Here is a 72089-nt window from a genome sequence, read left to right on the forward strand (position 1 = left end):
AAGGAAAAGGCATAAAATCATTCCCACCCATTCCATCCCTGAATACACTCCACACCCCTCCACCCTCCCTGTCATCTTAGCATCTCCTGGATGACGGGTCATCCCTGCACCTTGTCCACTGCCCTGGGTCAGAAGCAGTGTCGCCCCTCATATTAAATCCTTCTACCTCTGCCTGTCACACCTTTTTTACTAATCTTTCTTCGCTCACTCTTTCCATGTGTCCAAACCATCCCTTAACTTTTTCATTAACCCTATCTCCCAACTCTCTTTCCACACCCGTTTTCCTCCTCACCTCTTCGTTTCTGACTCTATTCAGGCTAGTAACCCCTATCATACTTGTCAGAGTAACAATGACACGTAATGATAATAGTAATAATAATAATATAATAATAATAATGATACAATACTAACAATAATAATAATAATAATAATAATAATAATAATAATAATAATAATAATAATAATAATAATAATAATAATAATAATAATAATAATAATAATAATAATAATAATAATAATGATGATAATTATAATATTATTGATATATATAATAACAATAATAATAACAATAATAATAATGATAGCTAATAGAAATGATAATAATAGTAATAATACATACATACATATACCAAGGCTTTTCCCCCCTTACAAGGGGGGTAGCCAAAAACGAAAAGGCATAAAATCATTCTCACCCATTCCATCCCTGAATACACTCCACACCCCTCCACCCTCCCTCTTATCTTAGCACCTCCTGAATGACGGATCATCCCTGCACCTTGTCCACTGCCCTGGGTCAGAAGCAGTGTCGCAAGACACAGCACATCCACAGCAAGGCCGCTTCATTAAATCGGCGACCCCCCCCCTCTCCGTCCCCCCATTGCATAAAATGAGAGAACGGGGAGAAATCCCTTCGGGCTGCGTCAAATTTTGCTCACACATACTATCTCACCCGCCCATTCCACCTCATGCAATCACAACATCATCCATATACAACCATTCTCCATTCACCCCTGTCTTCTGTCCTCTCCCGTCCTTCCTCAACAGACATTCCCCTCTTCCCCAAGGCCCCTTCACCCGATCCATCCACCTCATCCTAGGACGTCCCCTCATGTTCCCTCCCTCCACATCTGCCTTCCACACCTCTTTTACTAGTCTTTCTTCACTCATTCTTTCCATGTGTCCAAACCATCCTAATATTCTTTCATCAACCCTATCTCCCAGCTCCTTTTCCACCCCTGTTCTCCTCCTCACTTCCTCATTTCTCACTCTATCTAGCCTAGTAGCCCCCAACATACTTCTCAGACACCTCATCTCAAACACATTATAACTCCTTCTCTCTTCTTCTCTTATGTTCCATGTTTCTGCCCCATACAGTGCTGTTGGCACAATCACTCCTTCATACAGTCTCCTCTTACCATCCATTCCCAAATGTCTATTCCTCATTACACTCTTTAATCCACCAAGGCATTTACTCGCTTCTCTCAATCTACATTCTACCTCCACTTTCACTTCACCTTTCCCTGCCACATTTGCACCCAAGTATCTAAAACTATCCACTTCCTCCAGTCGCTCTCCCTTAATGCTCACTTCCAGTCTACTGCCACTTTCACCCCTTGTACATCTCATCACTTTACTTTTACCCACATTTATCTTTAGCTTTCTTCTATCACATACTCTCCCAAACTCTCCCAACAACTTCCTCAATCCCTCCTCCGATCCTGCCACAAGCGCAGTGTCGTCCGCAAACAACAGCTGGCTCACCTCCCACTTTTCTCCATTTTCTTTAACCATCTCCAATCCCTGACACACTACCCTTGCATTTACCTCTCGCACCACCCCATCCATGTATAAGTTGAACAGCCAGGGCGACATAACGCATCCTTGACGAAGTCCCACCTTTACCTCGAACCACTCACTCTCTCCATTTCCAATCCTGACACAAGCTCTCCTACTGTCATAAAAACTCTTGACAGCTCCCAGAAGCTTTCCTCCTATCCCGTATATCTGCACTTACTACATACATAGAGACAGGGTACGAATTTAAACTGAAAACAGGAGCAGTTTTTATTGACCTGACAGCCGCATATGACACCGTCTGGCACGATGGACTAATGACAAAGCTTGCCCAACACATACCCTGCAAGAAAACCCTAAAGCTTTTAAACAAAATGGCTGGAAAAAGAACCTTTTTTGTTTGCTTGGGTAACGACACCAGCAAGAGCAGGAAAATAAAAAATGGAGTTCCACAAGGATCAGTCTTGGCTCCAACACTTTTCAACATCTATATGAGTGATATGGCCACCACAACCTCCAGAAAGTTTGGATATGCAGACGATTTTGCAATGGCCTACCAATCAAACAAGATTGAACAGCTAGAAAATACAATATCAGAGGACCTGCAAACAATACAAAAATACTTTGAGAAATGGTATCTGCAAATGAACACAAACAAAACTGTGTCAACACTGTTTCACCTAAACAATAAACAAACTGACAAAACTCTGGATATTAAAATAAACAACCAAACCCTCCCAGCCGACAAAACCCCCAAGTACCTTGGTATAACCCTAGACAGGACTCTAACATATAAAAAGCATATAGAAAACACAGCGCACAAATTGAACAAAAGAAACTGCTTGATCAGAAAACTAGCTGGAACCACCTGGGGAGCAAAACAAACAGTGCTTAAAACCGCAGCACTTGCCCTGTGCTACAGTGTAGCAGAATATGGGGCCCCAGTGTGGGCTCAGAGTGCACACACAAATAAAATTGACAATAAACTCCACGCAACCATGCGGATAATATCAGGGGCCATTAAACCAACACCACTCATTTGGCTGCCAACGATGAGTGGCATAGCACCACCAAATATACGACGTGAGGATGCCATACAAAAACAACACCAACGCATAGACAACCTTCCAGCAGATATACCCCTCAAACAAATAATGGAGGAGGCCCCACTAACAACGAGGCTAAAATCAAGAAAACCTTTCTTTAAAACAAAAAACGAAAATTTCAACCTAAAAGAAGCCTGGCAAGAAGAATGGACAAGGAAACTACCCACTGGGGGAAACTTAGTAACAGACCCTACCGAAATACTACCTGGATTTTCCAACCTAACCAGAAGAGAATGGACACAAGCCAACAGGCTCATATCACAACAAGGCAAAACAGCCGTTAACCTGCATCGCTGGGGCTACAAAGACTCCCCAATGTGCCCATCTTGTCATAATTCGCCCCAAGATACAGACCATCTCGTACTGCACTGCCCAATCACAGCAGTGCCAGGGGGTTACCAGACTATCTATGAAGCAAATCAAACATTCATAGACTGGCTAGAAAATACAAAGTTGGAGGTGTAAGAAAGCCATACGATACTACTACTACCTCCCACAGTGCCTTCCTGTCTACCCTATCATAGGCCTTTTCCAGATCCATAAAAGCCCAAAAAACATCCTTCCCCTTTCCTATAGCTTTCTCACATGTCTGTCTTACCACAAAGCTCTGATTCACAACCTCTACCTGTCCTAAAACCACACTGTTCCTCACCAATTACTCCTTCTGTTCCTCTCCTAATCCTCTCAATCAAGATCCTCCCATAAGCCTTCCCAACTACACTCAACAAGCTAATCCCTCTGAAACTACTACATTCACACTTGTTCCCTTTTCCCTTGTAAAGAGGAACTATACAGGCACTACTCCAGTCCTCCGGCACTCTACCCTCTCTCCAACAAACATTAAATAACCTCACCAACCAGTCCACCACCACTGTACCTCCCTTTTTCAGACATTCCGCATGGCATCCATCCAGACCAGGTGCCTTACCTGTTTTCATCATCTTAACAACTGCCTTCACTTCATCCTTCTTTATTTCTCCTCCATTCTCCTCATTCATCACTCTCATTTTCTTCGCACTTCCCACTGCAGCAATCTTTCCTTCCCTATCCTCCTTCACATTTAGCAACTCCCTAAAATATTCTGCCCATCTTCCCCTTACTGCCTTCTCTTCCATTATCAGCTCTCCATTTGCACCTTTTACCTTTTCTTCTCTACTTGATTCGCCTCCTCTTCCTCTCTTAATTTCTTTCCAAAACATCTTTTTATTACTTTCAAAATTTTCTGTCAAACTCATAACCCATTTCACATCTGCTCTCCTCTTTGCAACCTTTACCTTTTGCTTTACTTCTCTTTTCTTTTCTTTGTACCTCTCATATGACTCCCTCGTCCTATTTTGTAACCAATCTGTGAAAGCTCGCTTCTTCTCTTCTACAACCTTCTTTGTTTCCTCATCCCACCATTCACTACCCTTTCTTCTATTTTCCCCTGTCCTTCTTGTTCCACACACCATCCTTGCACACTTTATGACTCCCTCCTTGAACCATCCCCATTCCTCCTCCACACCTAGCTCTACTCTATCCTTTACTCCCTCCCACTCCTCCTTCAGCTTCTTTCCGTACTCCTTCTCCTTTTCCTTCTCATTCAAAGAGTTCACTCTAAGAACCTCCCTACCTTTTGTCCCTTTCCTCTTCCTCCATCTATCCTCCACTTTCAACTTACCTTCCACCAGAAAATGATCTGATATTCCCCCACCCTCTCCCCTTAGCACATGTACATCCTTAACTCTTCCTATCATAATCCTATTTACCACTACAAAATCCATTAGCGCTCTATCTACCACCCTTCCCTCCACCACCCTCTCCCATGTGTACTTATGCTTGACTTTCTTCCGAAACACTGTATTTGCTATCATCAACTCTCTTTCTAGACACATTTCCACCATCAACTCTCCACTACGATTCTTTCCTGGAACTCCACATTTCCCGACCACTCCATCGATTGGACCATTTCCCACCCTAGCATTAAGGTCTCCCAGTACTATCACATTGACATTTCTTCCCAAATCCTGTATGCACTCATTTAGATCTATCCAAAAGGCCTCCCTTTCTTCTACACTCTTCTCACTGCCAGGCCCATATGCACTTACAAAGACCCATATCTCCTTCCCCAGTTTCATCTTCATCCACATTATCCTTGAAGAAACCTCCTTCCACTCCACTACAGGTTTACCTATCTCTTCACTTACTAGAATAGCCACCCCTTCCCACCCTCGCCCTCTCTTCACTCCTGATAACCTCCCACTTTCACTCAAAGCCAACACATCCATCTTTCTTCTGACAAACATACTACCTATAAATAATAATAAAAAACAAAACATTAATAATGATAACAATGATAATAACAACAAAAATAATAATAGTAATAATAATATTATAATAATAATAATAATAATAATAATAATAACAATAATAATAATGACAAAAATAATAATAAAAATAATAATAGCATTAATAATTATAATGATAACATATAACATGGAACATACGAGAGAAAGAGAGGAATAGTTAAAATGTGTTTCAGATGAAATGCCTGAGAAATATGGTAGGGGTGAGAAAAGAGGAGGTGAGGAGGAGAGGTGTGGTTCAAAGGAGTTGGGAGATAGGGGCGATGAAAGAGTATTGGAATGGTCTGGACACATGGAAAGAATGAGTGAAGAAAGATAAGTAGAAGAGGTGTGGAAAGCAAAGGTGGAAGGAGTGAACATGAGGGAGGCGACCAATGATGAGATGCATGGATGGGATAAAGGGGGAATAGGGAAAGAGGGGAATGTCTGTTGAGGAAGAAAGGAAGATGAAAAAAGATAGGGGTGAGTGGAATTTAGTTGTGTATGGATGATGCTGTAATGCATGGAAGGGAGTGGGTGGGGGATGGGGGGGTGAGGGAGTATGTGTAAATATTTTGGCGCAGTCCGAAGGTATTTCTCCCCGTCTTCTCTTTTTCTGCATTAGGGGACGGAGAGGAGGTTTAGCCGATCAAATGAAACGGCTTTGCTGTGGATGTACTGTGCCTTGCTACATTCATTCTGACTCAGGGCAGTGGGCGAGATGCAGTGATGACCCGTCACCTAGGAGTCAAGAAAAAAGAGAGGGAGGGGTGGTGGATGGGAGAGGAGTATGTGGGAATGATATGGGTGGGAGTGAATTTATGCCTTTGATTTTGGCTACCTCCCTTGTAAAGGGAAAAGGCAGTTAGTATATGTATGTATGATGATAATGATAATAACAGTAATAAGAACAGCAACGACTATAATAATAAAAATAATAATAATAATAAAAATTATAATAATAATAATAATAATAATAATAATAATAACAATGATAATAATTAATAGTAATAATAACAATGGTAATAATAACAAGAGTAAAAAAAAGTATTAATGATAATAATAATAATAATAATGATAATAATTACAAAATAATAATAATAGTAATAATGATAATAATAATAATAATGTTATTAATATTATAAATAATAATAATAATAATAATAATAAATCATAATATTAATATAATAATAGTAGTAGTAATAATTATTATAATGAATATGATAATCTTAATAATAATAATAATCTATATACTTATGGGATAATCTTGTTTGTCATCATGCTTGCTCGCTTGAAACCGTCACCCAACCAATCAGAAGAAGAGATCTTACGTCACGACTGAAGACCAACCAATCAGAAGAGACATGACGTCACAACTGAGGACCAGCAAATCAGAAGAAGAGATCAAAAGAAATATGACGTCACGACTGAGGACTAGCCAATCAGAACAGACATGACATCACGACATCAGCTCTGTGGGTCCTAAGGAACCACAGCTCTGAGCGCGTGACGTCACGACTGCTAATTTTCCAATTTGCCATTTTTTCAATTTCCAATTTTCCAATTACATATTTTCTGACCATTAATATTTAGAAATTTTATATTCATTATCTAAAAGTATAGCCAACTGCTGAATTAGCATCTATGAGGCATAATGAGTACATTAGAATCTTACGTAGTGTTCCAAGCAACGACATGACGTCACAATTTTCCGATTACATATTTTGTGACCATTAATATATAAAAATTTCATATTCAGTATTTAAAAGTATAGTCAACTCCTGAATTAGCATCTATGAGGATTTTGAGTTTAGTAAAATATTACGAACCGTATGAATCATATGATGCGTAGTTTTCAAGGCAACGACGACATGACTTGACACTCTTCAGCATTTCACTTCTTATAACTAATCAAGTCACTGCCTTCGTCTAGAGCTCTAAGTTATACTCAATTTGATATAGAAACTTATTTTCCGTGATTTATACTATACGGTGAGAGTGACATAGTATATCTATCATAAAGTTTATATTTAAAAACGTTGCGACTCGCTCAAGTCCCATGGGACTCCCTGAATGATAATGATAATGAGTGGGAGTGGGAGTGGGATGACGGGACGTGACATAACATAAGCATAATTAAGGAGGCTCTCCTTATTTAATTTCTTGAAAAGGCCTTTATCCAGTTTACTTTCCTTCGAGAGAGCACGAGGACCGCACACAATTCGTAATTTTTAAGCTAATAGTAACCTGCTTTAAAAACAGGAACCATTTAAGATTCTATTTGACCCAAAGGGTCACGGGTAGTCTAGTAATAACAATAGAAATAATAATAACAATAATAATAAATAATCATTTCAATAATAATAATAATAATAACTGTAGGTGCAACGGAGGTAAGAGGGCCTGATGTCAACAAGAATGAAAGTGACAAGTGTATGACAATTCATGCGATTCCTCAACGCAATAAATTTTCTTCTTCATATATGATAAAGGCAAATTATATTATTCAGCTGAGGGCTTTTTTTTTTATTTATTTCTATTATTTTTTCTATAATTTCTATATATTTTCTATTAATTTTCTACTTCTTGTTCATGTTGATATACATATGATTTCCTTTACTTTTCTTTCATATATTTAATTTTTTTCTACTTTATTTCTTATTTTTCTTATATCATTATCTTTTCTTTATTCCAATTTCAATTTTTCTATATATATATACATTTTATCATCATTATTGATGTTATAATTCTTTGTATTGGTTCTACGTATTTAGTCACCTCAGTAAATGTTCTCATAAACAAAATTTGGATATATTTTTCTTGCTATATATCCATATTGGTTATAACTATTCCTCCTGTAGTTTTTTTAATTCTGATTTTGACCATTTCGGGCAATTTGATTTTGGTGTCGATAATTCTAGTGCAGGTAGATGTGGCTTTCTACCTCAATGCCTTGGACGTAGCAGAATGCATTGTCGTAGTAATTTGTTTTTCGTCCAATATCATTTCTGGTCGCAGGTCTATTGTAATCAGTTGGTCTCATGTCTGGTACCTGCCTTTGCCTAGTATTGTAGGTTCTGTGGTACTCATTGCACCTGTTGTCTTGGCACGGCCTTTGTTGGTAATTATACTGGTCTCTGTGTTTACGTTGATTGCCCTTTTTCTGGTCGGCTTTTTGGATTGGCTGTCCGTGAAGGTTTCTGCTTTCTTGAGTGTTCCTTCCCTAGGATTCAGCCATCTTCCTTTTCGCCTTTCTTTGGAGGGCAGAGTTGCTCAGAGACTCACTCCCGAACTCTTCTTGCTTAACTTGTGATAAGTACGCTTTGTATTTTCGAGTTCTTCTTTCTCTGTGGGTGAGAGTTTTGGTTTCTGTCTCTTGTTGAAAAGTTTCCTCTTCTGGTTGACTTTCGATCGAAACCTTGTCATTTTGAGATGAAGAAAGCGTAGACACATTATTATCTTCTACTGATGGGTCTTTCTCTCGATCCTCATAAGCTTTAGAATGTTGTTTAACATGTTCTTCGGAAACACTGGAGTTATTTTCAACGTCCATTGTCTCTTCCTGTTTGAAGAGTGAAGAAACAGTAGACACATTTTTATCTTCTATTGATGGGTCTTTCTCATGACCCTCAGAAGCTTCAGAATGTTGTTTAACATAATCTTCGGAAACACTGGAGTTATATTCAACGTCCACAATCTCTTCTTCTTTGTTATCATCGATCTTAACCAATAAAGGTAAACTCAAGACAGACTCTTCTTTGCACTCATCAGAAGGAATAACATCTACCGGTATTAAAAGCTCCTGGGTATTGTCTCGAAAGCCTTCTACGAGTATCTCCTCTTTATCAGTATTTGACACCTTTTCGTCTTCTTGAAGAATCTTCTCTTCCTCGAGATGTATCTGCTTGTCTTTGGGTTTCTCGTTGGGCATATAATCTCCCTTATTCTCATGTGGGCTGTCGATAGAACAAATCCTTTCAAAATGGAAGAGTTCCAACTGCTTTTTGCCAGCTTCTGTTGAGGCTTTAATTCCACAGCAGTTTAGGTTTCGGAAAGCCTCACGAGACCATTTGGAAACTTTCTAGATGGCTTTGCCAAATCCCCGGATGATGATGTTGGAGAAGCCGGTCATTTCTAATGCGCTTGAAGATCCTGTGGACGATCTTCTTTTGTCTTCCGAATTGGCTGTCCTCGTCAATCTGATGAACAGGTGAAATGAGTTTACGACATATGATTTCATGGAAGCTTTGTATACTTTTAAGTTAATGTACAACTCACTGTGGTGATTTTATTTCATTCAAGATCATCAATTTCTGGAAAATGGAGAGCATATTGGTTTTGACGGATCACATTATCCCAATCACAAAGAATTAGGTTAATTGTAATAAAGGACATGCCTACTTATGTTAGTGTACACATACTATAACATACATACAAATGATGTTTATATCACTTATACACACATGTAGATCTTGTAACAAACCAGGCACAAATTCTACAGCTATTGCGGATTCGCCTGATTCGAGTCAAAATATTTACTTCTGACTTCATAAGGTCCACTGTATTGAGGAAAAGTCCTCTTCGAAATTTATAAGCGTTTTTTTTTTCTTTTTTTTTTAATAGGAGAGGACGATGTTACGCAGCCAAGGGGGAAGAGGACGCCCTCGTGGAGCGAGCCTCCAGGGACCGAGACCCACTGACATACCCATTTTGAAGAAGTGAAAGGAATTTCCAATACCGGAAGATACTTGTATTTTTTGTCCTAGATATCGTTTGTGATTTTATTAATTGCCATGGCATTCTTAGATATAAAGGCTGTATTATTCTATCATCATTAATATTATATTATTATCAATGTTAACATCCTATAGCTGTTGTAAGTTATCATATAATAATAATGATAAAATAATAATAACAATAATAACAATAATAATAATAATAGTAATAATGATAATAATAATAATGTTAATATCAAAATAATAATGATAATGATAATAATAATAATGATAATAATAATAAATACAACAACCCCAACATCAACAACAAAAATAAGAAGAAGAAGAAGAAGAAGAAGAAGAAGAAGAATTATAATAATAATAACGTTAATGATGAAAATAATAATAATAATAATATCAATATAACAATATTAACAATAGTAATAATAATAAATACAGCAAGCACAACAACAATAGAAATAATAATAATAAATAATAATCAATATAACAATGATAATAGCAATATATATAACAATAATAATAATGATAATAATAATAAGAGTAATAATAATGATAATAGTAATAATAATAATAATTACATAGATGATAATTACGATGACGTTTTGGAAGTGATAGGAATCACAAAATATATATATTGGTAATGTACTCGGTAAATAAGGTATTTTTTTGTATTAATTCCATTTATCATATTATACATACAGACACACACACACATATACATAATCATCCTCTCCCTCCTCCTCCCAACCACTCCCTCCATCCTCCCCTCCAACCGACCTCGCAACCCCCACTCCAACCCCCCAACCTCCATACTGACGCTGTTAAGACAGGTCACACCCCACTACCCCCTCCCCCTACACTACCCATGTAGGTTAGGCTCTGATATATAACTAAAAGGCCCACGCTATCTTTTGTCATTTTTTTTTTTTTTTTTGTAAATATTGTTCAGCAACACTATGTATCTGTATTGGTTTACGATTTGATGTACTGATGTCTATTTTTTTATTAGTGAATTTCTGTTATTATCTATACCAATGTTCTTTGTTTCTGTTTGTCGGTAACATGTCTACAAGAGAATCCGCTCCCTCAATATTCATACATACATATATATATACATACATATATATATATATATATATATATATATATATATAGATATATACTTTAATATATATGTATATATATATTATCAAGAGATATACATATATATATATATATACATATATATACATATATATACATATATATATATCAATATATATATATATATATATATATATATACATATTGGTTAAAATCAACCGCGCTAATAGATTTAACTATCTTAAGTTGTATTTTCTTTAGTTTAAGGAAGGAATTCCTATCAACTTCATTCAATTTATGAACGAAATCATCCATGATGAACGGAAAAGGAAAAGCGCTGGAGAATGCCGATAAGTTCTATTAAAAGTGTAACAGTATGTAAAGACTGTTGACAACGACACCAAAAACTCAAGAGTTTTTTCACCTCACTAAGAGGCTTCTTCGGGGTGAGAGGACTTCATTGCTGTAGAGGCACTGTACTATTCTAGGCGGGCTAGTGGTGAGTGGAGGAGATGGCTAAGCGGAGGCCTAATATACGGGGCCTACGGCTCAGCCGACTCGGTCCGGGTGGAATGCTGGGCTCTGATTGGCCCGGGGGATACCTCCTCTGAACTCGGGCTGCGTAAGGAAGCTCCAGTTGTTCTACGGTTCAGTTGACCCAGCCCGGGTAGAATGCTGGGTTCTGGTTGGCTGCTGGGTTCCTCCCGTGATCTTGGGTAATGGGAGGAGGCTCTGGTTCGCCTTCTGATGTCTGGCGATACTGGCTGGAGTTCATGGCGGCTTGGCGGAAGGTCTTGCTTAAGTTGAAGGGAGCGCTGTTCCTGGCGCTGAAGGAAGAATGAAATCAGAAGAAAGTTGTACATTAATGTTAGGGTGACGAAAAAATATAGCTACGGCTTCTGCGATTTGCATACGTCTATGGTTGAACTCTCTGTGGAGAATGGTAGTAGAGTAAATTAATGTCTGAAGATGTGGCTTTTTGTCATGGTGATCAATGTAATGTTGAAAGATGGATCCTTGGTTACGGTGGTATTGAAAAAACTCTGAGTTTTTGGTGTCGTTGTCAACAGTCTTTACATACTGTTACACTTTTAATAGAACTTATCGGCATTCTCCAGCGCTTTTCCTTTTCCGTTCATCATGGATGATTTCGTTCATAAATTGAATGAAGTTGATAGGAAGTCCTTCCTTACACTAAAGAAAATACAACTTAAGATAGTTCAATCTGTTAGCGCGGTTGATTTAACCAAAATTGTCTCCGTGAGAACATGTGCCCTAGAAATATATATATATATATATATATATATATATATATATATATATATATATATATATATATATATATATATATATATATATATATTATATATATATATATATGAGTATACTTAGGCAGATTCTCCTTCTGGCAAGAATTATTGTCTAAAATAGCATACTGACCTCTCCTAGTGTCGTGCTTATTTTATGTTATTTTTTTCTTTGTGACCTTTCCCTAGCACATTCTATGTAACACTTCCCAATATATTTACTAATTAATGTTTGTATGTATTAATTCTGCCTTGAGAATGCAGTTGTGTAACTTCGAAATGTTGGTACCGAAATATCTACTGGTTTGCCTACCCTGCGTCAGTGTTGTAATGTCATTTGCTGATCTACATAGATTACCTCTTGAAATACGTTGCCTTTTTCGCAGTACTGAACAAGGTAACAAGAAAATTATTGTCATCATGCTTTTACATACGATATATATATATATATATATATATATATATATATATATATACATATATATATATATATATATAAATATATATAAATATATATATATATATATATATATATATTTGCTGATAATACAAAACTGTGCGGAATGGCGAATGATCACTTTAACCAATTAGATATTCAAGAACATTTAGAGAAATTACAGCAATGGTCTGAAAAATGGCTAATGAAATTTAACACAAGTGAATGCAAAGTAATGCACATAGGTAAAAATAACAGGAAGTACGATTACAAGTTATTTGGAAATTCGTTAACAAAAGTGGATAGTGAAAAAGATCTCGGCGTAATTATCAGTAACGACCTCAAATCATCCAAGCAGTGTATTTCAGCCTCTGAGAAAGCAAATAAGATTCTAGGACTCATTGCGCGATCTTTTGATTTCAAAAGTCCATCACTCATTAACAAGCTATATAAATCGTTAGTTCGTCCACATTTGGAATATGCTGTTTCCGTATGGTCACCGAATCTCATTAAAGATATTGACAGACTGGAAAAAGTACAACGGCGAGCCACGAAACTGATTCCAAATATCAAAAATAAATCATACGAAAATCGACTAAAACATATAAATCTGTTTTCCCTAAAAAAAAAAAGCCTAGACTCAGAGGTGACTTAATACAGGTCTTTAAAATTCTAAAGGGAATTGACATCAAAAGTGACAAAATTTTCACATTGAATGAGAATCAGACAAGAAACAATGGTCTCAAACTGTCCGGAAATAGATTCAGTTTGGAAGTAGGTAATGACAACTTTGCCAACCGTGTCGTTAATGAATGGAATAAACTTCCTGCACAGGTAGTGCAATGTAGTTCAGTTCGAAGCTTTAAGAATCATTTAGATAAACACCTAAGCAAGATGCTGTAATGATTATAATTTATTCTATATTATTTGTTTTTGTTTTGTTATCATTTGTCTGTTTGATTTTCATTTATTATTAGTTATATGTCAACTTATTATCATTTACTATTTACCTGTTTGTTTATTATTCAACCATACCTATGCATTTATTTATGTATTCTATTTGTTATTTACATTATTATAGTTTTTTATTTATTATTCTATTATGATTTCTTTCGCATCCGGCATGCTCCGCCTTTGTAATCCTTTGTAATACACACACACATATATATATATATATATATATATATATATATATATACATTTCAACAATGTATATATATATACATTATTTATTTATACCTCTTATACATTATTTATCTACCTCTTGTTTACTTACTTATCTAAGTACCAATTCCTTGATTTATTATAAATTAAATTTTCATATTCTCATTAATTAATTTCTTTATTTATTATCTCAGGTATTATTATTCCTTTATCAGTTCATTTATTCGGCTGGAAGTCACTTCAGAAGCATAGAACTACCTCTCGCTCGGATATACAACTTTTATTGAGATTTATATCAAACTTTATTCCCAATAGTATCAACTTATAACTTTGTCCTCAAGCGAAGAGAGCATACATCATTAACGCATTATGTGTTAATACGAGTATTTTGGTCTCTTGCCTAAGGGAATTTCAGATTGTATATATTACTGTGTATTTGTTTTAATGATAAAGGTCATCTAAAATCCATGGGTATGTCATCGTCATCAAAGGGTCAAGTCAAGCAACAAACCTATGTCAGTCCACGAGCAGTCTCATTTATTTTCCAAAGTGAGGTCAATACCCTGAGTTCAGGATTACCTCTGCAATATAATACTGCATATACAGATTCACGTTTTAGTGATATTGTGTACCTGCTTATAATTGGAGGGATTACGTTATCAGAAATGAATGTTAGAAATCCTAGTTTACTGTCTAGAATATCTAGGGGCACACGTGTAAAACCAAACAAACTTCTATGTTTATAGAAATTTCATTTTATGATATACTATTATATCAAAGGTAATTCATGATTACTAGCAAATGTTAGTTTACTGCCTAGAATTTATCGTACCGTCCATGTAAAATTAGACCAAATCTTTATTCATGTTGGAGTGAAATATTTATAATCATTGTAATCAAATATGCATTCAACTGCAGAACTGATATAAAAATGTGTATATTGTATTATGACATCTTGATATTCATTCATATACAAAAATTGGCTTGTTTGTCACATAGAAGTATAATTCTAATTTTCATCAAAACATATATCAAATATATGCTACTATAACATACATTTGATTTAGTATCATAAACCATACATTATTATAAAAAAAATTATTTATATTATTACAGTTTTTTATTTACATTATTATAGTTTTTTATTTACATTATTATAGTTTTTTATAAAAAAAATTCGCATCCGACCTAGATATGGACCAAAAGGTCTCCTGTCGGCATGCTCCGCCTTTGTAATCCTTTGTAAAGCGATACCTCTGAAGCTATGTATTAACTTTGTATACTACTTAAGCTTTCAACAAAGGATGTCACCTTTGACCTGATTTTTCCAATTGATTTTTCGAGAATGTGTAACGGCATCCAAATGACTTATTACCAATAGGAGCATTCAATCAGTTATCTCAAATTATCATGTAATGAAGAATATATATACGTAAGACATTTCTAGAACATTTTGAACAAAATTTTACTTACGATGAACTACGAAAAAGCTTACTGGAGTATCATTATGTAAATAGATCTGTATAAAGTAAATGGCCATATCGTTTATGTTAGGGCCAAAGGACTGGAACTTTCTATATTGACCATCTTTATACATAATTCGTACATACAATTACAAATGACTTGCAAGACATCTTATCTCAATGATCCCATGATCACGACATGTATTGCACCAAACCAGTCTCAAAATTCCTCTAAAGGTCTCGACAGATAAGAAAGATAAGTGAAAGAGGTGTGGAAAGCAAAGGTGGAAGGAGTGAACATGAGGGAGGCGGCCAATGATGAGATGGATGGATGGGATAATGGGGGCATTGGGAAAGAGGGGAATGTCTGTTGAGGAAGAAAGGAAGATGACAGAAGATAGGGGTAAGTGGAAAATAGTTGAATATGGATGATGCTGTAATGCATGGAAGGGAATGGGTGGGGGATGAGGGGTGAGGGAGTGTTTGTAAATATTTTGACGCAGTCCGAAGGTATTTCTCCCCGAATTCTTTTTTTCTGCATATGGGGACGGAGAAGAGGTTTAGCCAATCAAATGAAACGGCTTTGCTGTGGATGTACTGTATCTTGCTACATTTTTTCTGGCCCAGGGCAGTGGGCGAGATGCAGGGATGACCCGTCATCTAAGAGTTACGTAAAAAGGGAGGGAGGGGTGGTGGATGGGAGTGGAGTATGTAAGGTGGCAGTGAATTTATGCCTTTGAATTTGGCTACCTCCCTTGTAAGGGGAAAGAGCCGTTAGTATATGTATGTATGATGATAATGATAATAATAACAGTAATAAGAACAGCAACGACTATAATATTAATAATAATAATAATATTAATAATGATAATGAAAATAATAGTAATAATAACAATGCTAATAATAACGAGTATTAATTACAAAAATAATAATAATAGTAATAATAATAATAATAATGATAATAATAATAATAATGCTATTAATAATAATAATGATAATAACAATGATAATAATAATAATAATAATAATAAAAAGAAAATCATATTATTAATAATAATAATAGTAGTACTAATAATTATTATAATGAATATGATAATGTTAATAATAATAATAATAATCTATATACTTATAAAATTCTGATAATCTTGTTTGTCATCATGCTTGCTTGCTTGAAACCGTCACCCAGCCAATCAGAAGAACAGATCTTACGTCACGACTGAAGACCAGCCAATCAGAAGAGATATGACGTCACAACTGAGGACCAGCAAATCAGAAAAAAGAGATCAGAAGAGATATGACGTCACGACTGAGGACTAGCCAATCAGAAAAGACATAACATCACGACATCAGCTCTGTGGGTCCTAAGGAACCCCAGCTCTGAGCGCGTGACGTCACGACTGCTAATTTTCCAATTTGCCAATTTTTTTATTTCCAATTTTCCAATTACATATTTTCTGACCATTAATATTTAAAATTTTCATATTCATTATCTAAAAGTATAGCCAACTCCTGAATTAGCATCTATGAGACATTATGAGTTTATTCAAATATCACGAACATTATGAATCATATGATGCGTAGTTTTCAAGGCAACGACGACATGACTTGACAATCTTCTACATTTCACTTCTTATAACTAATCAAGTCACTGCCTTCGTCTACAGCTCTAAATCATACTCAATTTGATATAGAAACTTATTTTCCGTTATTTATACTATACGGTGACAATGACATAGTCTATCATAAAGTTTATATTTAAAAACGTTGCTACTCGCTCAAGTCCCATGGCACTCCCTGAATGATATTGATAATGATAATGAGTGGGAGTGGGATTGGGAGTGGGATGACGGAACGTGACATAACATAAGCATAATTAAGGAGGCTCACCTTATCTAATTTCTTGAGAACGCCTTTATCCAGTTTACTTTCCTTCGAGAGAGCACGAGGACCACACACAACTCTTAAGTCTTAAGCTAATAGTAACCTGCTTTAAAAAGAGAAGCCATTTAAGATTCTATTTGACCCAACGGGTCACGGGTGGTCTAGTAATAAAAATAGAAATAATAGTAAATGATAATTTCAATAATAATGATAATAACAACTGTAGGTGCAACGGAGGTAAGAGGGCCTGATGTCAACAAGAATGAAAGTGACAAGTGTATGACAATTCATGCGATTCCCCTACGCAATAAATTTTCTTATTCATATATGATTAGGGCAAATTATATTATTCAGCTGAGGGCTTTTTTTTTCTATTATTTCTTCTATAATTTCTATATATTTTCTATTAATTTTCTACTTGTTTATGTTGATATACATATGATTTTCTTTACTTTTATTTCATATATTTAATTTTTTTCTACTTTATTTCTTATTTTTCTTAAATTTTCATTATATTTTCTTTATTCCAATTTCAATTTTTCTATATATATACATTTTATCATAATTACTGATGTTATAATTCTTTTTATTGGTTCTACCTATTTAGTCACCTCAGTAAATGTTCTCATAAACACAATTTGGATATATTTTTCTTGCCATATATCCATAGTGGTTATAACTATTTCTCCTGTAGTTTATTGGATTCTGATTTTGACCATTTCTGACACTTGGGTTATGGTGTCGATAATTGCAGTGCCGGTAGATGTGGCTTTCTTCCTCAATGCCTGGGACGAAGCAGAATGTATTGTCGTAGTAATTTGTTTTTCGTCCAATACTATTTCTGGTCGCAGGTGGCCTATTGTACTCAGTTGGTCTCGTGTTTGGTACCTGCCTTTGCCTGGTATTGTAGGTTCTGTGGTACTCATTGCAACTGTTGTCTTGGCACGGCCTTTGTTGGTAATTATTTTGGTGTCTGTGTTTACGTTGATTGCCCCTTTTCTGGTCGGCTTTTTCGATTGGCTGTCCGCGAAGGTTTCTGCTTTCTTGAGTGTTCCTTGCGCAGGATTCAGCCATCTTCCTTTTCGCCTTTCTTTGGAGGGCAGAGTTGCTCAGAGACTCACTCCCGAACTCTTCTTGCTTAACTTGTGCTAAATAAGCTTTGTATTTTCGAGTTCGTCTTTCTCTGTGGGTGGGAATTTTGGTTTCTGACTCTTGCTGACAAGATTCCTCTTCTGGTTGACTTTCGATCGAAACCTTGTCATTTTGAGGTGAAGAAAGCGTAGACACTTTTTGTTCTTCTTTTGGTGGGTCTTTCTCTCGACCTTCATAAGCTTCAGAATGTTCTTTAACGCATTCCTCGGAAGCATCGGCGTTATATTGAGCGTCCATTGTCTCTTCTTGTTTGTTATCAGTGTTCTTAACCAATATAGGTGAACTACAGACAGACTCTTCTTTGCACTCATCAGGAAGAATAACATCTACCGGTTTTAAAAGCTCCTGGATATTATCTTGAATGCCTTCTACGACTATCTCCTCTTTGTCAGTATTTGAAACCTTTTCGTTTTCTTGCAGAATCTTCTCTTCCTCGAGATGTTTCTGCGTCTCTTCAGGTTTCTAGTTGGGTTTATAATCTCCCTTATTCTTCTGTGGGCTGTCGATGGTACGAGACTCTTCAAAATCTGAAAATTCCAACTGCTCTTCGCCAGTTTCTTTTGAGGATTTAATTCCACAGCAGTTAAATTTTTTGAAAGCCTCACGACACCACTTGGAGACTGTCTGGAGGGCTTTGCCAAAGCCCCGGACGATGATGATGGAGCAGCCGGTCATTTCTAATTCGCTTGAAGATCCTGTGGACGATCTTCTTTTGTCTTTTCATTTGGTTGTCCTCGTCAATCTGATGAATAGGTGAAATGAGTTTACGACATATGATTTCATGGAAGCTTTGCATACTTTTAAGTTAATGTACAACTCACTGTGGTGATTCTATTTCATTCAAGAATCATCAATTTCTAGAAAATGGAGAGCATATTGGTTTTGACGGATCACATTATCCCAATCACAAAGAATTAGGTTAATTGTAATAAAGCACATGCCTACTTATGTTAGTGTACACATACTATAACATACATACAAATGATGTTTATATCACTTATACACACATGTAGATCTTGTATCAAACCAGGCACAAGTTCTACAGCTATTGCGGATTTGCCTGATTCGAGTCAAAATATTTACTTCTGAATTCATAAGGTCCACGGTATTGAGGAAAAGTCCTCTTCGAAATTCATAAACTTTTTTTTTTTGTTAATACACGAGAGGACGATGTTAAGCAGCCAAGGGGGGAAGAGGACCCCCTCTTGAAGGAGGCCTCTTAGGGCCGAGACCCACTGACATATTCGTTTTGAAAATGTGAAAGGAATTTCCAATACCGGAGGGTACTTGTATTTTTTGTCCTGCATATCGTTTCTCATTTTATTAATTGCCATGGCATTCTTAGATGTAAAAACTGTATTATTAGTATTCTCATTTATATTATATTATTATTATCAATGTTAACATCCTATATCTATTGTAAGTTATCATATAATAATAATGATAATAAAGATATTAATACTATTAATAATAACAATAATAATAATAATAATAATAATAATAATAATAATGATAATAGTAATAACAATAACAATGTTAATATCAAAATAGTAATAAAAATAAAAAGAATAATAAGAATAATGATTATAACAACATTAACAATAACAATAAATACAACAACAACATAATAATAGGAATAACAATAATAAGAATAATTATTATAATAATAATAACGTTATTGATAATGATGATGATGGTAATAGTAATAATAATAATAATAATAATAATAATAATAATAATAATAATAATGGTAATAATAATAATAATAATTATAACAATAATAATAATAATAACAATAATAATAATAACAATAATAATAATATCAATAATAATAACAATAATACATATACATACATGCATATATATACCAAAGTCTTTTTCCCTTTACAAAGAAGGTAGGCAAAAAACAAAGCCATAAATCCACTCCCATTCATTCCGCACTCCCATCAATCCCCTTCCCTTACTCTTATTTTAGCTCCCTCTGGATGATGGGTCATCCCTGCATCTCGCCCACTGCCCTGGGCCAGAAGCAATGTCGCAATAAACAGCACATCCACGGCAAGGCCGCTTCATTCAACCATCGAACCTCACCCCTATCACCCATTCAACCCGATCTTTTGTCTTCTCCCGTCCTTCCTCAACAGACATTACCCTCATTCCCAATTCCGTTTTACCCCATCCATCCATTTAATCCTTGGTCGCCCCTCATATTAAATCCTTCTACCTCTGCCTGTCACACCTTTTTTACTAATTTTTCTTCAATCACTCTTTCCACGTGTCCAAACCATCTCTTAACTTTTTCATTAACCCTATCTCCCAACTCTCTTTCCACACCCGTTTTCCTCCTCACCTCTTCGTTTCTGACTCTATTCAGCCTAGTAACCCCTATCATACTTGTCAGAGTAACAATGACACGTAATGATAATAGTAATAATAATAATATAATAATAATAATGATACAATAATAATAATAATAATATTAATAATTGATAACAATGATGACGATTATAATATTATTATTGATATTCATAATAACAATAATAATAATAATAATAATAATAATGATGATAGCTAATAGGAATGATAATAAGAGTAATAATGATAATGATAATAATCAAAAACAAAACAATAATAATGATAACAATGATAATAACAACAGCAAAAATAATAATATTAATAATAATAATAATAATAATAATAATAATAATAGTAATAATAATAACAATAATAATAATAGTAATAATAATAATAACAATATAATAATGACAGTAATAACAAAAATAATAACAATGATAACAGTAATAATAACATTAATAACTATAATGATAACATATAACATGGAGCATAAGAAAGAAAGATATAGTTTAAATGTGTTTCAGATGAAATGCCTAAGAAATATGGTAGGGGTGAGAAAAGAGGAGGTGAGGACGAGAGGTGTGGTGCAAAGGAGTTGGGAGATAGGCTTGATTAGTATTGGAATCGTCTGGACACATGGAAAGAATGAGTGAAGAAAGATATGTAAAAGAGGTGTGGAAAGCAAAGGTGGAAGGAGTGAACGTGCGGGAGGCGACCAATGATGAGATGGATGGATGGGATAAAGGGGGTATTGGGAAAGAGTGGAATGTCTACTGAGGAAGGAAGGAAGATGACAGAAGATAGGGGTAAGTGGAATTTAGTTGTGTATGGATGATGCTGTAATGCATGGAAGGGAGTGGGTGGGGGATGGGGGGTGAGGGAGTATGTGTAAATATTTTGACGCAGTCCGAATTTATTTCTCCCCGACTTCTCTTTTTCTGCATATGGGGACGGAGACGAGGTTTAGCCGATCAAATGAAGCAGCCTTGCTGTGGATGTACTGTGTCTTGCTACATCCTTTCTGACCCAGGGCAGTGGGCGAGATGCAGGGATGACCCGTCATCCAGGAGTCAAGAAAAAAGGGAGGGAGGGGTGGTGGATGGGAGTGGAGTATGTGGGAGTGATATGGGTGGGAGTGAATTTATGCCTTTGATTTTGGCTACCTCCCTTGTAAGGGGAAAAAGCCGTTAGTATATGTATGTATGATGATAATGATAATTATAACAGTAATAAGAAGAGCAACGACTATAATATTAATAATAATAACAATAATAATAATGATAATAATAATAATGATAATAATAGTAATAATAACAATGGTAATAATAACAAGAGTAATAAAAAGTATTAATGATGATAATGATAATAATAATAATGATAATGATAATAATTAAAAAATAATAATAATAGTAATAATGATAATAATGATAATAACATTATTAATATTATTAGTGGTAATAATAATAATAATAATAATAATAATAATAAAGATTATCATAATATTAATAATAATAGTAGTAGTAGAAATAATTATTATAATGAATATGATAATGTTAATAATAATCTAATAATCTTGTTTGTCATCATGCTTGCTTGCTTGAAACCGTCACCCAGCCAATCAGAAGAAGAGATCTTACATCACGACTGAAGACCTACCAATGAAAAGAGATATGACGTCACAACTGAGGACCAGCAAATCAGAAGAAGAGATCAGTAGAGACATGACGTCACGCCTGAGGACTACCCAATCAGAACAGACATGACATCACGAAATCAGCTCTGTGGTTCCTAAGGATCCCCAGCTCTGAGCGCGTGACGTCACGACTGCTAATTTGCCAATTTGCCAATTTCTTAATTTCCAATTTTCCGATTACATATTTTCTGACCATTGATATTCAAAATTTTCATATTCATTATCTAAAAGTATAGCCAACTCCTGATTTAGCATCTATGAGGCATAATGAGTACATTAGAATCTTACGTAGTGTTCCAAGCAACGACATGACGTCACAATTTTCCGATTACTTATTTTCTGACCATTAATATCTAAAATTTTCATATTCAGTATTTAAAAGTAGAGTCAACTCCTGAATTAGCATCTATGAGGCATTATGAGTTTATTCAAATATTACGAATTGTATGAATCATATGATGCGTAGTTTTCAAGGCAACGACGACATGACTTGACAATCTTCTGCATTTCACTTCTTATAACTAATCAAGTCACTGCCTTCGTCTACAGCTCTAAATCATACTCAATTTGATATAGAAACTTATTTTCCGTTATTTATACTATACGGTGACAGTGACATAGTATATCTATCATAAAGTTTATATTTAAAAACGTTGCTACTCGCTCAAGTCCCATGGGACTCCCTGAATGATAATGATAATGAGTGGGAGTGGGATTGGGAGTGGGATGACGGGACGTGACATAACATAAGCATAATTAAGGAGGCTCTCCTTATTCAATTTGTTGAGAACGCCTGTATCCAGTTTACTTTCCTTCGAGAGAGCACGAGGACCGCACACAACTAGTAAGTCTTAAGCTAATAGTAACCTGCTTTAAAAACAGGAGCCATTTAAGATTTTATTTGACCCAACGGGTCACGGGTGGTCTAGAAATAACAATAAAAATGATAATAACAATAATGGTAAATAATAATTTCAATAATAATGATAATAATAACTGTAGGTGTAACGGAGGTAAGAAGGCGTGATGTCAACAAGAATGAAAGTGACAAGTGTATGACAATTCATGCCATTCCCCAACGCATTAAATTTTCTTCTTCATATATGATAAAGGCAAATTATATTATTCAGCTGAGGGATTTATTTATTTATTTCTATTATTCTTTTTATAATTTGTATATATTATCTATTAATTTTCTACTTCTTGTTTATGTTGATATGATTTTCTTTACTTTCCTTTCATATATTTAATTTTTTCTATTTTATTTCTTATTTTTATTATATTTCTATTATCTTTTCTTTGTTCCAATTTCAATTTTTTTACATATATACATTTTATCATCATTATTGATGTTATAATTCTTTGTATTGGTTCTACCTATTTAGTCACCTCAGTAAATGTTCTCATAAACAAAATTTGGATATATTTTTCTTGCCATATATCCATATTGGTTATAACTATTCCTCCTGTAGTTTTTTGAATTCTGATTTTGACCATTTCTGGCACTGGGAGTTTGGTGTCCATAATTGCAGTGCCGGTAGATGTGGCTTTCTTCCTCAATGCCTTGGACGTAGCAGAATGTATTGTCGTAGTAATTTGTTTTTCGTCCAATATTATTTCTGGTTGTAGGTGGCCTACTGTACTCAGTTGGTCTCGTGTTTGGTACCTGCCTTTCTCTGGTATTGTAGGTTCTGTGGTACTCATTGCACCTGTTGTTTTGGTACTGCCTTTGTTGGTAATTATTTTGGTGTCTTAGTTTACGTTGATTGCCCCTTTTCTGGTCGGCTTTTTCGATTGGCTGTCCGTGAAGGTTTCTGCTTTCTTGAGTGTTTCTTGCGCAGGATTCAGCCATCTTCCTTTTCGCCTTTCTTTGGAGGACAGAGTTACTCAGAGACTCATTCCCGAACTCTTCTTGCTTAACTTGTGCTAAGTACACTTTGTATTTTCGAGTTCTTCTTTCTTTGTGGGTGAGATTTTTGGTTTCTGACTCTTGTTGACAAGTTTCCTCTTCTGTTTGACTTTCGATCGATACCTTGTCATTTTGAGGTGAAGAAAGCGTAGCCACATTTTTTTCTTGTATTGATGGGTCTTTCTCTCGACCCCCAGAAGCCTCAGAATGGTGTTTAACGCATTCTTCGGAAACATTGGAGTTATCTTCAACGTCCATTGTCTCTTCTTCTTTGTTATCATCGATCTTAACCAATAAAGGTAAATTGCACTCAGACTCTTCTTTGTATTCATCAAGAACAATAACATCTACCGATATTAAAAGCTCCTGGGTATTGTCTGGAACGCCTTCTACGAGTATTTCCTCTTTATCAGCCTTTGTAACCTTTTCGTCTTCTTGCAGAATCTTCTCTTCCTCGAGATATTTCTGTTTCTCTTTAGGTTTCTCGTTCGGTTTATAATCTCCCTTATTCTCCTTTCAAAATGTACGAGTTCCAATTGGTCTTCGCCAGTTTCTGGTGAGGCTTTAATTCCGCAGCAGTTTACTTTTTGGAATGCCTCACGACACCACTTGGAAACTTTCTGAAGCGCTTTGCCAAAGCCCCGGACGCACTCACGTCAAACATGAGACAAACCCGTGTGCGTTTCTCGCTGTGTACGTATTACTGCCAGTCAACAGTTGCCAGATGTCGCTAGCCATTTATAGAATCGTCCTGTTTTCAAAAAAGGATGTGTTTGTTGGATAATCATTTCACTTTGTGTTAAATTAATAATTAACAATTAGACTCTATAGGTAACGTTTATTCTAGTTCTAGTTAGGTATATAATTTCAAATATGATAATGATGCCATAAGATAGCGCTGTGCAGGAATTTGCAAATAGAAGTACGTGTATCTGCAAACATATAGTCACGTGCTGGGAGGTTGGTACGATGCATTGCATGTAGCTAGATAATGTAGGCCCTTGTGGACACTTAGTTGTAAGCCGAGGTATTTAATATATACTATAATAAGGAGCAATGTGCCTCTGTGTATACTTCTTTCTGTGTGTGGTTGTGTACGTAATGTCTGACAAATAAGATACGCCGGAAAAACGATCTTCTAGAAAAAGGGAAGATGAAAATAGTGTGATTCAAAACTTAAACATTAAAAAGACTAGGTAATAAAATCCTTTTATGTCATTTGAGAGTGACTAGGATGCGCTTTTGGTTTAAAATATAACAATTGAAAATGTTATATCAAAAGTAATCGCCTAAGCAACGAAATAATAAATTTATTTCGAAAAAATGTGCATTTTGATTTATTAATAAATAGTTAAAGGAGATCGAAATCGAATAACACGCAAATGAAATTACTGTAATAGCAAGCTATAAATGATGGAATTATTTGGAAGTTAAGAGAAATCAGAATCCCGTGATTTTCAGGGGCGTTTACACTAGTATTTCATAATCTTCCTAAATAATAAATAAAAATGTAACTGTATTCTAAAATAAAGGCAATTACCTAGAGAACATTTATTTGAATGCCTCATGCTAAATTGTTTTCATTAATTATTAGTTAGTATTTATTTGTGATTGATTTGAAATAAGTTAGGTATAGGAAATGAAACAGTAATATGGAAACATCAATGTATTTTAGCATTTGGTACATTTTTAATATGTTTAAGGCTAAATTCCTTTTCCTTTTTGTTATCTTGCCTTTCAGTAAGGCAGCTTTGCCTCTTGGTTGGCCAAACTGACGCCTAGCAATGGTCGTTGGCTGACGAGGAATTTTTGTCTTTGCCGCCTCCGATGCCTTAAAAATAGTGCAACCTGCAGTCAGAAGGAAAGTAGTAACCTGCGCAGGATTTCTGCAGGCTTTCAGCCTCTGTTCAAATACCGCAAAGGAGCTGAGCATGCAGGTGGTTTTAGTTCTCTTTAATTCTCTATTGATCATGCTTGTGAACTCATCAATGCTGGTGTCAATTGATTGATTTTCATTTGTTGTCTCTGCGGGGGTCTCGATAACGACAGCTACATCTTCCTCATCGTCACATGCAGCTGGTTCTTTATTACCATGAGATACTGCATTAACAGGTGTATCAGCAAATAAGCCATCTAAAAAATTCGATGTCGGCATCGGTTTGTCGCCGTATATCACCTTATACAAGACTTCTTTTTCAGCAACAGTGCAGGCGTATAGTTGTGGAAGGCGAACTGCGCTGTACTGCGACGCTGCTAATTGATGTTTGCAAACGCTACCTGTGTTTCCACAGAGGCAGCTGCACATGCCGATTGAGAGGTCCACATTGTAACAAATGCCCTCTTGTGAAGCTGACTTAACCGTATAAACTGTTCCTCCAGCATGAGTGACAGCGCACATTGGAATGGTGCTGGTGGAAGGTTCGCAAGAACTGTCCTTTTTGAGGAGGACATCTGACAACCGTAGACGAAGGTAATTGTTGTAAACGTCAGCCATTACCAACAGCAGCTGTGCACCGTTGTGTGCCTTGTTCCTGTACACAATTAGGAAATAATCATTACAATTATGAATTTGTTAATTACAAGAATTCCTATTATTAAAAATTTACATTAAAATTACGCTCAAATCTAAGGCTAAAGTAAGTGGGTTGCATACATCAAACATCTAAAATCAAGTATTTAACCCCTACCATACGGTGCCGCACACGTAGGCGTCATGAGGAGCAAGTGGATTCGCGACGCTACCATATCGGAGTCTTGATTATATTTATTATAGTCGCCCCTGTGTTTTTACATTCTCCCTAATCTGCTCTTAATCACATTCTCTGTGGTTTTCAAAATTCACGGGTGAAAGAGAGAACGATAGATATAAGCGGTGACTATATTTTATGATGCGAGTATTATTACGACACGTCGTACGGCTGGCAGCTAATGCTGCCCACGAGATTTAAGTCCCGTAGTGAAGTGGAGTTGCTGCAAATGACATATAAGGATTTTATTACCTAGTCTTTTTTAATGTTTAAGTTTTGAATCACACTATTTTCATCTTCCCTTTTTCTAGAAGATCGTTTTTCCGGCGTATCTTATTTGTCAGACATTACGTACACAACCACACACAGAAAGAAGTATACACAGAGGCACATTGCTCCTTATTATAGTATATATTAAATACCTCGGCTTACAACTAAGTGTCCACAAGGGCCTACATTATCTAGCTACATGCAATGCATCGTACCAACCTCCCAGCACGTGACTATATGTTTGCAGATACACGTACTTCTATTTGCAAATTCCTGCACAGCGCTATCTTATGGCATCATTATCATATTTGAAATTATATACCTAACTAGAACTAGAATAAACGTTACCTATAGAGTCTAATTGTTAATTATTAATTTAACACAAAGTGAAATGATTATCCAACAAACACATCCTTTTTTGAAAACAGGACGATTCTATAAATGGCTAGCGACATCTGGCAACTGTTGACTGGCAGTAATACGTACACAGCGAGAAACGCACACGGGTTTGTCTCATGTTTGACGTGAGTGCCTCCCGGGGAGGGTCGATACGGAACGCGTGACGAATGCTTTAAATATGGGACGATCCCGTAGAATACGGATGCCAAAACCGGCTGTCAACATCCATAACGAAGATGACGACCCTGATGACCTTTAGAATTACAGGTACTGCATTACAAAATGCAAGTTACGATAGGTCAGGGTAGACTAGACGAATGTATCATACTTTAATTTCTTCGACCTTCGCAAAACAAAGATGGCATCTCAAGCAGTCGCCGCGGCCCGTTTGTTAGTGTATCGCTTTTAGCAATTCTTGTTATTGATTTCCGTCAATAAAAATATATATTACGTTGATGTATTATAATTTACAAAATTTATATTTAATTCTCTACTGCTAAATCGCGTAGGTGTGCACTTCTAAAAATAATTATATTACCTATCCCATCAGCATGTGTTTTATACAATGTAACTATTTTGTTCAAGATGTGGTGAACTGCCGTGTAACTATTTTGTTCAATATGTGGTGAACTACTAATATGTTGAATGTGTGATCTAGGCAGTCAAAAATTATACTCAACGTGTTTCACGTTAATAATGAAAATCTAGTAATGTTAGTTTAAACTACCACAATCCGATATGATTCTATCTTCTACATAAGGGACATCATATTTTTTTTTCTATTAAACTCATTGGAAGTGGTAAAAAGCTAGATATTTGTTGAAGTCCTTCTCCCGATGATATAAACCCCATCACCCTTACAAGAAGTAACACGGTGAAGATAGCCATTTCATTATCTTTGCCTTTCTTGCATCACCCCACATTCTGATTGTGATAATGCAATGGTTAAGTCTGTAAGGCATATCTGTGACGCCCTGTCCACATATACAACTTGTCAAGGTTCCTCGACCAAAACAAAGCGATGGTCTATGTAAATTTACAATACCGACTCGTAAAACTGCTGGAGAAAAAAATAATTCGTCCAACATTTTATTTCTCTGTATATATAAATGATCCTGATGAAGTCTGTCCACAAACTAATTGAATTGCAATATTAATATCTAATGATACTTACACTGGGATGTAAAATTAAAACGGGTCCTAAGTAGTCTCACTTCATGAATACTATAAACATAAACATAGGTGTGGAAATACCCCCCCCCCACACACACACACACTCACACCATCGTACGACTGGCATCGTTGGTAACTGAAGTTTAAAGTTCGCAGACTAGTAGTCAAGGTGGGGCACATGACTTGTCGCTTTCATTTTTTTCCAAATATCTCTGTACTGATGGAGGTTTTTTTTTTTTTAAGAATGGCAAGCATAATTCTTGGGTAGGGTTTTTGAGAATTGCAATAAATTGTGGTAGTTTTATTTTGTTCATTTAACTTGTTTACTTATTTTTCTCAGTGGCGCGTTCAACAGAGAATGATAGTTTATCAGCAATATCGCGCTTCAAATTTGAAGCTTGTCATTTGTGATACACTTCGACTTATACAGTCTACCCCCTGTTAGGTAAATAAAGGTGGAAATATGACTGCAATTACTGAACTCGTATTTGTCTTTCCAGACGAATAACAGTATATACCGTTCTTTATTATAAGGGTTTTATATTTCATCCCTAACTCAAATTCACGAAGAGCTTACGTGAATAGGAAATAAACAGATGACGGATGGGAGTGAAATGGTTTGGGGTAGGTGCATACTTTGGCTGACTACCTGATACCTCCCTAGGAGGTAGGTAGCCTCTGGTAGATAGATCTATAGTCCACATTACGAAAGCGAAGTGGAAAAATACAACCAATTTGAAATGCACTTCATTCTAGTGCTAACAAAGTGTACACGTCACCATAAAGAATAACATCAATATTACATTAAAGGCATTCAGCAAGTTTGTACATAAATTAGTCCCTCAGTTTTTAATACAGGCCTCATACTTGAAATACAAACCGAGGTGTTGGCTGATTAGGATTTGAGCCACAAGATCACCATGAACAACCTTACGCAGGATGCGATCGAGAGAAAAAAACGTACACACGTCTTTCTTGTCTGCAACATACCATGCTCGGTTTATTTGCAGCGTTCGAAATATGTATTTCTTCCTCCACATTGGCAGCCTAGCAAGTAGCACAAGGACAGCGAGAACCAACGGAACATCCTCCACCGAGACAGATACAGAAAGATCTGCTCAGGTACGCACCAATAGTTTGAGAACTATATGCGGATCGAATGTTTAGTTTCTTAGAATTGTATGCAGTTGTGCGAACATACTGAATGTTATACCATAATGGACTACACAAGTACTGCATTTGTATACATTTATGTGGTTATGGTGAATTAACATATTATTATTCCGTCTATATGCCAAGAACTTTTCCCCCTAATAAGGGAGATAGCCAAGTCAAGGCAAGTAACTGTTCCCACTCATTCCTCTTCCCCTCCACCACCCTTTCCCTCCTTTCATCTTAGCTTCTCGTGGATGACGGGTCATTCCTTGTATCCTGTTCACTGCACTTGGTCAAAAGCAATGTAGCAAGACACAGTACATCTACAATAAAGCCGCTTCCTTAAATCGGCGACTCCCCCTCTCTCCGTCCCCTCGTGCAGAAAAAGAGAAGACGGGGAGAAAACCTTCGGGCTGCATCAAATTTCATTCACACATAAGCACCTCCCACTCCCCCACCCCATCCTCCCCCCTTCCCTTGCTTGCATAACAGTATAATCTATATAAAGTCACTCACCATTCATCCCTATCTCCTGCATTCTCCCCTCCTTGCCCAACGCCCCTTCATCCTATCTATCCATCTCATCTTCGGTCGTCCCCTCAAGTTCACTCCATCCACCTCTGCCTTCAACACTTCTTTAACTAATCTTTCAGCACTCATTCTTTCCATGTGTCGAAACTATCCCAATAATCTTTCATCAGCCATGTCTGCCATGTATTTTTCCACTCCCGCTCTCCTCGTTTCTCACTGTATCCAACCTAGTAATCCCTACCATACTTCTCAGACATTTAATCTCAAACATATTAAAAAAAATTCTCTTTGCCTCTCTTAAGACTTACTTCCAACTCACTGCCATCGTCTACCCTTGTACACCTCATCACCTTGCATAAACCCACAATTTACCTTCATCTTTCTCTTATCGCTTGCCTTCCCAAACTCCATCAATAACTCCCCTAATCCCTCCTCTGACCCTGCCACAATCGCAGTGTTGTAAGCAAACGACAATTTGTTCACTTCACACTTTTCTCAGTTTTCTTTAACCATCTCCAGTCCCTTGCCCATCACTCTTGCATTTACCTCCCGCGCCATCCCGTCCATGTACACATTGAATAGCCATGGCGACATAACACATACCTGAAGGAGTCCTACCTTTATCTCAAACCACTCAATCTCTCTATTTCCCATTTTATCTCAGGCTCTACTACTATCGTTAAAACTATTGACTGCCCTTAACAGCTCTCCCCCAATCCCATATATCTGCAAAACCTCCCACAGTTCCTTCCTATCTACCCTATAAGCATTTTTCCAAATCCATAAAGGCCCAAAAATATCCTTACCCTTTGCTAGAGCTTTCTTACAAATGTGCTTTACCACAAAAAAACGCGATCCACGCAACCCCTACTTTTTCTAAATCTTCGCTGTTCCTCACCAATTACTTCCTCTGTTCCTCTCCTAATCCTCTCAATTAAAACCCTCCCATAAGCCTTCCCAACTACACTAAAACTGATCCCTTTGAAACTACTACTCATATTTGTCCCCTTCTCCCTTGTAAAGCGGAACTATACAGGCACTCCTCCAGTCCTCCGGCACTCTACCCTCCCTTAGACACACATTAAACCTCCCTTAGACACACATTAAACAACCTCCCTATGCAGTCCACTATTACTGTATCTCCCTTCTTCCGACACTCCGCATGACACCCATCTAACCCAGGTGCATTACCTGTTGATGCATAATTATAAGTAGTATGTACAGACGTAGAGAGGTACGTTTTGTACGTCTCGCGGGGCCGCTGGCGTGATTCACCTAGTGGAGGTGTGAGAACGTAAGGAACAGGACATTTTTCAGAACGAACCCTGAATTAAGTACGTAGTAGGGCTTGGACATCTCAAACGTAGTCCTCGAATGACGTCATGCCCACGCAATAATACAAACAAACATCGAAGGGCGCGAAGTGAGTAGACGTGTAGTTCCCCAAGAGGAACAGACATGTTCCCTCCAACATCGGCTCCTAGCCGATCGTGGTCGAGTCGCTTTGAAAAATAGAAATAGTTGTGATTTCTCCTATATCTCCTAGCTGATCGTGTTCGACTTCCCTAGCAGAGGATTCCCCGAATGTAACGGAAAGACTCAAGTCATATATTGCCACACTTGGCCGATCATACAACGCCCCGACCTGAATAGAGCCTACTGGTTCTCTCCTGAGGTCTGCTCATTGTTGACCCTTACAACGCCCCGGCCTGAACAGAGCCTACTGGCTCTCTCCTATATCGGCTCCTAGCCGGTTGTGTTCGACGCCCCTGGCAGTGAACTCCCCTATGTACGAACATTTCCGTCACCTTTCAAATCTCCTAGTCGATCCTTTACTACGACCTAACAAAGGACCCTCAAAAAGTGATTGTTACTTACAATCACTATCGTAAGTGGGAAATTGCCCTACCTTCGCAAAAACTTATCTAAACGATTATTTAAAACTATATGTGCCCAGTGACTATCTTGGGCAATCAGTGTAGTGAATTTTCAGTTGAAGTGTTGTCCTCTCCTCTTGTCACACTTAGGTAATGGGTTTCTTGCTTATAAATGAAGTGTTCAATAGAGTTGATATAATTAATACAACTGTAATGAACAATATTTTATTATAAAATAAATGTCAAATGTTCATGTTTTTCCTCCTTCGTCCGACTTGAGATGAAAACCTAAAAACTGCGTCGCGTCATTCTCCTGGACTTGGGGAAACATTACTAATGTACTGCCTAATCAAGAAAAACTACAGTGTATTTGTTTGGTTTTAATTAAAAATTAATTGTACAGAAGAAATACGTGTCTAGAATACGTAAATGTTGAGCCTCGCAATGAAAATGGTTTGAAGGACGAACAAAATGCAGTCATAGATACAAGACTTTATTAACAAATTTAAAAACAATTTCATATGCAATATGTAAGTTCTAGACGTTGTTAGTTGTTAGTGGTTAAATGTGGCAATTCAAATTGCTGCCCAGATAGGTTCACCTGAACCTTGTATTCTAGGATCTTACGATCCCATCCGGATGTAAATTGTATACATAAATTATATAGACAATGGACTGAAATCTATCGTCTCCAGATCTGGAGATAAATTACAGCAATGGTCTGAAAAGTGGCCAACTAAATAAATCCAAGTAAATGTAAGGTTATGTGGATGGTAAAAATATATGTACGATTACTATTTGGGAATTGGTTAACAAAAGTAGATTGTGGAAAGAATCTCGGCGTAATTATCAGTAATGATCTATCATCTAAGCAGTGCATTAGAGAAAGCAAACAAGTTTCTAGGGCTGATTGCGCGATGCTTGGATTTTAAAAGTTCATTTGCTTTTAACAAGCTAGTTAGTTCGTCCACATTTGGAACATGCCGTTTCCGTATGGGATAACCGAATCTCATTAATTAAGGCTCAGTACACACGATCGAGCATTGCCTGTCGGGCACTCGCTAAATGCCCGTCACTCGGACAAATTAGGAGAGCAAACGATTTTATTGCCTGTGCTCGTATTTCACCTACATCACCAGACAATGTCTGGCGCCAAAGTCGGTTTGCTGCCGACCACCGTGTGTGACTGTTGCCAACCAACACCCGTGTGTACAATACAGCCTTTGCCCGGTAGACGGGCAATGCTTGATCGTATGCACGGGCCTTTAAAGCTATTGACGGATTGAAAAAAAAATTACAACTACGAGCCACAAAACAGATTCCAAATATCATACATAAATCACACGAAGATAGGCTAAAACACATGAATCTATTTTCCCTATAAAAGCGTACATTCAGGGTCAATTTGATACAGGTCTTCAAGGTTTCAATGGGAATTGACATCAAAGGTGACGAAATTTTCATACCGAATGCGAATTACACAATAATGGCCTTAAACTGTCAGGAAGTAGATTTAATAGTGGGTAGAAACAACTTTGTCAACCACGTAGTAAACAAATGGAGTAAATTTCCTGCAAAGGCAGTGGAATGTAGTACAGTTCGATATTTTAAGATTTACTTAGATCTGGGTTTCTCAACCTTTTTAGCGATATCGTCCCCTTTTTCATTTGAAAAAAAAAAAGGATCGCCTCTCTTAATTGGAAAATAATGAAATTATTGCAACAACGATAAACAACCAATTTAAAATGTTTTACTCACGTGTTTTAATAAGATCCTTGGACCCAGCTGATGCTTCGCTACTAGATCTTTTATATTTGTCAGTTAGAAGCAATACCTGTGACGTTTTTCGCCCCCCCCCAGCTCAAAAATCGCCCCCGTTGAGAATGACTGATTTAGATAAACACCTATGCAATATGGTATAATCCCTACCATTTACTTCATTATCTAATATGTTTATTTCATCGTGCATTTATTTATTGTATATTATCTGTTTATTATTAAGCATTATCCGTTGTACTTTTTTCGCATTCGACAGTTATGGACAAAAAGGTCCCCTGTCTGTATGCTTTTCCTTTGTAATCTGTTCAGCTCACCTTTTAGCACCATAACTTATTCCTAATCGATTTAACTTTGATAACAACCCTACTTAACGTGTACATCACATGTAATTTTCTTCTGGGATTATCAGTGAGACGGCTTTGAGGTATTTTCTATTTTCGAAATGCCTACACGAAGCATTTCATGTATCGCTGATGACCCCGGGTGACGCCGAATCCACCAAGGTATTAGGACTTCGAGACAGAGTTGCATGCAATCAGCTCAAAAACGATTCTCTTTCGACTTCTTCAAAATTGGCGCAATATCCCACGGCATGCCACATGGACCCGCACAGCACATCACCAGAAACAAATGTAAAGGTTTAAGTAAATACGCAAATCTTGCTACGTAAAAGGTGTCCCGCCAGTTATCAAAGGTCAATGGAAACACGGGTTAACGAGAATCGCTACGATGAACATGGCAGAAGCCAAAAGGAAGTTAATTTGCGGATGCACGAGCGAAGAGGCGGCAGAGGTCTCCGGAAGAGTCAGCACAAGTCTCGTTGGCGCACCGCTTCCGCCCTCGACCTTCATCGGCATCACCATCAACATGGCGCCCTTGGTTGGCACTTGCTGGCGAAAGAAAAGGAATTCACGGTCATTTCACAAAGTCAACGCTCCCCCAGTATCAAGTGCACGAAAACCTTGTGTAGTCTTTGCCCACGTGGAGAATTCCGTACCTCCAAATTGGCGACATTCTCCAATCCGTAGATATTGGCTTCGCTCAGTATCTGGTGAGTTTCGTAAGTGGTTGAAGGACCGTGGTCGAGCGAGGGCGTGTCGAGTCCCACTCCAACCACGCGACGTCCGGTCATGCGCTCGTAATCGACAAACAGGTTGGCGGCGCCAGGACTAATGCCTATAAAAGAAACAAACGTTACAAGTTTACAAATCGGTGCGCGCGATAAGTAACTTGATAAAACTATTTTCTCTTTATAATTTAGTCCTTTAAGATATTCTTCTTGGATGTGATAAAGGAGCAAGATGCGCTACGGTTGGAGAGGCAAAATCTTTGTCAACGGTACTAAAGCAGTGTCCAGACGATCTGGCGTGTCCGTCGGGCAGCGCGGTTGGCGGGCAAATTCTGCCGGGCCTGCCCGTGAATGTTGTTCGAGTTTACGAACAGCTGGGCGTGCCCGACAATGCCAGCAGCGTGCAAGTCCTGTACGACAAGCATGGCGCCTAGCATTGTCAAGAAGGTATTGTACACCATGATAATTACTTTGTGTCTAAAGAAAAAGGGGAAAAAGAAACGTGGGAGGGAAGCCTGCTGTGGGTTTACAATATTATCTTGCGTCTGGCAGGGTCGAAACTTCAGCTACCGGGCACCGCCTTAATGATTTCGTTCGATGAGCACTCGGGCAATTTGACCGTTTGCCCGTCAAATGTGCCCGTTAACAGGCATGCCCACTGATCAGGTCCGCTCATCTGGACAGGCCTTAAGGTACCAAATTCATTACCTTAAACTGTCTAAATTTGTTCAACGCCAGCTTATATTAAACCAGCAAAACCGACTTAGGTTCATTGATCCACGTTCATAAGAATTCATCCAATTACCTGGGAGGGTCATGTTTCCGTTTTCCCAGTCAGGTCCAAAGTAGGCAGTTTTGTTGCCGTAGTATTTTCCCCAGCCTGTCCTGACGAGCACAATAGCGCCGTCCGGAATCTGCCCGTTGGTTTCCAACCACGACGTGACGTCATCAGCACTCAGTTCGGCTGTGGGGTCTTCCGACACTTTTTCGGAGATATCCATAACGACAACTGTCGGCAAGTTACCAATAAATTAGTGACAAACCACGGCGACAGACCTTTTGGTCTATCAAGTCTAATCCAGAAAGTATAGAAAGATCATTTCGCTTAGCGTTCATCCGATCAAATTTAAAACTGAACAGTCCTTGCATTCCTAACGGCAAAAGCGACACTCACCTGGTCCGATCAACCTTTCTAATGGGATTTGATCTACGGTCCACTTGTCCTTTCCAAAGTGCTTAGGAGCGTCCATGTGCGTCCCACTGTGCTCGGCCATCTCCAGAGCGTATCCCTCAAGCCTAAAAAAGAATGTACGCAAGTCACATACGCGCGTTCTCTTTTAACAGTGTTTCTTAACCTTGGGGGTAAGAGGCATGATAGCCAGTGCAACGCTACTGTACATTTACAATGAGAAACCAAAACAAGATTTGTATCACTAATCCTTTTCATACGTTTGCATTGTATTTGTACTGGATGGGGGTACGATATTTTTTCTGAGATATCTAAGGGTACATAGACTGAAAAGGGTTAAGAACCGCCGTCTTAGAAGTACCAAACTCGTAGCCCTCCCCCTCCCCCCAACACCTGACCTTACTTGTTTACCACCAGAACTTCTTTAACTTGTCTGGTCATGGAAGTGAAACTGGTGGGGTGGGGGTGGTTAGCATCCTTAGGTACCCTCTGCCAACCCCGCACATACCCACACCAACCCACCAACCCACATACCCACACCAACCAACCACCCCACATACCCACACCAACCCCCACATACCCACGACAAACCCCCACATCATCCCCTCCCCCACACCGACACACACCCACACCCTCCTCCCCCACACCGAAACACCCGCACCCTCCCCTCCCACATTGACACCCACCAGCAGTATCCCCTCCCACATCGACATCCACCGACGCCAACCCCCCACATACCCACAACAATCTCCTAACACCCACACCAACACCCTACACACCCACACCAACCAACCCCGACACCCACCACACCAGCAGTTCTCCAAGTGGTTGATATCGACCCCCAGGGTGTCGATGGGACCATCCCAGGGGTCGAAGAATGACCAGGGGTGTCGAAAGGGGGTCGGGGAATGTTTACTGGTGGGGTCGATGGGACTATTCAAGCCTTCGATCGGAAATTTTCGATAACGATTTGTAAAAATATGTAGAATCTTAGACACCATTAGATTAAAAAGAATTATAATTTTTTTGAATTATTTCTTCAGAAATTTCAGCAGCGCTTGCAACACTACCTTCAACTAAACCCTCCCCCTCATTGTCTCTCGCAGTTCTACTTTCAATACAAGGTGTCCATGAAGGATGCATCCTGTATGACCTTGACACCTGGGATTTTCACCAAACGAGTAATTAGTCACTTATCAAATATAATGGGCGCATGTGGGGCGGCGGACGATTTCTGTCGCTCCAACATAAAGAGACAAGTGTTCAATCCCCCTTCTCCTCCTCCTCCTCTTCTTTCCCCCCTACTTCTTTTCTCTCCCCGTTCCCTCCTTTCCCCTTATTTAATCTCAAGCATATGTATCTCAACTTGTACTTGAAAAAGCTGTAATAAGTGAAACGTCGTACAAATAAAGGCTCCGTCCTCATATGGTGTTTAACTCGTCTGCCTTGTCGGCAACTGCTACTTTCATGAAAAAAGACAACAAGTAACCACAAGAGGCCTCTCAGCCAAGCACGGGACAGCGAGAGCAGACCACTAGGCCCATATATCACACCACCCGCAGGACATTCTAAACAACGTGTCGACGCTTCAAGAACAGGGTCAAAGGTTACAACGATCTTCACATCGAAACCTCTCTGGTTGGCAACCTTCAAGAATGCCACCTTCTCCATGTTTTACCCATATTCCTATTGGGCACTCCTTCGGGGGGAACGCCATTTTCAACGCCCCTTTTGCCGTTTATAACTTAGCTAGGAAAGTCTGGCAATCCTTCGAAGGTTTCTTCGGGGCTGGCCAGCAGCTGTTGTATGAGATTAGACTAGGCTAGGCGAAGAATAAAGAACAAAAACCAAAACGCCTTTTGCTCCAACCCGCCACGCAACGCCAACAAGCAAACATATCCTTGTTTTGATTGAAGAACAAGACATAAGCAACGTATTCAGAAGAAATGTAAAAAAAAAAAAAAAAAAAAAAAAAAATCGAGGTTTCAACATTTCGTTTTCACTTTCTGTTTATGCATTTATTGTGACGGCTGAAACCTTGACCCTCCTATGAATAAAGCAAGACACGTCAAACTTGCTGCACTCGATACTCATGCACCCTTCAGAGGACCTTTTTTTTTTTTTTTTTTATTTAACTTATTACGCATTAGCGTCATACAGTGGGGGAGGTTTTCATAATGAATGTAGGAAGGCAACTGGTATGCACATGCTTACACACGTACACATACACTTATATACACATACAAATACATGGGTTGCAGGTAACATATACGACACTGGGTATTGTACATTCATTCAAAGGGGAATAAGACTGAGATGTCACGCAGGGCATCAGGTATTATGAGAACCCACCAAAGCGGGGGTAACGGACAAGTATTTCATCTAATCTATTTTGTGATAGGAGATGACGACAGATTGCATCTAATGGTAGTCCCTGGGGTATTAGATGTTTTACAGTGGGGCACGCTAGGCAGTAGTGCTCGATGGTGTTGGCTAGTGGAGCGTGGCATAGGCGACATTCTGTGAATACAGGCTCGCCCTCCACCCCGGCGACCTGCCACGGTGGACGGTAGCCTAGTCGCAGTCGGGCTGAAACAACATTGTGGCGACGAACCATAAGTCCCTTGCGGCGGTACTTGTATTTGTGGCGGCATACGGATTCGTAGTGGGTGATGCTGACACTGAAGGGTCTCTCGGTGTCCCGTCGACGTTGCTCAGGCAGAAGTGCAGCGGAGCGGACCCTGTTGAGGTAACATAGCAGGGAGAGAGGTCGTCCATCACCACGACGGGGGAGTCGGCAGGCTTCTTTTGCTAGGCGGTCTACTTTGGTGTTGTGGTGCAAACCTACATGAGATGGAATCCAAATAAATTCAATGCGGAGATTACGGATAGTTAGTAGGGATAGAAAGGAAAGGATTTGTTGTACAACAGAATGGTGAGTGGGATGAATAGCGGTGAGGGATTGCAGTGCAGGCTTAGAGTCACATATAATGACAGCATTCACTCCTCTTTGGCAAACGAGACTGATAGCATCTAAGATGGCGTATAGTTCACACAATGTGGAGCTGGAGTGATCTCTGAGTCGACGGCCGACCCAGCCCTCAGGAGGCGGCGGTAGGTCAGGTGAGTAGACTGCTCCTCCAGCTGCACCATCCGATTGTAGTGACCCGTCAGTGTAGAGGCGATGCGGAGCAGTGATGGAGGATGTTACCTGGGTAACATGTTCCAAGGCTAGCTGTAGTTGTAGAAGAGGTGGGTCACATTTTGCTGTAGGAGTGAAGCTAACCACAGGCGATGGTAGCGTCCACGGGGGAGGGCCTGGGGGTATGTCAGCTACTGGTACTTGTAAATCTAGGCTGCGAATGAAGGAGGAGATAGACTTTATAAGACGGCGACCGGGGGGCATGAGGCGGGGGACGGGCGGAGCGGGGCCGAGAGAATCTCTGACCAGTGCTGTGAAGTGCGGTGAGATGTGGGGAAAGTGTATACACTTAACTGTGAGGCAGGTGACATTAGAATAAATCCTCTCAACTAGGGATGGAAGCCGTAATTCCCGTTGCATGTTGACAATTCTGGTAGTCATTGGGCAACCGAGAATGATTCTCATGGCTTTATTCTGAAAAATCTCCAGTGGCTCTAAAGCATATCGAGGAAGTTGAATTAAGGCAGGGGAGAGGTAATCAACAACAGAGCGTATAAAAGTAATATAGACAGTTCTGGCCACGGGGATGGAGATACCGGAAGAGTTGTTGGTGAGCCACTGGAGAGGCCGGAGCCGACGTTGTAGACGATCTAGCAATTCACGAATTACGGTATGAGATTGACGCCGGGCAGAAAGAGTTTCCGAGATTCGTACTGGTGCACCAAGGTAGCAGTACTGGGAGCTTAGTGGGATGATGCAGTCTCCAATCATGAACTCTGGCAGCGTGGCAGGAGGGCGGTAGGAGAAAATCCTGCTCTTCTGTGGGGAAGCAACAAGGCCACAGTTAGCAGAAGCTTGGGAGAGAGAAGTAAGAAAGAGTTGTAGGTGTGTTGGGGAGGTAGTGTGAATACATAGGTCATCTGCATAGCATGTAATTGTGACCTCAGGAATAGTGGGCAAAGACGTGAGGAGACGATGCATAAGTATATTAAAGAGAAATGGACTTAGTACCCCTCCTTGAGGAGTGCCGAGATGAAAATCCCGTGAGGAGCTGTAGGCACCGCTAAAGAAGACACGGGAGGTTCGGTTACTGAGGTAGCCCTTAATCCATCGTAGTAATTTACCCTTAATTCCAAAGTCAATTAATTGATCTAAAATAACGTCTCGGTTTGCTATATCAAATGCACTTTTTAGATCTATAAATGCCACAACACTGTCACGGGAGAGGCGAGAATATAAGTCGACGAGGCAGTGATGGGTGCTGCGTTGGGGTAGAAAGCCGAAGAGACGTGGAGAAAGGCGATCTTGTAGTTGGTACATCAGTCGGGTGAGCAAGATTCTTTCCATTACTTTGCAGAAGCAGGATGTAAGGGAGATGGGCCTGAAATTTGCTGTACCGGGCTTGGGTATGGGGATTATTGTACTCGTGGTCCAGGCATGTGGGATATATCCATCTCGTAGACACATATTGTAGAGGCGAAGGAGGGGGTTACCGGGTACACGGTGCAGTAATCGTAGCACATTGTAGGTAATGCCATCATCCCCAGGGGACGTGGCTTTACCTCTCAAGAGAGCACGTCGTAGTTCATCTTCAGTGATTGGTATATTTTCTTCATCATCCTCTTGCAGCAGAGCATGTACTAAGCGGAGTCCACGAGCAAAAGCACCGGAGGAGAGGGCATCCTGGACGGGGGTAGGTAGGTTGGCAGGGTTGGACTGGTTTGACCACGTGACGATGAGCTGTTCGGCAAATACGGTGGGGGAATGATGACGGGCAGTAGCAGGAGTCTTCTTAATTACCCTGCGAATAAGGTGCCACATGGAGGCTACACTAGTTTGGTGATTAATTCTGTCCGTGAATCTCTTCCAGGAGTCAGTACTTACACATTCTAGGAGGGTTGTCAAATCGTCTCTGGATTGCTGGTAACGATGAAGTAGTTCAGGAGATGGGTTAGTTTGGAACATGAGTCCAACGCGCTCCGCTTCTTTCTGTGCGTCCTGAAGTCGGGTGTCTAGGTACCACGAGTGAGGAGGAGGGCGACGTTGGAGGTGGGGTCGTGATACGTAAAGCCTGTAAAAGTCGTGGGTGGCGGAGACAAGGCTATTGTATAACTGGTCGGGAGAGGAACAGTCTAAGGTAGGTAGTATGCAGGTCATGTATGAAATGTACGTCGGGCAGTATTTGGGGGGTATGGTGAGGCGTAGGCGTGTGATAGGGGGTGTAGGTATCGTAGGAAGAGAATAGTGGAAGAGAAGAGCAATATGGTCTGAGAATAATGCAGGTACTGAGGAGCACTGGATGCGGGATGATACCAAGCCAGAGGTGAGGACGTGGTCCAGGGTGCCTCCCCGGGAGTGTGTGGCGCCACCTGTGTCCCAGCGGGTCAGATGATGTTGTCGGATGAAGGATAGTAGGTGAACACCAGGGCGGTTAGTGGTGCCAGGACGATCTCCCAATGCAGGATGTCGAGCATTGAAATCCCCTGCGTATATTATACCTTTGATCGTAGGTGGTGGAAGAGTGGTTGGACGAAGACGTGCGGGAGCAGAGTAGATATTGCAGAGCTGTAGGATTCCGCCCCCAATTTCTATCTCGAAGAGTTGGAATGTTATGTCAGGGTCTGTAGAGGAGCGCAGAAGACGGTGTATCAGTGTATTGTGTATGTATGTTAGAAGACCGTTTCGTATCGTATGAATATAGGGGATATATCCGGGAAGGGAGGGTGCCTGTGGTGCAGTGTTGGGCCGGTTTGGAAACGCCTCCTGTAGAAAAATGACACAAGGGTGATGTGTCTGTACATATGCCTTCAATTGTGTGTACTTTTTGTGGTTGGTGATACCATTGATGTTCCATGAAAGGAGGTCTAGGTGAATGTTAGTTACGAACGTTGCGTTTGCTAGTAGGAGACCGGAGTGTGGAGGTGGATGGACGATTCGAGGAAGACTGGCTAGTACTGGGTTGTAACTTACAGAGTTTGTCGAGACGAGTTGCAATGGATTCCATTCTCTCGGCAAGCATGGAGATGGAGGAGACGAGGGTTTGTTGGGATTCCGCCAGTGTGGAGAGTCTGGTGGCAGTAGTAGTTTGGCCTGAGACAAGGCTGTCAATCCTGGTGTCAATGGAGGCGAAGCGGTCCTCGAGTGCTGCACATCGCGCCTGAAGGGCTGCAACGGCCTTACGGAGGGCAGCGTCTTGCTGAGGGGGGGTGGGAGCAGAGAGAACAGTCCGGGCAGGGGGAGGAGGTGGTGGGGCTGAGGTGGGGCCATTGGTCTGGGTCTGGCGCCGAGTACAGCCGTGCCAGACGTTGACACCTGGCTGTAGACATCGGGGGCACTTCCATTGTGATGGGTTCGGCTGTGGTGGCGGTTCAGAGGTGGAAGTAGTCGCAGATGGGGGCGGGGGCGCACTTCGGACGGGACATTCTCTGGATTCATGGGCGGCGGCACACCAGGCACATTTAGGGGAGGCGGAGCAGTACCTGGATATGTGACCGATACCCCAACACCTGTAGCACCAGGGTCGGTCGTCACGGAGTCTTTGGACTTGACACGGGGGGAGGAGAGGGAGGAAGTCAAAGGTAATGGTGTCGGGGGGTGTTTCGGGGAGGCTCCACACAATAACAATGCGGTTGATGGGGGTACCGTTCTGCATGAAGCGCCTGGCTGAGTGTACTCCTGGGAGCTGTAGGGCAAGCTTGTGATCCACATCAACGGGATAGCGAGTGAGCAGGTATTGGGGGTACTTACGTGGTCTTTCGGGGGAGTCTTGAGGGAGAAGAGGCAGTGACATAAATTCATTTGTAGTAACTCGGTCCAGGATGTCTGTGCGTTGTCTTGATATGTAGATGAATCGAGAGGTGAGTGCAGCCATCTTAACCTCGGCCGTATCCCGTTGCAGGTGGAAAGTCTTGGTGATAGTTGACAGCCAGCGGAGTTTAACTTCTGTGGATGGGTTCCCGCTAAAGGCCAACTTAATATACTTGTCTCGGGGAGCAAATGCTGGAAGGGCGGGTGAGGGTCGGGTGGGGGCAACGGGAGTAGCACTGTGATTAGGCAGGGTAGGGCGAATAGGAGCCTTATTACACTCACTTGAGGTTCCCTTGATCGTCTTGGCAGCAGGCGGTTGACATTCTCCTGCGGGGAAGGTAGAGGTGTCGTCGGCCCGCCGTTTGGTACTGGGGAGCGCTGTAGACTGGTGGGTATCATGCTGGGTGGTTGTTGGAGGGTGATGGGGAGTGGAGGTAGGACGAGGCAGGTCGGGCCAGTGGTTAACACTAATGTCGTCATCAGTGTCGGAAATCATTAAGTCCTGCTCTAAGCTGGACGCCGCTTCCGACCCCGAGTATTCCATCGAGGAAGGGAGGGCCTTGATAAGAAGGTAGGCTGATTTACTAGCGCGCAGTAGATTGTAGCACTGTAACACAACTTGAGACAGCCGGTACGAGTCGTTAACGACGAGCACTGGATTCAAGTAGTTGACGGCGATAGTTTCGCACCTTCAGGTGTAGGTCCGTTCTCGACGAGAGCCAAGCACGGAATGCTTCAGAGGACCTGTTGTTTACTCTATAATACTGTCACAGATTTTAAATTTACGAGCTGTCACCATCATATATTGAATTTCAGTGAATAACTCAATGTCCAATTATTTCAAGTATGCAGCCTTTATATGGCCCATGCGGCCCTCGAAGCATCCTGAATTTGGCATTTTTTCTATTCGCTTTTTCATAGGCCAATTTGAATGTTTATCCTCGAAATAAAAACTATAATAATGTTGAAACTTCATTAAGGGTCGACGAGTTAATTTTTTTCAGAACACCTACATCACACGAACCAACCAATTCCCCCGCCTAACATACACCAACCCCCGACGGAGGATTTGGCATGGGCGGGGTAGAGGTGACAGAGGCAGGCCACTTGAAGTAACTGGAATAGGTTGTAGGAAACAACGCAATATTATTGTCCCCAACATCACGACAATGTAAACCTTGGTCATTGCCTGAAGGGTTGAGACACATTTTAGAACTTATCAAAGTACAAACTTACCAAAATCCCTTCTCGTTGTATTCCTTTACCACAATTGTCTTTCGAAAACCTGGATTACCTGGCCAGGTCATGGTTTCGTTGTTGTAGGCATAGTCAAGGTCAAGGAGGGGCGCGCCACTGGCTAATAACAAGACTTCACACCAGCAAAACAAAACGACACCGAGAAACACCATTTTCCCTGGAATAATAAAAATCTGATGAATGCACTTTAAACAGACACTGCCGTGCTTGGAGTGTTCAGCCAAAGACCCGTTCCTTTAGTCTAATTGGTCAAATGAGCGTGTCACTAGCCTAACTACCGACAACTTCATTAAAGGTGCTGGGTTATGTTTTCACTCAACCTTACGGTTGGTTATTTGCAAAATGACTTGGGAGACTGCAGCCTACTCACATGGAGTACACCTTGGGAAAACATATCATACTGCAAATTTCCCAGCTCTGGACCGGATTATGAAGGCCTAATCAATCAATTCAATTCAATTCAATAAGTTTATTGTTGATATACAACAAAGGAGAGAGTTGGGCCTTGACAACTATCCCCTATACATTTTATATCCAATTTGTTTATTAAGGGGTTTTTACACGGTCAAACATCTTGGCCAACACGTTTGACTACACGGTGTTTGAGAGTATGTTTGAACATGTGAAAGGGGTAAACATGTTGGACCAACGTGTTCGACGGATGTCTGATCTGGCCTGGCTTTTGTGGGCGGAGCTTGCTCGCTCATGTCCGTGCATGAACGTCTGAACACGCATCAGTCTCCAATCGTCATACATACTCAAATCTCGCAGAGGTAGCATCTATAGCAGCTCCTTCAGTGACAGACTTCCCGTTTATTTCCAAAATGAATGATACGTGTGCCGTTAAGGACAAGGAAAGGGAAATTATGGTAGATTTCATTGACATATATAGGAAGCATATGGCACTGTGGAAAGTGAAATCGAAAGAATACTCTAATAGGAATTTAAGAAATAAAGGTATATATGAATTGCATGGAAACCTGAAAGAACTTGACCCTCAGTGTACGCGGGATGATGTGATGAAAAAAAACTGTCTTCGTAGTTCCTTAAGAAGGCATGGCAAGTTTCTGGTATAATCCCAGATAGGGTAGTTGCGATGAGAGCTGAAAATCTCGAGTCTTGCAGAGACCTGTCCGTTGCTAAAAAACAAAACAAAAAAAACGCAATGTTGTGCTCAGCCGTTCATGAGGGCTAATGAACTTTCTCATAACGTTGTCTTTACAAGTAATGGAGTGACCAAATTCAGAAGTTCTAAATATGTTGATTCGTCCATGCGCATATAATTGCGCCAATCATCTGGGTGTAATTTCAGCTCCTTCATTAAGTTAGTATGAGAAATGTGGTCCCTTTTCAGTAAATAGTCCTTTGTCCACTTTGAACGCTTCCTTTTATTTTCGTTGAGGGCAATCACTGTCCCAATTGCCATCACCTCGACATGTTGCCCCTTCTTCTCTTGGCACCGACTGAGGTTGTCTGTCTGTTTGGTCTGAACGTGTAACAACTCTTCAAGCATGTTGTGTTGGAGGTTTGATGAGCGAGTTGGCCAACATGTTTGTGTAAAACCCCCTTTACAGTTTTGCCAAAATAAATGTTTACATAAAATATTACTTATATCCTTTACTGTATATTACAATATCACAGTACTGTATTTACCATCTGAAAGCAAACATTGGATGTTTTTTAATAATTTTAGTTAAGATATCATTGTCTATGAAATAGCAGATGAGCTCAATGAGGTTCCACTGTCCCTGTGGTCTAAATTCATCGATTACTGGGCAATACTGTACATAATGTTGTACTGAATGTCCTCCCGGCCTTGCACATAAAGTACAGGGCTCAAGTTCAGCTCCCTTGTACACCTCCAAGTACTATTTATATCCAAGCCTGAGTCTCATAGTGACTAATCCATTTGGGAACTATGTCTACCATATGGATATTCCTCTGTATTATTTAATATTGCCTTATAATGCTTGCTACTTACACTACCCATCTCACAACATTTATCTAGGTCTATACCCATGCTAGCAATAACATTTGATCTTATTATTGAACTTATATGTCTGTATGTGCATTTATTGCCAGGTACATTGTTAACATCTCGAATTGCACATCGAGCAAGACTATCTGATTTTTCATTAAAATACAATCCTATATGGGATGGCACCCATACAAAATAAATGTGAGTATTGTTTCTCTCCAGGTTATATATAACATTTAAACATATGTTAACAATATCACAATCAGCTGGAGAGGAAGACACAAGTTCATATCATGCACTCTGACTATCGACAAAAAAGTATACATTTTTACCCATACTCAAAGTAGCATGTAAGCCTTCTAATATAGCATACAGTTCAGTTCTGGTTGATGACAAATTATTAGGCAGTCTTTTTTTAAATTTCATAATCTTGAAACTCTTCAGAGGAAGAATATTCACTTACAAACACTCCACATCCTGTCTTGGTACCCTCAGCTGACCCATCACAGTACATATGTACCACCTGTCTACGTGGGTATTGTGACAACTTGTCAAGATGTGCTTTTAATTCGTATTTACACCATTGTTCCTTAGGTTTACTTAGCTTTTCAATGTCAACTTTTACATTATATGGACTCCAGCTGGTATAATAATTATTTTTTATGAGGACATTAAATTCGTCCATAATATCAATTTTTCCTAGAACCTTACATATTTTGCGAAGAACTCTTTGGCTAAAACTTACAATCAGGCCTAATCAATCAATCAAATCAGCCATCCTGAGTCCACTGCTGAACAAAGGCCTCCTTCATAGCATTCCATGATTCACACGACCGGGCCAACCTCTGCCACGTCACTCCTGCAAACTTCTCGATCTCGTCTCTCTACCTTCTGTCTGGTCTCCCTCTTCCACGGTTCCTATCTCGCGGCGTCCACTCAGTAACACACTCCATCGCTCATCAGTCGTTCGCACCAAATTACCTGCCCAATTCCACTTCCTCTCTTTTACTGCATCCACAATATCTTTCACTCTAGTCTGCTCTGTCACCCAGCTTGATCTCTTTCGGTCTCTCAGCGTCATTCCCATCATTGATCTCGCCATTCTCCTCTGTGTTGTCCTTAGTTTTGTTTCCATTGCCTTCGTTAAATTCACGACAACGATTTTCAACCCCAACCCAGATTTCGAACATGGTCGGGGTTGGAGTTGTGGTTGGCGGCTTCGCCACTCACTGCAACAACCAATTGTCCAATTTTTCGCAGTTGATCCGCAGTTCTATTGTGATAAGATGTCTGATCTCGACTCTGACGATCTTTTTAATATTGCTGTTTTTTTAAAGGCAGATAGAAAGCGCAAAAAAAAATCAAAATGGTGTAAGTCTTGGCTTCAAAAAAGAAACAAGCTATCCCATAATAAATTATTAGAGGAACTGAGACTAGAGCCTAAAGACTGTATGAACTATTTAAGAATGGATGAATCCACATTTTTAGAACTTCTGTCCCTGGTAACACCAATCATAAAAAAAACAGGATACGATGATGAGGAAGGCTATTACACCTCATGAACGTCTCGTATGTACATTACGATTCCTAGCAACAGGGAGGTCATATGAAGACCTCAAATTTTCCTCCATACAGTTCTTAACGAGCCAATTTTTTTAACTACGTCATCACGCGTAGCTGCGGGGTTTACTTCCTTAATTTTTGAAACGAGTATTTCATAAGCATTGTTTTTCATTATTTTATTCGAGTATTCTTTACTTTTAACTTTCCATAGGCATGGATGTTGACGGTATATCTCAATAATCTCTCTTACGAAATCTTTACTGTACGCTTCCATTTTTTTTTAGTTAGGCAGCACAACTATAGCTACAAACGCACGATACGAAATTTTGGGCACAAGTGATAGATGTTGTTCGCACCCATCCACCACTCCAACCCCAACACAGACATAAAGCTCCGCCCACAAAATATCAGGAAAATCTGAACGACTCCAACCCCAACCACGACCTGCAAATCGGGGTTGCGATGTAAGTTGTTGGAGCCCATCCACGAGAAAATTTGGTCTGGGTTGGGGTTGAAAATCGTTGTCGTGAATGGGACCCTTTAGTTTCCAAGTCTCACACCCGTAGATTATTGCTGGCAGAATGCATTGATTGTAGAGTTTACGTTTTAAACATAAAGGTACAGAGCCTCTCAGGATCTTATTATACTTACCAAACACTTTCCAACCAATTGTAATGCGTCTCTTTATTTCATTATCATGATCTTTCGTCACTTTTACCATCTGGCCTAAATAATTATACTCTTCAACAACAACAAAGCCGCCAGCCTATTTGTCGACTACGATCCCATGTTTCTTTGCTACCGTGGCACTTTTTATATACTTTTGTTTTGACTAGCACCCGGTGGTTTTGTTTGATTACAGATGAAGAGATCAAAGTAATTAGCATCTCTGCCTCCATGGCAAATTTGCAGTACGATATGTTTTCCCAAACTGTATTCGGTGTGAGTAGGCTGCCGTCACCCAATTCCTTGTGAGCTCGCTACCGGTTTGAGCAAGTAATGACGTGAATCAGTACCTTTAATGAAGTTGTCGGCCGTTAGGCTAGTGACAAGCTCATTTGACAAATTAGACAAAAAGAACGGGTCGTAGGCTGAACAATCAAAGCACGGCAGTGTCTGTACGAAGTGCATTAATCAGATTTTTATTGTTCTAGGGAAAATGGTGTTTCTCGGTGTCGTTTTGTTTTGCTGGTGTGAGGTCTTGATTGCCAGTGGTGCGCCCCTCCTTGACCTTGACTATGCCTTCAACAACAACACCATGACCTGGCCAGGTAATCCAGGTTACCGAAAGACAACTGTGGCGAAGGGATACAACGACAAAGGATATTGGTAAGTTTGTACTTTAAGTTTTCACTAAAATTGCCTTGACCCTTCGGGCGGTGACCAAGGTAGACCACACTCTCTTTCGTGTTGTTGAGAACAATAATTTTGCGTTGGTTCCTACAATCTGTCCGCATTTACTTCAAGTGGCCAGCCTTTATCACTCTACCCCGCCCATGCCAAATCCTCCGTCTATTCTCGGTTGGTGTGTGGATGTATCGGGGGTTGGGGGTGAGGGGTTAGTGTGGGTGGATCAGGGGTGGGGGTGTTGGGAGGGGGTATTAAGATTAGTTGGTTTGTGTGTAGTGGTTTTCAAGATCTTTAACTCATCGACCCCTGACGAAGTTTCAATTTTTAGTTTTTAATTCGAGGAAAAACTTTCAATGTCAGATGAAAAAGCGAATAGAAAAAATGTCAAATTCAGGATGCTTCGAGGGCCGCATGTATCGCATAAACATGATTAAGGCTGCACACTTAAATAATTGGACGACATTGAGTTATTCACTGAAATTCAACATGTGATGGTGACAGCTCGTAAATTTAAAACCGATGTGACGGTATTATAGAGCAAACAGCAAGTTAGACGTGTCTTGCCTCTTTTCTTTTATTGGAGGGTTGGGGTTTCAGCCGTCACAATAAATTTATAAACAGAAAGCGAAAACGGAATTGTTGAAACTTCGATTTTTTTTTTACAATTCTTCTGAATACGTTGTTCATGTCTCGTTCTTCAACCAAAACAAAGATGATATGCACCCATTATATTTGATAAGTGACTAATTTCTCGTTTGGTGAAAATCCCAGGTGTCAAGGTCATACGGAATGCATTGCTTGGACCCTTGTAGGCTACGGACAGTAGAACTGCGAGACAATGAGGGGGAGGGGTTGGTTGAAGGTAGTGTTGCCAGCTTTGCTGAAATTTCTGAAGACTTACTGAAAAAGCCCTATTGTTTGGATTCAAGAAATTATAATTCTTTATAATCTAATGGTGTCCGATTCTTCACATTTTTACAAATGCTTATCGAAAATATCCGATCGAAGGCTTGAATGGTCCCATCGACCCCACCGGTAAACGTTGACAGACTCCCATTCGCCCTCTGGGATATATGTTGTTTTATACATAATTATTTAGGACAATAGTACAACAGTATAACATACCAACACTTTATATACATTGATCATGTGTTATTCATACGTGACACGTGTGTATGTTGTCACGGGCACATTGCTCGGCCACGCGGACGAGACGACCTCGCAGGGGAGAACATGGCATGGTACACATCAAATAAGATGGATGTGTAAATGCTTAAACGGCATCAAGGCCCTGGGGGGGTCTATATCAACTACTTGGAGAACTCCTGGTGTGATGTGTGTCGGGGTTGGTTGGTGTGGGTGTGGGGGAGTTTGGGATAGGTGTTGGTGTGCGTGTGTTGGCGTCTGTGGGTGTTGATGTGGGGGAAGGGATGGTGCTGGTGTGTGTCGGTGTGGGGGAAGGGATGGTACGGGTGTGGGAGGAGGAGGTGATGTGGGGGTTTGTCGTGGGTATGTGGGGTGGGTTGGTGTGGCTATGTGGGGTTGGTTGGTAGGTGTGGCTATGTGGGGTTGGTAGGTGTGGCTATGTGGGGTTGGTAGGTAGGTGTGGGCATGTGGGGTGGGGTTGGTTGGTAGGGGTGGGGTTGGTTGGTAGGTGTGGGCATGTGGGGTGGGGTTGGTTGGTAGGTGTGGGCATGTGGGGTGGGGTTGGTTGGTAGGTGTGGGCATGTGGGGTGGGGTTGGTTGGTAGGTGTGGGCATGTGGGGTGGGGGTGGGTGGTAGGTGTGGGCTTGTGGGGTGGGGTTGGTTGGTAGGTGTGGGCATGTGGGGTGGGGTTGGTTGGTAGGTGTGGACATGTGGGGTGGGGTTGGTTGGTAGGTGTGGGCATGTGGGGTGGGGTTGGTTGGTAGGTGTGGGCATGTGGGGTGGGGTTGGTTGGTAGGTGTGGGCATGTGGGGTGGGGTTGGTTGGTAGGTGTGGGCATGTGGGGTGGGGTTGGTTGGTAGGTGTGGGCATGTGGGGTGGGGTTGGTTGGTAGGTGTGGGCATGTAGGGTGGGGTTGGTTGGTAGGTGTGGGCATGTGGGGTGGGGTTGGTTGGTAGGTGTGGGCATGTGGGGTGGGGTTGGTTGGTAGATGTGGGGTGGGGTTGGTTGGTAGGCGTGGGAATGTGGGGGGAGAATTGGTTGGTAGGCGTGGGAATGTGGGGGGAGAATTGGTTGGTAGGAGTGGGCATGTGGGGGGAGAGTTGGTTGGTAGGCGTGGGCATGTGGGGGGAGAGTTGGTTGGTAGGCGTGGGCATGTGGGGGGAGAGTTGGTTGGTAGGCGTGGGCATGTGGGGGGAGATTTGGTTGGTAGGCGTGGGCATATGGGAGAGAGTTAGTTGGTAGGCGTGGGCATGTGGGGTGGGGGAGAGTTGGATGGTAGGCGTGGGCATGTGGGGTGGGGGAGAGTTGGATGGTAGGCGTGGGCATGTGGGGTGGGGGAGAGTTGGATGGTAGGCGTGGGCATGTGGGGGGGAGAGTTGGTTGGTAGGCGTGGGCATGTGGGGGGGAGAGTTGGTTGGTAGGCGTGGGCATGTGGGGGGGAGAGTTGGTTGGTAGGCGTGGGCATGTGGGGGGGAGAGTTGGTTGGTAGGCGTGGGCATGTGGGTGGGGGGAAGTTGGTTGGTAGGCGTGGGAATATGGGGGGAGTTGGTTGTTGGCGTGGGAATGTGGGGGGAGAGTTGGTTGGTGGTCGTGGGGGGGGGAGAGTTGGTTGGAAGGCGTGGGCATGTGGGGTTGGGGTTGGTTGGTGTGGGTGAAAATTAGATTCTTGACAGGCTGAGGGTACCTAAGGATGCTAACCCCCCACCCCACCTTCCTCCCATGACCAGACAAGTTAATGAAATTCTGGTGGTAGAACAAGTAAAGTCAGGTGATTGGGGGGGGGGCGAATTTGGTACTTGTAAGGGAAAGCGCGTGTGAATTGTACATTCTTTTTTAGGTATGAGGGATACACTCTGGAGTTTGCCGAACACAGTGGGACGCACATAGACGCTCCTGTGCATTTTGGAGAGGACAAGTGGACCGTAGATCAAATCCCATTAGAAAGGTTGATGGGACCAGGTGAGTGTTGCTTTTGCCGTTAGGAATGCAAGGAATCTGTTCAGTTTTAATTTTGATCGGATGAACGCCAAGCAAAATGATGTAACATGTCCTTTCTATACTTTCTGGATTTGACTTTATAGACCAAAAGGTCTGTCGCCGTGATTTCTCTAATTTATTGGTAACTTGACAACAGTTGTCGTTATGGACATCTCCGAGAAAGTGTCGGAAGACCCCACAGCCGAACTGAGTGCTAATGACGTCACGTCGTGGTTGGAAACCAACGGGCAGATTCCGGACGGTGCTATTGTGCTCGTCAGGACAGGTTGGGGAAAATACTACGGCAACAAAACTGCCTACTTTGGATCTGACTGGGAAAGCGGAAACCTGACCTTCCCAGGTAATTGGTTGCATTCCTATGAAAGTGTTTTGCTGGTTTAATATAAGTTTAAGGTAATGAATTTGGTACCTCAATACCGGTGACAGATTTTGCCCCTCCAACCGTAGCGCATCTTGCTCCTTTATCACATCCAAGAACAACATTTTAACGGACTCAATTATAAAGACAAAATACTTTTGTCAAGTTACATATCGTGCACACCGATTTGTGAACTTGTAACGTTTGTTTCTTTTATAGGTATTAGTCCTGGCGCCGCCAACCTGTTTGTCGACTACGAGCGCATGACCGGACATCGCGTGGTTGGAGTGGGACTCGACACGCCCTCGCTCGACCACGGACCCTCAACCCATTTCGAAACGCATCAAATACTGAGCAAAGCCAATATCTACGGGTTGGAGAATGTCGCCAATTTGGAGGTACGGAGTTCTCCACGTGGGCAAAGACTACACAAGGTTTTCGTGCACTTGATACTGGGGGAGCGTTGACTTTGTGAACTGACCGTGAATCCCTTTTCTTTCGCCAGCAAGTGCCAACCAAGGGCGCCATGTTGATGGTGATGCCGATGAAGGTCGAAGGCGGAAGCGGTGCGCCAACGAGACTTGTGCTGACTCTTCCGGAGACCTCTGCCGCCTCTTCGCTCGTGCAGCCGCAAATTAACTTCCTTTTGGCTTCTGCCATGTTCATCGTAGCGATTCTCGTTAACCCGTGTTTCCATTGACCTTTGATAACTGGCGGGACACCTTTAACGTAGCAAGATTTGCGTATTTACTTAAACCTTTACATTTGTTTCTGGTGATGTGCTATGCGGGTCATGGGGCATGCCGTGGGATATTGCGCCAATTTTGAAGAAGTCGAAAGAGAGTCGTTTTTGAGCTGATTGCATGCAACTCGGCCTCGAAGTCCTAATACCTTGTTGGATTCGGCGTCACCCGGGGTCATCAGCGATATGTGAAATGCTTCGTGTAGGCATTTCGAAATATGAAATTAAATACCTCAAAGCCGTCCTATTGATAATCCCAGAAGGAAATGCCATGTGATGTATAGGTTAAGTAGGGTTGTTATCTAAGTTATTAAATCGATTAGGGATAAGTTATGGTGCTAAAAGGTGAGCTGACCAGATTGCAAAGGAAAAGCACACAGACAAGAGACCTATAACTGTCGAATGCGAAAAAAGTGAGATTACGCTAAATGATAAACGGATAATGATATATAATGAATAAATGCACGATGGAATAGAATAAACATAATATGTAATAAAATAAATGGCAGGCATTATAGCATATTGCTTAGGTGTTTATCTAAAATCTTAAAACATCGAACTGCTCTACATTGCGCTACCTCTGCAGGAGTTTATTCCATCCATTTGTTATGCGGTTGGCAACATTGTTTCTACCCACTTTGAAATTAAATCTTTCTGATTATTTGAGACTATTCTTTCTTCTGATTCGCATTAGGTATGGAAATTGTCACCTTTGAAGTCAATTCCCGATGTAATCTTAGACCTATCAAATCGCCCGAGTCTACGTTTTTTTTTTTTTTTTTTTTTTTTAGGTGAAATTAGATTCCTGTGTTTTGGTCTATTTTTATGTGATTTACTTCTAACATTTGGAATATATTTTGTGGCTCGCCGTTGTAATGTTTTCAATCCGCCAATGTTTAAGGCCCGTGCACACAATTGAGCATTGCCCGTCTACCAAGCAAAGGATGTTGTCCAGGCAGGTGTTGGTTGGCAATTCACACCAGGATTGGCAGCTAGCGGTGGTCGGCAACAAACCCCGTTTGGCGCCAGGCATTGTCTGGTGATGTAGGTGAAGTACGGGCACAGGCAATCCAATAGTTTGCCTTCCTAATTCGCCCTTGCATACCAAAGTGCCTCCCCAGGGCAAAGTTCTCGGTGACAACCCCTCCCCCTTCCCCCATCACGACTTCCATCTCCACCATTATCCACTACCTATTATAACTATTGGCTTGCGAAATAAACAGATTGTCATCAGTATTTTCATGTATAGTACTTGGTTTTCAGCATAATGCCCTAAGCATGTAAACAATATACAGTAATGCTCAATTCGGACATTTTAATGAAGCTGTTTGCAGCCCCAGTTTGTGCTGCCTTTCTGCAAGAATTTTCAGTAAATGTTGCAAGAATATAGTTGAGAAATAGTTTGTCACAGTTGAAAAGGTTAGGCTATACTGTTCATAAAACGTGTCAAAGAACAAGTTTCTTATCACAGGGACTTGTGCAGGGTCATCAGTAAAAGAAACCAAGGGCATTATGACAGCTCATGCCAGCTTGGTTTTCTGTATTCATTGGGGGGAGGCAATACCCAATGAGAAAAACAATACCCAATGAGAAAAACAATTGATAGGGTAAAATTTTGTTTCAATCCTGTGAATCTCAATTGAACAGAAGTGAATGGTTGATGCATTTTTATTGTGAGAATCTTGCATATATTTAGCATTCAAGTTTATTTTCTGAACATTGATTACATAACTGAACCAAATTCTTCATTAAAAGTGAAAATTCCATTAACCTAGTATTTGTACTTTGGGGGAAAGCATGCATATATGAATACCCTAGAAAGCGGCAGATAAATATAATGGAATTCAAGTGAGAATAGAATGGTACTTCAGGACTGAAACATGTAATTCTACATTTGCAATGGTAATTATTATTACTTGTACAGTATTATCACAATTGTTAATGATTTTACTTCACACTTGATGACCACTAATTATGAAAGTGTCCAGGAATTAATTTAGAATTTTTTACACGTTTTGAGAATGTACATAATAAAATTTACATTTTTGTCTAGTATGAAGATGTAATTTTGAAAAATTGTTGTAGGTTTTACTAATTATATAACACCCAATACCAAAAAGGTTGTCTTCCAACTTGTTTGTTTACATGAAATATAATGTGGTGATGGTAGAAAATTGAGTAAACAACATGCCATTAACAGGAAGGATGTAACATTACTGCTGTATTACAGGTAATATGTTGTTTGCCCAAATAGATGTTGCTGAACAGATAATGCAGATACCTTCATATTGTAAAATCTCATCCACGTTCCACATTGTATATAATAAGCATACAACACCTGTCAGCAAAGCGTGTATTTTATTTTAATCTTGTGACTCTGAAACCCACAATGAATAAAGATATTAATTAATGACCTTTTTTAATTTTACCCATACCTAGTAATATGGAAATAGATGTACCAAGGGCTTTTCCCCCTTACAAGGGAGGTAGACAAAGTCGAAAGGCATAAATCCACTCCCATCCATTTCATTCCCACATACTCTTTCACCACCTCTCCCTCCCTCTTTTCTTGGCTCCTGGATGATGCCTCATCCCTGCATCTCTCCCACTTCCCTGGGTCAGAAGCAATGCAACAAGACATGGCACATCCAAAGCAAGGCCACTTCATTTAATCGGTGACCCCCTGTCTCTGTCCCCTCACGCAGAAAAAGATGGGGGAGATATCCCTTTGGACTGCATCAAAATGTCATTCTAATGTACTCCCTAAAATCCCCACCCACTCCCTTCTGTGCAACACGGCATCGTCCAAACACAACCATTCTTCACTCACCCCTATCTTCTGTCTTTTCCCTTCCTTCCTCCAGACATTCCCCTCTTTCCCAACGCCCCTTTCACCCCATACTTTATGATGCTGTAGTGTAAATGTGATGGTATTCTAAGAGACTAAAGGAAAATCCATCTTTAATATAAGAAATAATTGTGAAGAAAAATCTATATACCAGGGGTTTTCTCCACCTTATGAGGGAGGTAGCCAAGTCAAAAGGCAAGTACCTACTTCCACCCATTCCACTCCAATCCACCACCCTTTCCTCCCTCTTATCTCGGCTCCTCCTGGATGACGGGTCATCCTGTATCCTGCCCACTGTCCTAGGTCAGAAGCAATGCAGCAAGACACAGCACATCACAACAAGGTCACTTCACTTAATCAGCTACCCTCCTCTCTGTCCCCTCACATAGAAAAAGAAAAGATGTGGAGAAACCCCTTCGGGCTGTGTCCAAATATCATACATAGCAACTCCCCACACCCCCTCTTCGCTTCCTTGGATCACAGTATTGTCCACACTCCACTCATCCCCATCTCCCACCCCTCAATCTAGGGGAAAAAAAATGGAGACTACAGCAGATGCATCTATTTACATACCAAGAGCTTTTTTCCCCCTTATAAGGGAGGTAGCTAAGTCAAAGGCACATACCTATTCTAACCCATATCACCCCCATCCACCCCTCCCATCTCGGCTCCTCATGGATGACAAGTCATCCATGCATCTGCCAACTGCCCTGGGCCAAACCCAATATAGCAAGACACAGTACATCCACAGCAAGGCCGCTTCATTTAACAATCCCCTCATTCTCCTCATGCAGAAAAAGATATGGGGAGAAATCCCTCAAGTCTGTCAAAATATCACACATAAGCACCCCCTATTCCCCCATCTCTCCCATCCGTGCATAACAGTATCATCCATATACAGTCATTCTCCATTCATCCCTATCTCCTGTCCTCTCACTTTCTTGCTCAACAGACATCCCCTATTCACCCCATCCAACCGTCTCATCCTCGGTCATCCCCTCTAGCTCACTCCCCTCACCTCTGCCTTCCACACATCTTTTACCAATCTTTCATTATTAATTGTTTTCATGTGTCCAAATCATCCCAATAATCATTCGTCAGCCCTATCTGCCATCTCCTTTTCCACTTCCACTATCCTCCTCACCTCTTTCCTCACTATCCAACCTTGTAACCCCTACCATACTTTTCAGACATTTCATCTCAAACACATTTAAACTTTTCCTCTCTGCTTCTTTTAAATTCCAAATCTCTGTCCCATACAATACCGTTGGCACAATCACCCCTTCATACAATCTCATTGTATCCATTCCAAATTACCTATTTTTCATAAATATCTTAATCCTCTTAAGGTATTTATTTGCTTCTCTCCATCTACAATTTACTTCCACCTCCATTTCTCCCTTTCCTGCCACATGTGACCCCAAATGCTTAAAGCTGTCCACTTCCTCCAGCCTCTCTCTATTTAGACTTGCTTCCAGCTCACTCCCATTGTCTACCCTTGTACATCTCATCACCTTGCTTTTACCTATATTTACCTTCATCTTTCTCTTATCGCATACCTTCCCGAACTCTGTCACTAACTCCCTTAATCCCCCCTCTGACCCTGTCATCAAACAACAATTGGCTCACCTCCCACTTTTCTCCATTGCCCTCGCCTTTACCACCTGCACCACCCCATCCATGTACACATTGAACAGCCATCACGACATGACACATCCCTGATGCAGTCCCATCTTTACCTCTAATCACTCTATTTCCCTTTCTAACACAGGCTCTACTGATCTCGTCAAAATTCTTGACTGGCCTTAACAGCTTTACCTTAATCCCATACATCTGCAAAACCTCACACAGTGCCGTCCTGTCTACCCTGTTGTAAGTCTTTCCCAAATTCATAAACCACCCCCCCAAAAAAAAAAAAACTTACCTTTTCCCAGTTTTCTCATATATCTGCCTTATCGCAAAAATCTGATCCACACAACTCCTACCTTTCCTAAACTCACACTGTTCCTCACCAATTACTCCCAATGTTCCACCTAATCCTTTCAATCAAAACCCTCCTATAAGCCTTCCCAGCTACACTCGACAAACTGATCCCTCTGAAACTACTACGCTCACAGACCTGAAGTACAGAAAAATATATATAATTAAATTACAGTATTGTAATAATTATAACAACAATAATAGTAATCCTCTCTCCAAACCTGAAGTACAGTATTCAGTATGTGTAAAATAACAAAATAACAATATAGCAACAATGTAACATCATTAACAAACATGATTACAAAACAAGTTTCAAGACCAAAACAATATATATATATATATATATATATATATATATATATATATATATATAATAATATATATATATATATATATATATAATATATATATATATATATATATATATATATATATATATATATATATATATATATAATATGCAAAAGTGACCACTGGGAAAAGGAAACTACACGAAGCAAAGCGCTTTCATATATTCCTCAGTACAAAGTGCATGGAAAGGAAAGATTACAGGAACCCACAGAAGAATGCGGGAAGGTAATTTGGTGAGACGCCGGTCCCACTTTGGGACACTGGAGTGACATAGGGGATGAGATAGACATTAGGCTTGACCCCATAGAAACAGATGGGGGCGTCTCGAGGTCACATGAGGCCACTTAATTTTCAGGTATTAACTGCACCATTGCGGAGAATAAGAAGTATGTAATTGCAGGATATTTTAATGCCCACTACCCCATACTTAACTCAGTGACCGCTACCAACTCGACCGGATGACTGACATGTCGAGGAAATCCTCAGCACCACCCCCGGTGTGGTCCTATTGAAGATCACCCACACACGTTCGGCATGGCAGGCTCGATCTTTCCATCCCCTCCTCCTCGTTGCTGCCTCGAATGTCGTGGGGGGTCAACGACACGGTTACGAGCGATCATTTTGGTATTGACATGACGCTCACCATAGCCCCACCACCTCCAATGGTCCCTTGAGTGGAAATGTGGAATGTGCGTGGAGTCAATTGGCCACTCTTTCGTGGAAGAGTGACTGCATGGGTCACCACTGAAGCTCCATCTAACGACGACAGGGTGAGACAGAGGCGTTTTTTATCTCCGCCATTCGTGCAGCACCAGCGGAGGCACGCCAAGCAGGATTCATCCCGATGGTTGGTATTACAACCAAGACAAAAAAGCCAACCATAGGGTCAACATCCTGCGGAAGAACCTGCGAAGACACCACAACCCTGCTAACCTGGCTAACCTCCGGACTGCCGTCGAAGAAGCTCGATATAAAGCTCAACGTGTGCGTAGTGAGAAATGGTTGGCATGGTGCAGAAGCTCTAACGAAAACATTACGCTAAGGAAGTTGTGGGGGGTAACTACACATCGTCACGAGGCGTGTACCTCCACGACAAACACTCCAAGCACCACAACTCGAAGCAGAAAGTCTGGCGCAGGAATTTGCCAGACGCGCACACACTGCCACGCTACCCGTCGAGCTGCAGCAAGCACAAACTCGGCTCTCTCAGGCAAGGAGGACCAAGATACAAGCCGCCTTGCAAACTCCAGGGGACACAGACGATTCTTCAGACTCGGCTCCTGGGAACGACCGAGTGACCTACTCCATGATCGCCCATCTAGGGGACGCTGGTGAGAAAGCGTTCTTCCAACTAGTGAACTCCATCTGGCTGTCGGGGAAAATTCCATCCAATTGGAAACAAACTAACATCGTCCCTATCCCCAAGCCCAATGAGCCCGGGAAGTATCACCCTATCTCCTTGATGAGCTGCCTAGGGAAAACCATGAAGAGGATGGTCCTACGAAGATTGCAGTGGAAACTGGGACCATCCCCGGAGAACTTCAACGGTTTCACTAGGGGGATAGGGACGGTTCATTGCAACGCTATTGAGTCACGTGGAGTGAGGTCACGCGATAGTCGTCTTCTTTGAACGGGTTCCGCTGCCATCCTGGAAGGTATCGCCGCCAGAGGGGTTCGGGGGAGGCTCCTACAGTGGATAGCGGACTATCTATCTATCTGGAGAGCCAGAGTCCGACTGCAGGGAGCGGAGTCCAACTACCATCCCCTGGAAAATGGTACACCATAGGGTTGGGTCATAAGTCCCACTCTATTTAACGTTCTAATGTCAGCACTGCTTGCCACCCCTCTACCTACAGGATGTCATCCGATATCTTATGCAGATGATGTCGCCCTAGTGGTGAAAGGGAGAAGAGCCAAGACTAAGACGGAAAAAAAGGCTTCGACGGAATATCCGCGAGATGCGAAGAGCTTGCCCTTAAGATATCACCGCCCAAGACCAAAGCCATGTGCTTTGGCTGTCAAATGTCCTCAGCTAACAGGCTACTGTTACAGGGACATGATGTAGAGTGGGCAAGCTCGCACATGTACCCTGGCGTGTGGATTGACTCCAGGCTGTCATTTAGGACCGAGGTGACCTATCTCAGGGAAAAGGACCTTGCACGGATCAATGTCATGAGGTCCTTGGCAACCACAGAAGCCAGGCCCAACAGTGCTGTTCTCGGGACCTTCTACATCAGCGCAGTGAGACCTCTGATGGACTATGCCAGCGGTGCTCTTGCTGGCATACCTGAGACCCAGGTAGCCGAGTTGGGAGCGGTACAAAACCAGACTGCGCGTCATACTTGGTGCGCCACCCTGGGATCTGGTTGTCAATATGCAGCAAGAGACGGGAATACTGCCGGTTAGTGCCAGGATCTCGGGACTTGTAGTCGTCTTCGCTATTAGAGTCATCCAAAGGCAGCATGACTCCTTCCTACGGTGAAGGATAATCGTGGGCCTACATCAAGGCCATGTGGTCTTCCCGCTAAACAGATGGTCGACGAGGCTTGCACGCCACATCACAGACTTGCACTTGAAGGACCTCATCCTTCTAAAAATAAGGGATATGCTGGTGAAAGGATGCTGTACTCTCCTCACTGGGGGAGTCTACAGGCCAAAGTCTCCGTAATGACGTTGAGACATGGTACACCACTATCGCAGCTGCGGAGTTGAAAGCAGAAGAGACGATGAGAGCCGTCACACATGAGAACTATATTACATGGGTGGCTTAGTAGATGATGAGCAAAACACGGCCGGTGCGGCGTTTGAAACACAGGACACATGGGTAGGGAGTAAGGGTGTTGGGCACTCGCTGCTCAATTCAAGCAGAGGGAGATGCAGTGATATATATATATATATATATATATATATATATATATATATATATATATATATATATATATATTATCAATAACAATAATAATAATAGTAGTAATTAATAATAATAATGAAGATGATGATCATGATGATGATAATGATGATTATGATGACTTTTTCCACCTACTGACTTTTCTGCTATTTCAGATTAGGTCCCTTCGAGGGCAAGGACGACTGGTCGTCTTCAACTGGATTCCCGGGCACACCGGGCTGCCGGGGAGCACTCACGTCAAACATGAGGCAAACCCGTGTGCGTTTCTCGCTGTGTACGTGTTACTGCCAGTCAACAGTTGCCAGATGTCGCTAGCCATTTATAGAATCGTCCTGTTTTCAAAAAAGGATGTGTTTGTTGGATAATCATTTCACTTTGTGTTAAATTAATAATTAACAATTAGACTCTATAGGTAACGTTTATTCTAGTTCTAGTTAGGTATATAATTTCAAATATGATAATGATGCCATAAGATAGCGCTGTGCAGGAATTTGCAAATAGAAGTACGTGTATCTGCAAACATATAGTCACGTGCTGGGAGGTTGGTGCGATGCATTGCATGTAGCTAGATAATGTAGGCCCTTGTGGACACTTAGTTGTAAGCAGAGGTATTTAATATATACTATAATAAGGAGCAATGTGCCTCTGTGTATACTTCTTTCTGTGTGTGGTTGTGTACGTAATGTCTGACAAATAAGATACGCCGGAAAAACGATCTTCTAGAAAAAGTGAAGATGAAAATAGTGTGATTCAAAACTTCAACATTAAAAAAGACTAGGTAATAAAATCCTTATATGTCATTTGACAGTGACTAGGATGCGCTTTTGGTTTAAAATATAACAATTGAAAATGTTATATCAAAAGTAATCGCCTAAGCAACGAAATAATAAATTTATTTCGAAAAAATGTGCATTTTGATTTATTAATAAATAGTTAAAGGAGATCGAAATCGAATAACACTCAAATGAAATTACTGTAATAGCAAGCTATAAATGATGGAATTATTTGGAAGTTAAGAGAAATCAGAATCCCGTGATTTTCAGGGGCGTTTACACTAGTATTTCATAATCTTCCTAAATAATAAATAAAAATGTAACTGTATTCTAAAATAAAGGCAATTACCTAGAGAACATTTATTTGAATGCCTCATGCTAAATTGTTTTCATTAATTATTTATTTTTGATTGATTTGAAATAAGTTAGGTATAGGAAATGAAACAGTAATATGGAAACATCAATGTATTTTAGCATTTGGTACATTTTTAATATGTTTAAGGCTAAATTCTTTTTCCTTTTTGTTATCTTGCCTTTCAGTAAGGCAGCTTTGCCTCTTGGTTGGCCAAACTGACGCCTAGCAATGGTCGTTGGCTGACAAGGAATTTTTCTCTTTGCCGCCCCCGATGCCTTAAAAATAGTGTAACCTGCAGTCCGAAGGAAAGTAGTAACCTGCGCAGGATTTCTGCAGGCTTTCAGCCTCTGTTCAAATACCGCAAAAGGAGCTGAGCATGCAGGTGCTTTTAGTTCTCTTTAATTCTCTATTGATCATGCTTGTGAACTCATCAATGCTGGTGTCAATTGATTGATTTTCATTTGTTGTCTCTGTGGAGGTCTCGATAACGACAGCTACATCTCCTTGCTCATCGTCACATGCAGCTGGTTCTTTATTACCATGAGATACTGCATTAACAGGTGTATCAGCAAATAAGCCATCTAAAAAATTCGATGTCGGCATCGGTTTGTCGCCGTATATCACCTTATACAAGACTTCTTTTTCAGCAACAGTGCAGGCGTATAGTTGTGGAAGGCGAACTGCGCTGTACTGCGACGCTGCTAATTGATGTTTGCAAACGCTTCGTGTGTTTCCACAGAGGCAGCTGCACATGCCGATTGAGAGGTCCACATTGTAACAAATGCCCTCTTGTGAAGCTGACTTAACCGTATAAACTGTTCCTCCAGCATGAGTGACAGCGCACATTGGAATGGTGCTGGTGGAAGGTTCGCAAGAACTGTCCTTTTTGAGGAGGACATCTGACAACCGTAGACGAAGGTAATTGTTGTAAACGTCAGCCATTACCAACAGCAGCTGTGCACCGTTGTGTGCCTTGTTCCTGTACACAATTAGGAAATAATCATTACAATTATGAATTTGTTAATTACAAGAATTCCTATTATTAAAAATTTACATTAAAATTACGCTCCAATCTAAGGCTAAAGTAAGTGGGTTGCATACATCAAACATCTAAAATCAAGTATTTAACCCCTACCATACGGTGCCGCACACTTAGGCGTCATGAGGAGCAAGTGGATTCGCGACGCTACCATATCGGAGTCTTGATTATATTTATTATAGTCGCCCCTGTGTTTTTACATTCTCCCTAATCTGCTCTTAATCACATTCTCTGTGGTTTTCAAAATTCACGGGTGAAAGAGAGAACGATAGATATAAGCGGTGACTATATTTTATGATGCGAGTATTATTACGACACGTCGTACGGCTGGCAGCTAATGCTGCCCACGAGATTTAAGTCCCGTAGTGAAGTGGAGTTGCTGCAAATGACATATAAGGATTTTATTACCTAGTCTTTTTTAATGTTGAAGTTTTGAATCACACTATTTTCATCTTCACTTTTTCTAGAAGATCGTTTTTCCAGCGTATCTTATTTGTCAGACATTACGTACACAACCACACACAGAAAGAAGTATACACAGAGGCACATTGCTCCTTATTATAGTATATATTAAATACCTCTGCTTACAACTAAGTGTCCACAAGGGCCTACATTATCTAGCTACATGCAATGCATCGTACCAACCTCACAGCACGTGACTATATGTTTGCAGATACACGTACTTCTATTTGCAAATTCCTGCACAGCGCTATCTTATGGCATCATTATCATATTTGAAATTATATACCTAACTAGAACTAGAATAAACGTTACCTATAGTGTCTAATTGTTAATTATTAATTTAACACAAAGTGAAATGATTATCCAACAAACACATCCTTTTTTGAAAATAGGACGATTCTATAAATGGCTAGCGACATCTGGCAACTGTTGACTGGCAGTAACACGTACACAGCGAGAAACGCACACGGGTTTGCCTCATGTTTGACGTGAGTGCGCCCCGGACGATGATGATGGAGCAGCCGGTCATTTCTAATGCGCTTGAAGATCCTGTGGACAATCTTCTTTTTTCTTTTCATTTGGCTGTCCTCGTCAATCTGATGAACAGGTGAAATGAGTTTACGATATATGATTTCATGGAAGCTGTGCATACTTTTAAGTTAATGTACAACTCACTGTGGTGATTCTATTTCATTCAAGATCATCAATTTCTGGAAAATGGAGAGCATATTGGTTTTGACGGATCACATTATCACAATCACAAAGAATTAGGTTAATTGTAATAAAGGAAATGCCTAATTATGTTAATGTACACATAATATAACATAGATATAAATCATGTTTATATCACTCATGCACCTCCCTTGTAAAGGGAAAAAGCCGTTAGTATATGTATATATGATGATAATGATAATAACAGTAATAAGAACAGCAACGGCTATAATATTGATAATAATAATAATAATAATAATGATAATACATACATACTTACATATACCAAGGCTTTTTCCCCCTTTCTAGGGAGGTAGCCAAAAAGGAAAAGGCATAAAATCATTCCCACCCATTCCATCCCTGAATATACTCCACACCCCTCCATCCTCCCTCCCACCTTAGCAACTCCTAGACGACGGGTCATCCCTGCACCTTGTCCACTGCCCTGGGTCAAGGGCAGTGTCGCAAGACACAGCACATCCACAGCAAGGCCGCTTCATTAAATCGGCGACCCCTCCCCTCTCCGTCCCCCCATATAAAGGAGAGGACAGGGAGAAATCCCTTCGGGCTGCGTCAAAATTTTGCTCACACACACTACCTCACCCCTCATCCCCCCGTCCAATCCACCTCATGCATCACAACATCTTCCATATACAACCATTCTCCATTCACCCGTGTCTTCTGTCCTCTCCCGTCCTTCCTCAACAGACATTCCCCTCTTCTCCAAAGCCCCCTTCACCCCATCCATCCATCTCATCCTAGGACGTCCCCTCATGTTCACTCCCTCCACATCTGCCTTCCATACCTCCTTTACTAGTCTTTCTTCACTCATTCTTTCCATGTGTCCAAACTATCCTAATACTCTTACATCAACCCTATCTCCCAACTCCCTTTCCACCCCCGTTCTTCTCCTCACCTCCTCATTTCTCACTCTATCTAGCCTAGTAACCCCCATCATACTTCTCAGACACCTTATCTCAAATAATAATAGTAATAATAACAATGGTAATAATAACGAGTAATAAAAAGTAATAATGATAATAATGATAATAATAATAATAATAATGATAATTAAAAAAATAATAATAATAGTAATAATAATAATAATAATAATAATAATAATAATAATAATAACAATAATGCTATTAATATTAATAATAATAATAATAATAATAATAAAATGAAAATCATATTAATAATAATAATAGCAGTAATAATTATTGTAATGAATATGATAATGTTAATAATAATAATAATATATATACTTATAAAATTCTGATAATATTGTTTGTCATCATGCTTGCTTGCTTGAAACCGTCACCCAGCCAATCAGAAGAAATCTTACGACACGACTGAAGACCATTTTATTTTATTTTATCAGTTTATTACGCCAAGGCGTCAGTCAGTACATGGATATACAAGTACGAAATGTTAATATAATGTATCAGATGGATACACAATCAATAGTAGTACAATGCATATGAGTCAGAGCCTCAATAATGTCATATCTGTAATAGCAATATAACATTGAATACAATGTGATAGTCTTAGAAATAAATGACAGCAGTGAGGACAATAAGTCCCACAACCAAGCGCAGTACAATCACGAACATTTGACAGACATAGGACATAATGGTAGTGTGCATAGACAGACCTAAATGACATACATAGTGCGCAATATCATTAAGGCCATCGATGTGAGGGGCGCAAAAGGTAGGAGAGAAAAAAAAGAAAAGAAAAAAAAAGAAAAAAAAAATCTCTCCCCCCTCTCCTTTTCCTTCTTTTGGTATAGTCCGAGTACGTAAACATACAATTGGAATACATATAATAATGGTTATGGGAAGCAACAAATCTAGACAGAATGTGTCGAGTAACATCACGAGAGGACGTACTCGACATGACATGACGCCCCTCCCCCCCAGGTTGAATAACCTGAGGAAGTAGAGGAATGCTGTCGATTCAAGACCTCATTCTCCTGCGGTGTTCCTCGACTCAGTAAATAATACAGTAGGCACGAACATTTGATAAACAAAAGTCGTAACGGCAGTGTACATAGTCATACGTAAGGATCATATACAGTAAACAGACTGAAGACCAGCCAATCAGAAGAGATATGAAGTCACAACTGAGGACCAGCAAATCAGAAGAAGAGATCAAAGGAGATATGATGTCACGACTGAGGACTAGCCAATCAGAAGAGACATGACATCACGACATCAGCTCTGTGGGTCCTAAGGAACCCCAGCTCTGAGCGCGTGACGTCACGACTGCTAATTTTCCAATTTGCCAATTTTTTTAATTTCCAATTTTCCGATTACATATTTTCGGACCGTTAATATTTAAAATTTTCATATTCATTATCTAAAAGTATAGCCAACTCCTCAAATAGCATCTATGAGGCATAATGAGTACATTAGAATATTACGTAGTGTTCCAAGCAACGACATGACGTCACAATTTTCCGATTACATATTTTCTGACCATTAATATCTAAAATTTTCATATTCAGTATTTAAAAGTATAGTCAACTCCTGAATTAGCATCTATGAGGCATTATGAGTTTATTCAAATATTACGAACCGTATGAATCATATGATGCCTAGTTTTCAAGGCAACGACATGACTTGACGCTCTTCTGCATTTCACTTCTTATAACTAATCAAGTCACTGCCTTCGTCTAGAGCTCTAAATTATACTCAATTTGATATACAAATTTATTTTCCGTGATTTATACTATACGGTGACAGTGACATAGTATATCTATCATAAAGTTTGTATTTAAAAACGTTGCTACTCGCTCAAGTCCCATGGGACTCCCTCAATGATAACACTGGGGAACACACTTTCGGTTGCATGAGTTCTGACACTTGATTCTGGTAGATTTGAGGTCACAGATTCTGAAAATGGCATTCGTTTGTGCAGATCAGGTCTAGTTTTGATGGTACGCGGCAATTTACATATCAGGTGACATGTTCTGAAAATAGCAAAGGGAGCTAATAAGCATATTAGTTTACATTCATCAAATACTATTCTTAATTACATCAATGCGTCAAATATAGATTTGTGTGTGCATTATTATTTTATTTCATTAAAACAATTATTTTATTTCTTTTCCAGGTGTGATCATTCTGTAAACAGTGTTGACTTCAATCAAAGGAAACATGGCCTCTATAGCAAGTAGAAGGAAATGTGTGACGTGCCCGGATTCATTCTGCTACATTTGTGGTGCATTGACAGCTCCAAAGCAAAGAAGGAACATTAGTGAATTTGTGAAGAGAGCTTACTTTTGCTACTTTAAAGTGAAACTTGGAGATCAAGACAAACCATGGGCACCGCATAAGGTATGTCATTCCTGCGAAGAAAACTTGCGTCAATGGACTAAAGGAAAAGACAAAATAACATTCGGTATTCCGATGATATGGCGTGAGCCACGGGACCATGTCACAGACTGTTACTTTTGCGTGACTCGTGTTGCTGGTTTCACTAGTAAAACTCGTCATCTTATCACATACCCTAGTCTAGATTCAGCAATCAGGCCTGTGCCCCATTCAGATGATGTTCCAAAGCCTATCTTCACTCAACTTGCTTCTGTTGAATCTGACAGTGAATGTGACACTGAGGTCACAACTAACAGAAATGACTTAGATTTTGCAGGCAAATCAACAGAACCGGAAACATTTAGCCAAGCAGAACTCAATGACTTAGTTCGAGATCTGGGTCTGTCTAAAAAGCTGTCAGAATTGTTGGCTTCACGGTTAAAAGATGAAAACTTGCTGAAAATAGACACAAAGGTAACATTCTTTCGCAACAGAGAAAAGAACCTCTTACAGTTCTTTGATTCTAAATTTGACTTCGTCTACTGTTGTGATATTCCTGGAATAGTCACCGCGATGGGAGCTCCAGGTTATGATCCGAAAGAGTGGCGCCTCTTTATAGATAGCTCTAAGCGGAGTCTGAAGTGTGTTTTATTACATATAGGCAGCATCTTTGGCGCAATACCCATAGGACACTCAGTACACCTGAAAGAAAAATATGAACACATCAAAACGGTTTTGGAGGTACTCAAATATGAAGAACACAAATGGATCATCTGTGATGATATAAAAATGGTCAATTTTTTGCTAGGACAGCAAGGTGGGTAAATACAAAATTTCCTTGCTTTATCTGCCTCTGGGACAGCAGAGCCAAAGACAGACACTGGATTCAGAAGGAATGGTCAGTTAGGGAAAGCCTCAATGTTGGGAAAAAGAACATCATTTATGAACCCCAAGTGGAAAGTGAAAAAATTGTTTTCCCACCCCTTCACATCAAGCTGGGCCTTATTAAACAGTTTGTCAAGGCGCTCGATAATGACAGTGACTGTTTTAAGTATCTGTGTGAAGTGTTCCCTGGTTTAACGCTAGAAAAACTCAAAGCAGGTATTTTCGACGGCCCTCAAATTAGGACGCTGATTAAAGACCAAGCACTCAATCCATGACTGATGTTGAGAAAAATGCATGGGGAGCATTCGTTTCTGTTGTAGGGAACTTTCTTGGAAACAGGAAATCAAAGGACTATAAAGAGCTCGTTGAATCTTTGATGGAAATTTTTCATGTGTTAGGTTGCAACATGAGCATTAAGATGCATTTCTTGAACAGTCATCTTGAACTGTTTCCGGCAAACTTAGGGGACGTGAGTGATGAGCAAGGTGAACGCTTTCACCAGGATATCAAAGTCATGGAAGACAGGTATCAAGGTCGCTGGGACATTCACATGATGGCAGACTATTGCTGAAGCATTCAGCGAGACTGCACTGAGAGGCGATATTCAAGACAGTCCATTAAACGCAAGTTTGTGCCTGAATAAATCTGGCATAGTTCACAAAAGCAACTGATGGATCCAAAATATGCTTGTCAAGGTAAATAAAAGTAATTAGAAATTAATTCTACGTGTTTGGTAATTCCTCTCTGTGTGCTGGTTTAGATTTTTAGCAGTAGTATATGGTAGTCTAACTATATAGAGTAGCAAATGGGAGGTAACTCACCGCAACAAATCTAGACCCGATAGAAAAAAACCGGTGCCATATTTTAAATCAGTGACCTCAATTTACCCAGAAACAGGTCTCAAAATGTATGCAACTGACAAAAAGTTGAATTTTGTTCCCCAGTGTAATGAGTGGGAGTGGGAGTGGGAGTGGGATGACGGGACGTGATATAACATAAGCATAATTAAGGAGGCTCTCCTTATTTAATTTCTTGAGAACGCCTTTATCCAGTTTACTTTCCTTCGAGAGAGCACGAGGACCGCACACAAATCGTAAGTCTTAAGCTAATAGTAACCTGCTTTAAAAACAGGAGCCATTTAGAATTCTATTTGACCCAACGGGTCACGGGTGGTCTAGTAATAAAAATAGAAATAATAATAATAATAATAATAAATAGTAATTTCAATAATAATAATATAATAACTGTAGGTGCAACGGAGGTAAGAGGGCCTGATGTCAACAAGAATGAAAGTGACAAGTGTATGACAATTCATGCGATTCCCCAACGCAATAAATTTTCTTCTTCATACAGTATATGATAAAGGCAAATTATATTATTCAGCTGAGGGATTTTTTTTTATTTATTTCTATTATTTTTTCTATAATTTCTATATATTTTCTATTCATTTTCTACTTGTTTATATTGATATACATATGATTTTCTTTACTTTTCTTTCATATATTTAATTTTTTTCTACTTTTTTTCTTATTTTTCTTATACTTTTATTATCTTTCTTTATTCCAATTTCAATTTTTCTATATATATACATTTTATCATCACTATTGATGTTATAATTCTTTGTATTGGTTCTACCTATACAGTCACCTCAGTAAATGTTCTCATAAACACAATTTGGATATATTTTTCTTGCCATATATCCATATTGGTTATAACTATTCCTCCTGTAGTTTATTGAATTCTGATTTTGACCATTTCTGGCACTTGGATTTTGGTGTCGATAATTGTAGTGCCGGTAGATGTGGCTTTCTTCCTCAATGCCTGGGACGTAGCAGAATGTATTGTCGTATTAATTTGTTTTTCGTCCAATATCACTTCTGGTCGCAGGTGGCCTATTGTACTCAGGTGGTCTCGTGTTTGGTACCTGCCTTTCTCTGGTATTGTAGGTTCTGTGGTACTCATTGCACCTGCTGTTATGGTAGGGCCTTTGTTGGTAATTATACTGGTGTCTGAGTTTACGTTGATTGCCCTTTTTCTGGTCGGCTTTTTGGATTGGCTGTCCGCGAAGGTTTCTGCTTTCTTGAGTGTTCCTTGCGCAGGATTCAGCCATCTTCCTTTTTGCCTTTCTTTGGAGGGCAGAGTTGCTTAAAGGCTCACTCCCGAACTCTTCTTGCATAACTTGTGATAAGTACGCTTTGTATTTTCGAGTTCTTCTTTCTCTGTGGGTGAGAATTTTGGTTTCCTCTTCTGGTTGACTTTCGATTGAAACCTTGTCATTTTGAGGTGAAGAAAGCGTGGACACATTTTTTTCTTTTATTGGTGGGACTTTCTCTCGACCCTCAGAAGCTTCAGAATGTTGTTTAACATGTTCTTCGGAAACACTGGAGTTATTTTCAACGTCCATTGTCTCTTCCTGTTTGAAGAGTGAAGAAACCGTAGACACATTTTTATCTTCTATTGATGGGTCTTTCTCATGACCCTCAAAAGCTTCAGAATGTTCTTTAACATATTCTACGGATACACAGGA

At 40.3% G+C, this 72089-nt stretch overlaps 2 protein-coding genes across 3 annotated transcripts; one reads left to right on the forward strand and one right to left on the reverse strand.

Moving 5' to 3' along the window:
* Positions 1-34423: 34423 nt before the first annotated feature.
* Positions 34424-45151, reverse strand: LOC143027917 (isatin hydrolase-like). The gene is made up of 5 exons (XM_076189564.1): positions 44778-45151; positions 36578-36699; positions 36209-36412; positions 35332-35510; positions 34424-35224 (listed from the first exon to the last, which is right to left on the reverse strand). The coding sequence occupies exons 1-5, from the start codon at positions 44948-44950 to the stop codon at positions 35030-35032; spliced, it is 873 nt and encodes a 290-aa protein (XP_076045679.1). The 5' UTR covers positions 44951-45151; the 3' UTR covers positions 34424-35029.
* A 4125-nt stretch (positions 45152-49276) lies between these two features.
* On the forward strand, positions 49277-56344 carry LOC143028260 (isatin hydrolase-like). Of its 2 annotated transcripts, XM_076190089.1 has the most exons (6): positions 49277-49335; positions 49494-49668; positions 52673-52794; positions 52970-53173; positions 53411-53589; positions 53697-56344. In XM_076190089.1, the coding sequence occupies exons 2-6, from the start codon at positions 49499-49501 to the stop codon at positions 53889-53891; spliced, it is 870 nt and encodes a 289-aa protein (XP_076046204.1). In that variant the 5' UTR covers positions 49277-49335; positions 49494-49498; the 3' UTR covers positions 53892-56344. The 2 variants fall into 2 exon arrangements, with proteins under 2 accessions (XP_076046204.1, XP_076046205.1); XM_076190090.1 differs by lacking the exon at positions 49277-49335 and having other exon boundaries at positions 49361-49668.
* The last annotated feature ends 15745 nt before the right edge of the window (positions 56345-72089 follow it).

Source organism: Oratosquilla oratoria, chromosome 9, assembly GCF_046742065.1.
Source record: "Oratosquilla oratoria isolate Oo_2021 chromosome 9, ASM4674206v1, whole genome shotgun sequence".
In the NCBI taxonomy this organism is placed as follows: Eukaryota; Metazoa; Arthropoda; class Malacostraca; order Stomatopoda; family Squillidae; genus Oratosquilla; species Oratosquilla oratoria.

What these genes read in the sequence shown, in the direction of transcription:
- LOC143028260 (XM_076190089.1), top strand. Translation starts at nt 49,499, where the DNA reads ATGGTGTTTCTCGGTGTCGTTTTGTTTTGCTGGTGTGAGGTCTTGATT. An exon ending in AGAAAGGTTGATGGGACCAG is followed by an intron (nt 52,795 to 52,969) that starts GTGAGTGTTGCT and finishes ACTTGACAACAG; the next exon opens with TTGTCGTTATGGACATCTCC. An exon ending in CGGAAACCTGACCTTCCCAG is followed by an intron (nt 53,174 to 53,410) that starts GTAATTGGTTGC and finishes TTTCTTTTATAG; the next exon opens with GTATTAGTCCTGGCGCCGCC.
- LOC143027917 (XM_076189564.1), bottom strand. Translation starts at nt 44,950, where the DNA reads ATGGTGTTTCTCGGTGTCGTTTTGTTTTGCTGGTGTGAAGTCTTGTTA. An exon ending in AGAAAGGTTGATCGGACCAG is followed by an intron (nt 36,413 to 36,577) that starts GTGAGTGTCGCT and finishes ACTTGCCGACAG; the next exon opens with TTGTCGTTATGGATATCTCC. An exon ending in CGGAAACATGACCCTCCCAG is followed by an intron (nt 35,511 to 36,208) that starts GTAATTGGATGA and finishes TTTCTTTTATAG; the next exon opens with GCATTAGTCCTGGCGCCGCC.